General features: G+C 41.4%; 1 protein-coding gene and 1 non-coding gene across 2 annotated transcripts; one reads left to right on the top strand and one right to left on the bottom strand.

Moving 5' to 3' along the window:
- The first annotated feature begins 17,808 nt into the window (after positions 1-17,808).
- Positions 17,809-57,186, top strand: TEKT3 (tektin 3). The gene is made up of 8 exons (XM_005582943.4): positions 17,809-17,911; positions 28,349-28,956; positions 32,247-32,330; positions 41,658-41,728; positions 46,547-46,690; positions 48,480-48,702; positions 52,150-52,304; positions 56,850-57,186. Exons 2-8 carry the CDS (start codon positions 28,378-28,380, stop codon positions 57,064-57,066), a joined length of 1,473 nt encoding a protein of 490 aa, XP_005583000.3. The 5' UTR covers positions 17,809-17,911; positions 28,349-28,377; the 3' UTR covers positions 57,067-57,186.
- LOC123569691 (U6 spliceosomal RNA) lies at positions 49,515-49,617 on the bottom strand. The gene has a single exon (XR_006693491.2). It is a non-coding gene; the product is annotated as a U6 spliceosomal RNA (small nuclear RNA).
- Positions 57,187-72,089: the final 14,903 nt, after the last annotated feature.

Genomic DNA, 72,089 nt, shown 5'->3' with positions numbered 1-72,089 from the left:
GTTGCAGTGAGCCGAGATTGTGCCACTGCACTCCAGCCCAGGAGACAGTGGGAGACTCTGTCTCAAAAAAAAAAAAAAAAAAAAAAAAAAATCAGGGCCTATGCAGGTATCCCAAGGGATATCTACCACTTCTACCACAGTCAGGGAATATCTGTACTACTATTTGTGTTAATATCATTATTTCTAAATTTTCTGATGCTTTGATTACTAAATTACTTGTGAACAAAGTTTTCTAATCATGAAGGCAGCTACACGAAAGTGAAATTCTTTAGAATCCATGTGTGGACTATGAATAGGTATGTATGCCCATGAGCTGTGTAAGAAAAGCAAATATTTCATAACATAGTACGCTTGTGACTCAGTGCATGACCTAAGCCACCAGTCTGTACAATTTCTACTTTCTTCTACTCGGTTGAGAACACAGAGGGCCAGGCCTCAGCAATCCAGCTGATAAAGTTTTCCTCCAGCATGTCCAGCTTCTGCTTTTGGTGGCCTGTTTTGGTAAATGAAGGCCCCTCCCTGACCTCACGAGGCTCGGGGACTGCTGCCTGATACTTCCTGCTCCTTTCTCAACATTGGGATGGGTCTGCGGCCAGCCGGTTGCATTAGCGCTAATATCCACTTTTTGGCAGGGGTTTTCACTTTGTGGCATGCCCCTGCCCAATGTCAGGCATGCAGTTTTGTCTTGGACCCATGCTTGTTTCCCTTCAAGTTGGACAAGGATCTTATGGTGATGGCCATGAAGTTGTCCTTACAGGTCAAAAGGGAGTCCTGACCCATGGTGACACTGGGGAGAAGGCAGGCTTGTCTGCAGGTGCTGGAGCCCCTGAGTGTGGGTGGAGGAGAGACACATAGGCATTGGGAACACCTCTGTCTCTTCTCTCTCCGCTCTAGTTCCCACCCAAACACAGGCGGATGCCACCTACCTTCTCCCTGCCCTTGAGTAATCTTTTTTTTTTTTGAGACAGAGTCTTGCTCTGTCACCCAGGCTGGAGCGCAGTGGCATGATCTTGGCTCACTGCAACCTCTGCCTCCTGGGTTGAAGTGATTCTCCTGCCTTAGCCTCCCAAGCAGCTGGGATTACAGGCACGCGCCACCACGCCCAGCTAATTTTTGTATTTTTAGTAGAGACGGGGTTTCACCATATTGGCCAGGCTGGTCTAGAACTCCTGATCTCGTGATCCTCCCACCTCGGCCTCCCAAAGTGCTGGGATTACAGGCATGAACCACCGTGCCCGGCCCTGAGTAATCTTTTCTGCTACCGCAGATGGAGCTCATGTTTCCTAGGAACTACCCTTGTTTTGTCTAAAACCTGCATAACATTTTTGTCACCTCTCTTATCTCAAAGTTATGCCTTGAAAAGCAGCCCTGCAACCACACATATTATTTCTACCTTTTGTAGAAAGATATTGACCAGTAAGTATAATGTGAAAATGTGTCCTCTTCATGAATAGGATAGAAAGATATTGACCAGTAAGTATAATGTGAAAATGTGTCTTCTTCATGAATAGGATAGAAAGATATTGACCAGTAAGTATAATGTGAAAATGTGTCCTCTTCATGAATAGGATAGAAAGATATTGACCAGTAAGTATAATGTGAAAATGTGTCCTCTTCATGAATAGGATAGAAAGATATTGACCAGTAAGTATAATGTGAAAATGTGTCCTCTTCATGAATAGGATAGAAAGATATTGACCAGTAAGTATAATGTGAAAATGTGTCTTCTTCATGAATAGGATAGAAAGATATTGACCAGTAAGTATAATGTGAAAATGTGTCTTCTTCATGAATAGGATATTCCTGGGCTAACATCAAGTCACAGAACGGTGATCAGCTGCCTCAAGGTAGAAAGCTAGGATGTGTACCCAAGTTCCCTGGGAGGCAGGAACAGGAGCAGCAGGGACAGGAGGAGCCAGTTCATCATTATCTGGGTACATGAGAACTGCAGTCTTCAAAGTTTTGGGCTCTTGTCAACTTAAGAATTTTGCAAAGCTTCATATTCTCTTTTACTTTTAACAGTTTGTTTAAATTGTTTAAACTTCTGTGGATACATAGTAAGTGTATACATTTATGGGGCAAATGAGGTATTTTGGTACAGATCTCCTTAAGCATTTATCTTTTGTGTTACAAATAATCCAACTATACTCTTTTAGTTATTTTAAAATATATAATTAAATTATTGTTGATTGTAGTTCCCCTGTTGTGCCATCAAATACTAGGTCTTACTCATTTTTCCTGTGTTTTCAGTTCTTAAAGTTGACATGTAAAAAATGTTTTACAAGTTTAAATAGTTACAGAGGAATCATTTTCTATGTTCTGCAAATACTGGTATTTAAAACTAAAGCTCTTACATTACTCTTTTCAATGTATTCAGCTACATAGCATAGTGAATGATACCTACCACCATCCACTTAAAAATAAATGACCCACCTTTTCTTAGCAGTCAAAGTTTACATCATTCTTTGAATTTATTTTCTTATTCTACTTCCGCCACAGAATTTCATCTTAATAAAATATATATTTAGGCTTGAAAATCTCCCATTGGACAGCCTATCATAATTCTCTGCTGCAAAAATATGTATATAAAAAAATTCAAAAATATTTAATACTAAAAAAAGAATTTTAAACAGGAGTCTTTAAGAGGCCTTTAAGTAAGGGACTAAGTGCAACAATTTAACATTTTTCATTTTCAGTATATTCTGATCTCAAAAACATAAATTTATTTTATTAATAAATTCCCAAAGCAAAATTGTATTATTTACATGCCTCTCAATCAGATGGATGAGACATTTATGAATTTACATATCACAGTATTGTAACATATCTCTAAACTACCCTTGCTAAACTGAGCTGTGTTTCAGTATCAATTCTATCCCAATGCCTTATTTTTATAGATGTTGGTGCTTTGAAATTGCATTCAAACAGATTGGTAGACAGTAGTAGTATTATGTCAATGCTACTTAATTTAAAATATCACTCCTTCTGAGTTATATACCCCAAATAACAAGATCATCTGTTGTCAAAAATTATTTCATGAAAGGACAACCGTCTAGGTCTTCTTTCTGTTTTGTAGAAAACAAAGTAGAAACCATTTCATTGGCAAAAAAATTCATAACTAGTCATGACAGTCATATACTTTCTGAACCCACCACTAAGTTTTTGAATTGTTCCTTTGTTTGTCACCCAGGAATGCTTTACACCTGAGGGCAACTTGCAACCATAAGTGGGAAGAAGAGCTTTTGTGACAGGGACAGAGAACCAGGGAGACTCTTGACCCTGCTCCTCCTAAAGCAGATTAGATGTAGGAATGGATATGTACTGAATCTAAACTGTTGCTCCCGAACCTTCCCAGTGCCCCTAGGCCCCTTGGGAGGTGTTCCAGTACCTCCAGTGGCCTTGTCCCATAGCTCAGTAGTCTCCACTGGGCCGGAGAAGGGACGTGCACTGCGTCTCAGATGACTTCCCAGACCCGGCTGAGACTGCTCCCCTTTCTTCTCGCTGCCCTGCAGTTCCTAACAACATCCTCAAAGTCAAGGCAGGCTCATCGTGCCTCTGACCTTTGCAGTCTTTTCGTGGACACTCTGGATAAAGAGTATAGTAGTGGATAAATGAAACCTCCTGGGTATGTATGTCAGGAATCAAGTGATATGTTTCCATTATTATGTACAAGCCGCATGCTTGGAAGTGTATATAAACTTTAGGAATATAGAACTGGGGGAAGAAAGATCAACTATGTGACTCACACCAGACCCTGATCTAAATTAGACCTTGGGCCAATCTGCCTTAAGCTGAGAGAAGAGAAAGGAAAGTGTTTTGTTTTTAAAAGTCTAGGTATTTAAAAATAGTTGTCACCTTTCAAGAATCCCTGGGTCATTTTCTGTAAGAACCGATGAGCTCATCCAATGTTGCGGCTGCACTGCAGCCACGTATAATTAAGTTCTGTCTTGCCGTGGTTCAGGAGCGAGATGACACAGCCTCTTCTTCCCGCCACACTGCTGTGGGAGGAGGAGACCAGGAGAAAATAGTTGCTGTATGTGGCTGTGTAGGTTCACAAACACCCCCCTACCCAGCCCCAGTTATTCCTCTTTTGTTCCATGGAAACAACAATATGCTCTACCTAGAGGAAGAGAGAGATTATTTTGCCTGTCTTCTTATTTCATTTGCATAGCAACTTGTGATGTTGGTATTAGTATCACAATTTTATAGACGAGGAAACTGAGTCTCAGAGAGGTACAAATGGCTCGTTCAATGTCTTGCATGAGTAGGGGGCAAAACCAAGGCTACCAGTGCAGCAGGTCTGTCTCATTCCTGAGCCTGTGTTCTTTCCTCTATGACACAGGAGCCTCCTTAGATAGAAAGACATCTCCTGCCGCCCTCGTCCTGCTGGAGCATGCAACTCCCTTGCTGCAGTGGGGACCCCAGATGGGGGACTGGGGAGCTGCTACACCAGGTGACTGTGGCCCTCAGAAATGCTTAGCAGATGCACATCCTGGGCAGCACTTCCCAGCCCTTTCCACACCATGGCACATGGAGAAAAGGAAGCATTTAGTTGGCAGGTTGGGTTATACAGAAAAGAAGAAGCTGTTCAAAACTGGGCACAAAGGGCTGACCTTGACCTGGGTGCTGAATAACTGGGGCATCCATAAGTCTACACACTTTTCGCCTGCCCAAAGCATGGAAGCTGGGGCTCTGACACACGGCAGTGGGCAGAGTGCACGTGCACATCAGACACTGTCTCACACAGGCAGCCACTGTCATGTCTGGGCCTCTGCAGGACTAGGTTTCTACAGGGACTAAGCAGTAGATCATCCCTTTTGGAATTCACCTCAATGACACGCCTAGTGTCCTCAGAGCATCGGTGACTTTGAAGGATGGGGTAGAAGCGAGGAGAATGACACTTGGCTTGTGAGCAGCTATGAGTAATCCGCTTGGCCCTGGACATGGAGAGGTGGCATAAGATTGCCTACAGATCGTCACAGTGCCCCCTGTATTTTCTGTTTATTTTTAAATTGAATGACAATCCAAAGGTGGTTGTGCTGGATGAGATAAGAAGAACTAATACAGTGTGGAGTTTATGACTCTTACTTTGGACTCAGACAAACAATTTACAGGGAAGTAGAGATATATATGTAGATATGTAGGTATGTAAGTGTGTGTATATGTGTATATATGTATATATAAATAACTATGGTATTTCTATAAATACCTTTATATATGTATATATAAAGAGAATATCTAGGTAGATGTGCTCAGCAGATATGTATAAGCAGGTCCCAGAGATTTAGGTAAATGAGAAACATTACAGTATTTTGAGGCATGATGAAATTTGTTTTCTTTTTTTTTTTAACTTATAATTTTGAAGGTTCTTCCTTAAGGAAGGCTATAGGCCGTGATGGATAGATCCTTTGTAGCAGATGGGAGATGGAGCTGCCTGGATGGGGTGATTTCAGGGATAGCACACTCACATTTGCTCAATTTGGCCAGAAAGTGCTGTTTGCAGAATGACACCAGAAATAAAATTCCAATGAGACTATTCACACCAGGCCTCCTGGGTATAAGAGAGAGACCAAATGATGTTGGAGACACTTGTCTCAAGCACTTGGCTGACTTTGGGCAAATCAATTAAACTTGTTGGCCTCAATTTTCTCATCTAATGAAGCGGCTGACCTGGGGAGCTATTAAAATCCCCCTAGGTTTCACTTTCTGCAATTTGACCAACTTCAATTCTATTATCTGAAGCCTCTTCTCAAAGACAATGTGTGCTTCATAGAGCAGATGAGGGAGAAACAGGAGAGATCTGAAGATTCCTCTTAGAGACTTCAAAACATTTAAACTTGAATTCGACCTATAAATAACTACTTTTAAAATCTCACTAGCCAAACATAGGCAACTGTTTATAAGTTATGAACCCATAGAAATATCCACCTCAAACAAAGGAAATCAACACAGAAGATAGTTTCTTTGCCTTTAAAAATCCTTAAGATGAACATACAGCAAGATCATCTGTATAAAATTTAAGATCTAGTATCATTGCTCAAATCCAAGTAAACTCCTCATTTGTAATAAAGTTTGTATGGGTTCCCAGACCCCACCCTTGGCTTACTGAATCAGTTCCTCTTGGGATGAGACCCTGAAATCTACATTTTTAAAAGCTCTCTGGGTAATTTTGATGTGTCATGTCCTGCACTAGGGAATGAACTAGCAGCGGAGATATGTCTGTGTAGTGTGACTCTGATGAGCTAATTATTGGCTTTTGAGGAGCACTTAGGATTTTTATGAGTATTTCAGAGAAGTGCAGAGTGGGAGAGGGGGAGATGATGTTGATTCCAGGCAAACATGATTTGTATTTGTTTGCATGTGCTTGTGGATATAAAATATTGACTTTCCATTTTCAATAAGGAAAATTGTAGAGTTGGTACCTCTCATCTCCATACCTGACCTGGCCTGATACCCCAAAGATTGGTCGACCTGCATTTCTGAACAAAATATCTGCCCTGAATTCCTGTCTCTTTTTTGCCCCTAGTGACCTGGGCTGGGTCAAAAGCTCCTTTTTAATCTACATAGAGAATAAGCCCTGGACAGCATGCCTGTTTCTGGTCTAGCCTGATTCTTTCATCACTAGAACTAAAGTGCTTTCTTGAGCAAAAGATGTTGAAAGACTTAAAAGGCAAGTGTAAACCCAAGGGCTCCACCACTCCTAGTGTAGAGCCTCTTCCCTCATTGTTTCTACTATCCCCTCCCCACCTTGATAGCCCCATCTTGGCTGCTGCAACTGAGAGGAAGACAGAAGATATGGAAGACAAAAGGAGGTTCAGCTGCTTTTTCTACCTCGGTTAAGAACACCAGTCTGCTTCCTTTCAACGTTTTAATATCTCAAACAGATTCCTCCTATCTTCATTATCCAACTTATTTGAATGCTAATTTGGCTCCATGTTGCTTCTACTCAAATCATTATGGCCTCTTTGCTAATTTCCAGGGCCTTTTCCCTAAATAATTCGGCAATGAATGGCCAGAAAATTGGGGCCCTCAATGAGGTGATTCCTAGCTCATATTTTAGGCTTTTTGAGGACCAGAGACATCCCATTACCTTGAGTGATGAGGATTATAGGAAGGAATCACATAGAATTAAGAAATGCCATGGAAATGGGAGCATGTTTGCAAATGGCAAAGTCCTTTAGAATGCAAGAAGGCTCCAATGAGGGTTATCTCACTGCTTCTTGGCAGACCAAGTCATGAATCTCAGCCAGAGTTTTGCAATATCAAATATGATGACTCAGCCACTCTCTGTATGACTCAGTATCAAACCCCACAAGAGAGAGGATCTGCCTAGATTGGCTCTTGAGCTCCGCCACCTCAATCCACTGGCCAGTCCACAGAGGGGCCACCTTTGAGCTGGGTGTTTACCTGTGGTCCAAATATTCATGGCCAATAAATGGGAGTGGGGAACACATCATATGAAACATGGCCACTGACTTAGGTCAGGTTCACCAGAAGAAGACTCCAAGGATTAGTGTGAAAGTGATTTATCAAGAAATGTTCTACTGGGGAAAACTGGGAAAGAAATGGGGAAGTAGGATCAATTATAGAAGGGAAGTTGGGAGATGCAGGAGTGTGGTATCCAGCAAAGTCCCAGAAGGGTAACTTTGGTTCAGTCCCACAGGAGGAGCTCTGGAAACAGGGTAGGTCATGCCTCAGAGGGTCACGCCTCAGGAGAAGAGCATTTGGGGTATTTATACTCCGGAGCTCATTAGTCTTTGGTTATGGATTGGCCTGAGGCACAAATTCCCAGGCACTTCCAGGCTTTCTCGCGTAAGCAAAGTAGATTCTGACAGCCTGAAGACAGTTCATCTTCAAGGAGATGTAGGAATAAGCATACGGGGAGTCTGTGCTCAGGAAAATGATCAAAGGGTCCAAGGAGACGTGGGTTGAAGTGTGGACAGCGTCTGCTATAGCTTCGTAAAGAGATAGCTAGAGAGGCTTCCTTCCCCAGAGGCCCACAGTCAGCACCGACACCCTAAGCTGAATAGATTCTTCCCTATATAGCCTGACAAAGCATGTTGGATGCTTGTGCTCAGGTTGTGGAAGACTCAGCCCACTATCTGCCACCTTCATCTCCACAGCCTGGCAACCTCGGAACTGGCTGACTGAAGTGAACGTAAATTAGACAAAGACCAGCACAAATCAGACTCAAGTTAACACATGCCAGACTCTGGTTGCTTCTAGCTTATAAACAAAAGATAAACTATTTCCAACAGTGTCAACAAAAATAAATGAACTTTCTTATTAAATCACTGAGAAATGACATTTCAAATATTTTATAAAAATATAGCACATTTATCTATATCCAACTCCGCTTTTGTTTCCACAAACTCTTGTCAGTTTAAAGATCTACACAATTTTCTCTGTAGCCCATAAATGAAAACTTTCAGGCTTTCCTGGCTGGCAGTGCTTTTTTCCTCTTCTGAGCTCCCAAGAGACTGGGTTTCTTTCTGATGGCTTTGACCACATCAGAGCCTGCACTGTGGGATTTTTGCCTACGTCCCACCAAATGTTAACCTCTTAAGGAGAGAAACAGGGGCCCATTCACAGTGATGCAAACATTTAACAGCTGAATCTCTGGGAAAAAACGTATGCATCTGTATATACATAAGTTTATTATATTTTAATGATAGTAAACCAATTTTTAGTATATCATTTATAAATAGCAATACAATATACAAATACTCTGTATTGTAAATTCCATATAGCCAGTTGGTTTTTACAGAATTATTTTGTTGATTTCTGCCAAACTCTTGTATCTCTAGCCAACCTGTAGTTGCGATTAATGAGTAAGCGGAGTTCAACATGAATGTTGGTTGACAGCTCCGTTTACATTAACAAGTAAGACAAAAATGAAGATGTATATGGAAACTTTAACGACACAAGTGACTTCTCTGCTGAATCAGATAATTATGTTCAAATAGAGGGAGAATGTAGCTTCAATGTTTTGTGGGTATGTGTGTGTGCGTGTGTGCTCATCACAATTTCATGGCCACAAACAGGAGATACTTTAATGTGCATTATACTTTCCAACACTTTCTTGAGTCTAGATAATCAACAAAACTATAAATCAAGCCTTGCTTTGTGGCTGTGATCATTTCCATGATGTAAATACTCCCACTGTAATCATTTTCAAGCTACCAGTGTTGCTGATGTCAGAGTCAGGAAGAAATGCTCAGTAGTACATCATGATAAAGTGTTTCCATTATAAAGATACAATAGATGAAAATAAACTTAGGACATAAAATAGTAAAATATTGTGAAATAATTAGAAGGTGATAAATTTTGGGTGTCTGTTGCCATTGTTTTAATAATTTACTAAACAGTAAGTGTATATAATGTAGTTTTTAATAATGGCTGTGCTTAGTGAGCTTTCAAAATTCTTGAAAATTTAACAGTAGTCTTGCAAGCCAGTATGACCCAGTTCCAGTACACCACTGTCACTCACATTTCATAATTCATTGTCTTGCATGCTACTGAGAGTTTAAAAATGTTCGATGATTGCATAACTGATGGTAAATTAGAGATGTTGACTCTCTGATTCTGTTTGACATGCTCTGTCTTCCTCCTGAGAAAATTCTAACATCTTACTAGTGGTAGTAGCTGAGCTCAAAAGGTAATTTTTCTATACTAATAAAGGTCCTATTGGCTGATCTGGATGAAATACCATGTATCTCTGATAAAAAATCAGCCTCCTTAGACCAGCTTGTGTCCTTCTGTTAGTAGTAGTCAACATTTCTTTGATCATAGAGAGCATATTATAAATGCCCTCAGATCTTAAAATGTCAGATCTTTTTAGGTAGCCTTGGTATCGTTCCTTGTTTTTTAAATACACAGTACAAAATGCAATCTATAACACAACACTATCCATAATCCAACATTTACCACTTAATGACTCTTAACAACATTAAACCAAGCGTTTTCCCCACTATACGTATCCCATTTATGTCTCTATCTGCTTCTTTAGGTTATAAGGATCTCCCTATAATGCTTAACATGAGTCATTTTTGTTGTTGATGATGATTAATTTACGACATAGGACTCTCAGTGAATAATACCAGGACCTTCTAAGTGAAACTTTAAGGTTAAAGTTCAGGGTAGTCCCGGATGGCATAAGAAAGTCTTCAGGCACGAAGACTGATTGTCTAGCCATCTTGGCTGCTGGGGAGGTTGTTGATTACTCATAACACGTATCACCTGATAACTCCAACCTAGATTTCTTTTCCCTTGACTTACATTTCTTCCAGGACAAAAAGAGAAGCAGCCAGCTCCTGTAGAACTAGGTGCCATGCCTGATGGGCTCTCCAAGAACCATTCACCAGCGAGCATCCCACCTTCAGTCTATTTTCTGGAAAATACTTCAATAGAGCATCTGATTCATTATCTTCCTTTCGGACTAGTGAGGCATTATTGTTATCTTCTTATGATCCAGTTGATCTGGGGATTTGCCCAATACCACACCACCAGTAAGTTCCAGGAGGAAAGCTGATCATCATTTCCCAAGTTATGGTTCTCATCCATCCATCCATTCATTCAATAAACACATAGCAGAAGTGCACCACAGGCCAAGCCTGATGGTTGGTCAGTGCTAAGGACTAACAAGGAGAATGCACAGGAAAAACGTACAGCCATTTGAGGTAAGGGAAAGATCACAGGCTTTGGGGTCAGACATCCTAGGTTGAATTCCAGCTCTATCACCTTCTAGGTAATGCGGCCTTGGTCAAATTACTTAACCTCTAAGTCTCTGTAAGAGAGAAATACTGTTATAAATCTTGTGGGGTTACTGTGAGAGATATAAGTGAGGTATATGAGGCTTGCACAGAGCAGGTGCTTCAAAAATGGTTCCTGTGATGAAGGCTGGAACAACACTGTCCTTATTCTCATGGGGCTCACAGTCTAACAGGAGTGGCAATCTATGAAAACATACAACAATAAGATAATGCTCTCAGAGAAACATGAAGAGAGCACTGTGGAAACCCACCACTTTCTACTTGGTCAGGAGACTGATCATAAGCAAAAATGTGACTCTGACCTTGGGCATATCACTTAACGTCTTGAATCATAGCTCTTCCATCCACTAGACACGGGATAGATATTCAGATAAGAATAACCCTGACTGAGTTTACACATCTTGGCTCTCTGGACACATTCCCAGCAAGGCATGCCCTGCAATTTCATGCTCTGAAAAAGTCTATTCAATTGAAAAAGCTGACAGTGATACACACCCCTTTTAATAGCTTAGTAACATAAGCAAAACACAACCGTGACAGCTGATATCACCTTGCCGTTGTAAGTGATAAAAATTCTCAATGAATGCATTACATACCCGGTTGAGGTTCCTAACCAATCTCCCATGAAGCCCTTTTATGTAAATATTAATGTCATATTCTGCATGTTAAGTCCATTCAGATCCCCACATCCAGTTCATAGAATGACATTGCTGTTTCCAAAAGTACTGATTCCCAGCACAGAAATCAAGGAAAATAATCCCATTGATATTGATGATGCAAATTTGAGTAAAATACCACTTTTTTTCTAAGTGATTTGCAACAACAATGATAAAAAAACACATTTCTAGAACCTATATTATTATAAAATTGAGATGGAAAACATTTCTGTTACCTCTCCTACAATGCAAATATTTCCAGTTTCTCTGTTTAAATAGCTATAAATGTAAGTATGGACTTAAAGGGTTTTAGAAGAAATAAGCAGGTTAGAGACAGTTTGGCTATAAAGGCAGTGTTTTCTTTCTCCACTTCCTAAACATTCCCCTTCCACTCCTCACTCACACCCCCATATACCATCAGCCCTCCCCTTCCACTCCTCACTCACACCCACATACGCCATCAGCCCTCCGTATCTACATGTTCCACATCCTTGGATTCACCAACTGTGGATAGAAAACATTTTTTAAAAATAAAGACAACAATCCAACAATAAAAAACAATACAAATAAAAAATAAAGTATAACAACTATTTACACGGCATTTGCATTGTATTAGGTATTATAAGTAATTTAGATATGATTTAAAGTATATGGGAGGATATGTGTAGGTTATGTGCAAATACTATGCTATTTTTATATAAGGGATTTGAGCATCTGAGAATTTGATATTTATGGGATCCTGGAACCAATTCCCCAAGGATACCAAAGGACAACTATACCTCTTTCACCTCTCTTACTCTTTTTTTCTTTAATTTTCCACGAATCACCTTTACACACGCACACACACACATGTGCGCACACTTCTAGACAAGGTACTTAATAGGGAAACTGTCATCAAATCACAGTGGAGTTTTCTATATTGTGAAAGTCAGTTATTTCTATATTGCTTTAGAGAATGTCTGAAATTAGCTAGATATGGGCAAACGTTTCTCTTTTTCTGACTGAAATGTATTTTTAGGGCACGTTAATGCTAAAATTTGGAATTGTCGCATTATGCTAAAGCAGGTTCCTCAGACTGTGTTCCATGAGTGTCCTGGGGGATGTTAAAATGTTCTGAGTTTTAAAAACTCTGTGGTTAGAATTACACGGGAAAAATACAAATTGGCACATTCCAGACTCTGAGGATTCTTGTGTTAAAGAAACGTGTTTAACGTTTTTTTGTGTTCGAAATTCACAAATTTATTTGATGATGGAACTATTGTTTTATTAGCGATCGATTGATTGAATAGTTCAGGAAACACACTTCGGTAAACACCAATCTAATGCAGTAAGAATTTTCTTTTTCCTGTGCTGAAGAACGGAACTCGCTGACTCCATTTCAGCCCGGAGTACCGCCCCTCTCCTGATGGAAGCAGGCTGTGCTGGGACTCCCTGCTTGCTTTCTCATCCACTTGCGTGTCTAACAAGCTTCCCATTCACTGACTCCTGCTCTGCCATCCAGAATGAGTAGAAGTTTTTCCATTGCCCTATTAAAATCTTGCAGACCTTTAAAGGATCTCACAAAGTGATTGTGACCACCTTCAGCCATCTCAGCCAGTATTCTTGTGGTTCCATAGGACTTTGTGCTAACAGCAAACATCGCCTGTAAGCACTCCAGTCCTAGAATCTTGGGTGGGGCGGGGGAGCGGGGGGAGGACGGGGGAGCGCGGCGGGGGCGGGGGCGGGGGCGGGAACGGGGTGGGGAGGGCGGGGGCGGGGTTTGTTTAAACTCTCTTGGACCAGCCACCTGCTCTGTGGCCACTCTGTGGACGACTCAGTCTCCTGTCTGGAGAGTGTCATTATTCTGACCGCCTTTTTGAAGGTTTTTATCCCTACAAAAGTTGACTTTAGGACCTCCTAACAGGGGACCTCTGTCCCAGTACTGGCTCTATCTGCTGCTGTCAGTCTCACACAAAGTAATTCAACAAGCCATTAGTATTTATTGACTAGGTGCTGGTGCAGCAATACCTACCTCTCAGGGCTGTTGAAAGAGTTGGAGGAGTTCATGGATGGAATGAGTGGTTCCTGGCAGGGCATAATCGTTAAAGGCTACTTCTTCATGGTTGGTGCTTTGCACTTATAGTATAGAGGTGAGGAGCACAGAATTTAAAGCCAGAAAGAAGTGGATTCAAAGCACGGCTCTTCCTCTTGCTGTCTGTGTGGCACTGGTCAAGCTACCTAACCTCTCCAGTGGAATCTCCACTTCATTTAGACAACGGAAATGATAGTGGCCTATCCTATCGTGGTATTGGGAGCCATAAATGAAATACTGCACGTAAAGCTAGCATAATATAGGATATATGGCACAGAGTGAGGGTTTAATAAATAGTAACTATGATTTGTATTAGTGCAGAGCAATGGTGAGGTGTGTGCATCTGTGTGCAGATGCAAGGATTGCTCACTATGGAGACAGAAATATCAGTAAATAAGTACAACATCAAATGGATTGTACATGCTACACAAACATATGCAGGGAAAATAAATTAATTTTGACAAACAAAACAAACATTTTGGAGGTAGCATTTGACATTGACATAAAAACATGAGTAGATTCTATAAATTTGGGGCAATATGAAGGAGGAAGAGGATGCTAGGTACAGGGAACAGCATGAGCAAGTCAGGGGTCAGAAAAATCACAGGATGTTAGAGACTGAAGCAGGGTTGTGTGTTCACTCACGTTTGGGATCATGGAGTGGGGAGTGTGGACATGGGGCTGCACTGCCAGGCTAGGACCAGATCATGGAGAGCTCTGGATGCTGATCTGAGGAGTTGAGATCTCCTTTTTTAAACTCTGAGGAACCAGCAAAGGTTGGAACAGGATAATTATAAGATTCATCCCTGAATGAACTTGCTCCCCATCTCACCAGCAGCGCTGTGGTGGAGCCACTGGGGTTGTGACCCTACTTTGTTTCTGTTCCAGCAGTTGAAAAAGGGCCAGATGTGTAACAAGGATGTCACATAAATGTATAGGGGGCTCCTGTCAGAACATTTGGGTGTTGGGAACACTGGAGCGGCTGTGACAGCTGGGAGCTTTCCTCTCATTATCCACATCAGGGTTTGGAACCAGAAAGTCTGGCTTCTAATCCCTCTGTTGAATTGTGAGCTCAGTTGTGGGAGAGGTGTTTTTGGTTTTCTGTTTTTGTTTTAATCCCCCTTAGGAGTTGTCAGAGGTGCAAGGGGCCTCCTCACAGTATTCTGCCCTCCTCAGCACCACCAGGTGAACTGCTGAGTTTTCGGTGGTTAGCAAACAGCCCTGCTTCCTCCCCTCCCCTCCCCTGTTGACACTCATATTCTGGAAGGGAACTCAGACGTTAATTAAATAATCACACAAAATAAGTAACTGGAAACTGTAATGTCACAAAGGAAAGGAGTTAGGGGAGTATAGCAGGGCAGCCCAGTTGAATCTGGGTGACCAGGCATGACATCTCTGAGGTAATGACATTTGAGGGGGGAAGAGGGGTCCAGGCAGCGGGAACAGCATGTGCAAAGGCCCTGAGGTGGCAAAGAGCTTAGAGCATCAAGAAACTTGAATAAGAGCCAGTGTAAGCCAGGTGCGGTGGCTCACGCCTGTAATCCCAGCACTTTGGGATGCCGAGGAAGGTGGATCACCTGAGGTTGGGATTTCAAGACCAGCCTGACCAATGGTGAAACCCCGTCTCTACTAAAAACACAAAATTAGCTGGGAATGGTGGTGCATGCCTGTAATCCCAACTACTCGGGAGGCTGAGGCAGGAGAATAGTTTGAACCTGGGAGGCAGAATTTGCGGTGAGCAGAGATCGCACCGCCATTGCACTCCAGCATGGGCAACAAGAGTGAAACTCTGTGTCAAAAACAAACAAACAAAAAGAGCCAGTGTAGCTAGCACGCAGTGAGTGAGCGGGAGAGAGGCATGGGGTGAGGTCAGGGGAATAGGAAGAATGCGATGATTAACTTTAGTGCTGGAGGAGAAATGGAGAAAGCAGGCAGTGTACGTGAGTTGCTGTGAGGATGGGAATGGGGGTGGAAGTCCAGGGGTGAAGATGGCCCACACTTGGTTTCTGATAAGGATAGACAGTTGAAAGGGGCTGATAGCATCTTGATGAAGGGTGATGGTTGAGTGATAGGAAGACTCAGAGAGCTTGGAGAGGAGGTTTGGTGACTCTAAATAGGGTGAAAATGTAGCAACTAAGGAAGTTATAAAAATGACTTCAAGTTATAAAAATGACTAAGGCAAAGTTATAAAATAGGCAAAATCTGCTTTATTGCTTCTCCATTTCTGTATCTTTGATAATTTCCTACCCCATAAGCATCACACTTCATGCTTTCATTCAACAAGCATTGACGGAGTCCCTTTTTCATGGCATGTGGAGTCCCTCTTTCATGGCACGTGAAGCCCTATGCTGGGGATACAGAGATGAACAGAAACACACACATTCCTGAACTTGTGGAGTTGCTGAGAAAGTAAGGTTGAATAGCTGAATCCAGGTGGTTTTGCTTTATTTTTCTTAATAAGCTTTGTAGGGGGTCTTCAGTGTACTGTAAAACTGAAGGGTGAGAATTAACCTCTTAATTCTGGCAAAGACTTGATAATCACGGAACAATTTTTTTGAGAGAGTATCTAAATTATTTCCAAAACATCATTCAGTCCTTTCTGTGGAGAGCAGAGTTGATCAATTTCACCTGAAATTTTAATCAGGAGGTTTTTGAAATTCACTGACTCAATGTGTCGTTGAAAAGATCAAAGTCTGCTATAATTTCACCTGTTTATTTTTAAATCAGACATTGAATGAATTTCATCTTCAATTAGCAATGCTTTTGGGCATCTTGAGGTGTGCAAAGCACAAAGACTGCTCATTATCTTTAAATAGTTTGCGGGCAATTAGATCTACTTTAGAACGGTTGCCAGCCTTTTGGCCCAAAGAATGAACATGGCATCGTTTACTGTGCTGTCTACTGATTCTAGGCATCTGCAAGGCCCGTCCTGAATACTGAAAATACAAAATGCAGAACACTATGCATGAGAAAAAAGTAATTAGAAAAAGACAGCTCAGAGTGAAATGTTTCTTAGGCTGAGTGTAGAAAAAGTTACTGATAAGGAACATAGTGGGAAAACCAGTCAGGATTTGCAGTGCCCTGGTGTGGGGTATGGGAGCCTTGTCTAGTCTAGTCTTGTGTCCAGGCAAGTGAGTAGCCTCTGAGCGCTGGGTGGTTTCTGTGGTTTTCCTCCTTGGGGAAAATACTCTGGGCTTATCTCCACAGTTAGAGGGGTCGTGTTGCTTAATGTAAACACTTGAGGCAGCCTTCTAACTTTTCTACTTTAGGTTCCCATGAGTTCGGTTGGCCTGACCCAGCCTCTGATAAACCCAGGACACTGACGGAACCAAATGTCTGAACTGGCAAAGCTGAGGACTAGCCCCCAACCTGAAGTCACTTCACTGAGGTCCCTTAGGGGCTGGGCAGCCTGCCTTACCCTGGCAAGTCCCTCAGCCTCACCCTTGGGTGGAGTGCCACACAGTGATTCCCAGAAAAGCCAAAAATAATTAACTGAGGGCTTTATTTTCTTTAGCATTACTAGTTACTAAAGTAACTCAGTAAATTCTCTTGCTGCTTACACGGTTAGACCGCTGCCTCATGGAAAGATGCCTTGAAGTTTGACTGATTTGAGTTTTAGTGTTAGCTCTGCCCCTGAGTCACATTGTCTAAGTCCATTAACTTCTCGAACTTCAGTTTCTTCATCTGTAAAATATAAACCCTCTTACAGGATTGGAAAGAGCTTGCATGGATGAGCAATGATGTATGTATTTAAAAATGTGGATCAGCACCTGGAAGAAACAGTAAGGGCTGCTGTTTACGGAAATCTTTGCTGGAGAGAGAAAGGGAAAGCCCAAACCATTTTCTTAGAGTGAGGAAGGAGGGAAGGAACACTAGATAATCCGGTCACAGGAGAAGCCCTGCTGGAGAGAGGAGAGGCTTGTCAGGAAAGATGGGGGCTTGTCAACACCTAGGCAGGTGATAAGGTTCCAGGCAGCCCTGATGTGCCTTAGAATCGGCCAAGTTCTTCGCAGTTGGAAGAGTTCCGAATCAGGCTCCATGGAGAGGCGGGGAAATCACCGAAGCCTCTCTCTTGGGCTACTCTTCACCCCTTTCACCTCCCGGACCAAGCAGGTCTCCCAGAGGGCGGGGATCCTCGGTTACTAAGCGTGAACGCGTCCATAGTAACCGCCGCCCAACTGGTTTCCCTCCCGGCCCGACAGCTCCCGCCTCTCCTCTGACTGGCCAATCAGCTCCCGGCGAGCCGGCCGGGACGGCCGCTGAGTGGCCCACAGGCGCTGCTATCGTCACAGATAGGAAAGGCGGGGCCAGGGCTGGACTGGTCTGGGCCCCAGTCGGGGGCTGCAGGTGGCAGGCTGTGACCCCTTCCTCTCACCGCCCCTTCCCGCCCCTCGCCGGGCATCCGCCGACAGGTGAGTGGTCTCGCTGACTCCAGCCTGCCTCTAGGACGACCGCAAAGGATCCCCCTTCGCCAACCAGGACTTCAACCTCTGGCCTCCGGATCGCGGGAGGTCGCGGACACCCTGCAATTCCTCCCTCCATCTTCACTTTTCTTTCCAAATAAAAGCCATACAAATCCACAGGCACCTCCCACCCAGACGTCTATTTCCTCGTAATTTACCTTTCTGATGCTTTTCAAGGTTTGAGAAGTTATTTCTAAACGCGGAACCAGGGAAGGGGCGTCCGAACCCCCTGCACTGTGCTAACTCATTTAATTTCTTAATTCTAATTATTACCCGTTAGCAGCGCTGTGCCTTTCCACTGCGGTGCTGGCCGCCCCGCACGGTGTTCCTCCTTCCCTCTGCTTCAGTAGCCGATCCTTCAGATCTGCAGTCACTGGGAGGAGAGTTCAATCACCTGGTCTTGTAGTCAGAGCTCCTGAAATTCAGATCAAAGCTGTTCTCTCACCGCCCAAAGCCATTTCTGTTTAGCTAGGCTGCAAAGCTTTCGGTTGTGTTTGGGCAGTTTAGACCAAACCCCTCTATGTTTTCTCCTGGATGTATATGGTGGTGTAGAGAAATAAACATCCTGGAAATGGGTAAAATTATTTGTTTGATTATTGTGAAAAAAATATATAGTTTTACTAATAGGCAAAAATGTTTTGAGGTAACTGACAAAATATTCTACTTTTTTCTTCTTTAAAATAAAATACTTCACACAATAAGTAGAGTGAATCCAGGGGTGAATCCGTGTACCCAGTCCAAACGTAAACCAACAAAAAATCGATTACAGGCACAGTTGAGGCCTCTTACGAGGCCTCTCTCCTTCCCTAGTCCTATTAGCCTACAATCCCATTCTCCTCTCTCCTTCCCTAGTCCTAAAGCCCATTCTCCTCTCTCCTTCCCTAGTCCTATTAGCCTACAAAATTTAGCATTTACTTATGTTCTGCATATTTTTATACTTTTACTACTCATATGTTTATCCCAAGCCAATGTATACTTTTTTTTTTTTTTTTTTTTTTTTTTTTTTGAGACGGAATCTCGCTCTTGTCACCCAGGCTGGAGTGCAATGGCGTGATCTCAGCTCACTGGAACCTCCGCCTCCCGGATTCAAGCAATTCTCCTGCCTCAGCCTGCTGAGTAGCTGGGATTACAGGTGCCTGCCACCACACCTGGCTAATTTTTTCTTTTGTGTGTGTGTGTATTTTTAGTAGAGACGGGGTTTCACCAAGTTGCCCAGGCTGGTCTCAAACTCCTGACCTCGTCATCTGCCCGCCTCGGCCTCCGAAAGTGCTGGGATTATAGGCATGAGCCACCACACCCAGACTACTGTTACATTTTGAGTTGATAGAATGGTTATGCTGTACGTGTTCCAGGTCATTATGCTGTACGTGTTCCAGGTCATTCATTTGAACTGTTGTGTGGTGATTCTTGTATGAATTTACCGCATATTACGTATGCATCCTCCTGTTGATGGACTTTTAGTTTGCTCCCTTTAAAAATATTAGAAAGGAATTCTTGTACATTCTAATTGTAAACATATTTGAATATGTTTGAACATATTCAAACATATTTGAATATGACATTTCAACTTTACTGGATACCACCGTGTAGCTCTCCAATGTGTAATAATTTATACACCATCAATGAATAGAGTTCCTTAACCAAACTTTTTTTTTTGAAGAGATGAAGTTTTCCTGTATTCTTATGTAATATATGCATAAAGAGAAATTAAACATTGATGTCTGATATGATTTCTTCTACTTCTGGTATTTGTTAGTGCATTGGCAGCACTGTTTTATTTCCGCTCCAATTTGGAACTGTAATTAAGTGGCTACAAAGGAACTAAAGGGGTTTGTACGTGAGCCATTCAAGCCTATGCTTGCCCCTGATTTAAGGCAGGGTGTGGAGCAAGTCATGTAAACCTGTGTCTTCTGCAGAAAATGGTCTGTAGATTTTTGTACTTTAAAATATCTATGATCTTCAAGTCTTGCTTAAATATGCTAATAAAATGTTTACCCAATATGAAGCCAACTTTTGGATTGCAAATAGAGCTTTCCGGTTCTTAAAATCTCTGTGTGATTGATTCTATATTTAGCATGTTAATATTTATAGAAGACTATTATAGCATTTTTTTCAGTATATAAATAACTGTTGACCGTAAATTAAGTGCACCTAGTTAAACATTGTATTTGACTTTGTAGCCCATGTCTCATTTCTTAAAATTCTGTTTGGTCATATGTCTTAGTTTTCTGCTGCTATAACAGAATACCAGATACTGGGTGATTTATAAAGAACAGAGATTAGTTGGACTCACAGTTCTGGAGGCTGGGAAGTCCAAGATTCAGGGGCTACACCTGATGAGGGTCTTCTTGCTGCATCATAATATGGCAGAAGGACAAGAGAATGAAAGAGACAGAGACAATGGAGGTGAATTTATTATTTTATCAGGAACCCAATTCTGTGATAACTAATCCACTCCCACAATAATAGCATTATTCCATTCATGAGGTCAGACCCCTTATAACATAATCACCTCTTAAAAGTCTCACCTCTTAATACTGCACAATGGTAATTAAATTTCAACTTGAGTTTTAGAGGGGAGCATTCAAACCAAAACATCATGATTAAATGTACAATAAAAAACAATTGCCTAATTTAGGGGATTTTCCCATAACTATTTGCAGTCATTTTTCCAAAGAATTTGCTCAGTTTCTTTGCGAATATGAGATATTTATAGCATCAGATAATGATCTAGTATGTGCTGCACATGCTCTCTTAAGAATTGACTGGAAAGGCATGGTAGCTCACGCCTGTAATCCCAGCACTTTGGGAGGCAGAGACGAGCGGATCACGAGGTCAGGAGACAGAGACCACCCTGGCTAACACGGTGAAACCACGTCTCCACTAAATAATAATAATAAAAAATTAACCGGGCGTGGTGGTGGGCGCCTGTAGTCCCAGCTACTCGGGAGGCTGAGGCAGGAGAATGGCGTGAACCCGGGAAGCAAAGCTTGCAGTGAGCCAAGATGGCGCCACTGCACTCCAGCCTGGGAGACAGAGTGAGACTCTGTCTCAAAAAAATAAAAAAAAAAAAAAAAGAATTGACTAAGTTAGAATTTAGAGAGTAGGTTAATCATTGTAAAAGACGCACACCACCAAAGTAAGCCATAGGTTTTTAAAAACTGAGGTATTTCTTCCTTAAAAGTTTGATAGAATTCACCAGTGAACCCATTGGAGCTTGAACTTTTCTTTGAGGAAAGTTTTTAAACTGTAGATTCAATTTTTAAAAAATACTACAGGGCTACTCAGGTTATCTAACTCCTCTTTAATCAGTTTTTGTTATTTGTACATCTTTCAAAAATTTTGTCCATTTCACCTATGTTGTCAAATTTCTTGCCATAAAGTTGTTAGTAATATTGCTTTATTCACTTTATATAATGTTTGTGGGAATATTGCCTCTCTTGTTCCTGATATTAGTAATTTGTCTTCTCTTTTTAATTTTGATAAGCCTGTCAAGTGGTTTATCAATTTTATTGATAGAGTTTTATTGTTTTTCTTTTCTATTTGTCTATTTTCTATTTCATCGATTTTTTTTTCTCTCTTTATTATTTTCTTCCTTCTACTTTGGGTTTATTTTTTTTTTTCCTAGCATTTTAAGATGAAAGCACAGATCACTGATTTTACCTCATTCTTATTTACTAATGTAAACACTTAAAGCTATAAACTTACCACTAATAACTATTTTAGCTGCATCTCACAAATTTTGTTATGCTGTTTTCATTTTCATTCAGTTAAGAATATTTTCTAATTTCCCATGTAATTATTGACTCATGAGGTATGGAGTAAGGTGTTGTTTCATTTGCTACTATTTGGGGATTTTCCAAATATCTTTCTATTACTGATTTCTAACTTAATTCTGATATGGTCAGTTAACATACTTTGTATAATTTTGATATTTTAAGTTTATTTAGACTTGTTTGTGACTCATGATATGGTCTACATTGGTGAATGTTTTCTAAAACACTCTAAAGATGCAAATTAGGTCCAGTTAGTTGTAACGTTGTTCAAATAGTCTATGTATCAACCAATTTTTTGTTTACTTGTTCTATGATTTAGTAACAGACAAATGTTGAAATATTCAAATATAATGTGGATTTGTCTATTTCTCACTTTAGTTCTGTCAATTTTTGCTTTAGGTGTTGAAAGTTAGGTAAATGATTACATAAACATTTAATATTGTTATATCTCCTTGACTGATCCCTTTATCCTTATTTTTCTCTCTATCTCCGAATATTTCTTGTTTAGAAGTCTACTTGATTTGATATTAATATAGCCACTTCTGTATTCTTTTGATTAGTGTTTAAACAGTTTATCTTTTTTTCATACTTTTATTTATTTTTTTTAATTTTTATTTTTTTGAGATGGAGTCTCACTTTGTTGCCTAGGCTGGAGTGCAGTGGCATGGTCCTCCGTCTCCCGGGTTCAAGCAATTCTCTGCCTCAGCCTCTCGAGTAGCTGAGATTACAGATACCTGCCACCATGCCTAGCTAATTTTTGTATTTTTAGTAGAGTTGGGGTTTCACCATCTTGGCCAGGCTGGTCTTGAAATTCTGACTTCATGATCCACTCGCCTCGGCCTCTCAAAGTGCTGGGATTACAGGCGTGAGCCACTGCTCCCGGCCTATACTTTTATTTTTAACTTCTTTGTGTTTTATATTTAAAGTGAGATTTTTCCTAGACAGATTATAGTTCAATATTGCTATTTAAAAACCATTTCTAACAATCTGTGCCTTTTAAGTGGATTGTTTAATTATCAGTATAGTTGGATTTGTATTATTTTTCTATTTGGGTTTTCTTTGTCTTATTTTTGGTTCTCTTTTCTCTTGGAATAATTACGAGTCTTTTTTGTCTTCCATTTTTTTCCCCTTCATTATTGGTTAAAACTCTTGTTTTTTAGTCTTAGATACTGCTCCAGGTCAGTGGTTCAAAAACACTTTTATCTCAGGACCCCCTTATGTTCTTAAAAATATTGAGGACCTCAATGAGCTTTTACTTATGTGGATTATACCTATTGTATTTATTATACTAGAAATTTAAAACCATAAATTATTTTAAAATAACCATAATAACCCATTATATATTAGCATAATGTTTTTATTAAAATATTTTCTGGAACAAAAATTAATTTAGTAAGAAGTATTTAGTATTGTTTTATATTTTTGGCATAGTAATTTTTAGCTTAGTAGCTGGGCTCTCATCTTCATTCAGTCTGTTGCGATAGTATGCATCATGTCGCCTCTGAAAAACTCTGTTGTAAATTTGTGAGAAAGGCAAATAGCATCTGAGTATTTACCATGAAAACCATTTTGACCATTTCACCTCCCAAGAGGTCTTAGGCATGCCCATGGGTCCTTAGTTTATATTTTGAGAACTGGCTACTCTAAAGTTTGCAATACATATTTTTAACTTATCACAGTGTATGTTTAAATGACATTATTTCATTTCAGTTGTAAGACCCTTATCATCTAATATGGCCATGTAAGCCCTCCTGTCATTTGTGCTATGGCTACCATATAATTTACTTCTATTTTATTAATGCCACAATTTTTTATTTTTAATTTAAATAATGGTCTTTTAAATAAATTTGAAAGTTAGAAAGATTTTGTTTTTCTTATTAACACACATGCTTACCATTTCTGACATTCTTCATTTCTTTGTGTAGATCCAACTTTCCATCTGGTATAATTTCCTTTTCTCTGAAGAATTTCCTTTAACAATTCTCTTATTGCAGGTCTGCTGATGATGCATTCTTCTGGATTTTGTTTTTATGAAAACATTTTATTTCAGCTTCATTTTTTGAAGGATATTTCCACTTGATACAGAATTTGAGGCTTTACACTTTCTTCCAGCCCTTTAAAAATGTTGTTTGTCTTCTGGTCTGGGTAGTTTCTGACAATAATTCAGCACTGATTCTTATCTTTGTTCTTTTTTTCCAAATATGTCTTTTCTCTCTGATTTTCAAATTTTCTCTTTATCACTGGTTTTCAGCAATTTGATCATGAGCCATGGAGTGGTGGTGGCAGCAGGGGGTTGTGTGTGTGTGCACGTGTCTGTGTGTGTATTTATCTTCTTGGAGTTTGTAGAGCTTTTTGACCTAGGTATTTATAGTTTTCAGAAAATTTGGAAAACATTCGGCCATTATTTCCTCAAATATTTTTGTCCTTCTCCTTTTTTTTATGACACTGCAAAACCTTAATATTAGAACCTTTGCTGTTGTACCATAGGTTACCAAGGTGCTTTTCAATTTCTTCTTGTATCAAATCCTTTAATGCAGTTTACTAGTTCCATCATCTCTGCCATTTCTAAGCCTCCTTCCATTGACTGAGTTTTCTTTAGGGGTTACATTTTTGTGCTCCTTATTACGTCTGGTCGTTTTTGACTGGATGCTGGACATTGTGATGTTACATATTTGAGTGTCTTGATGTTGTAAGGTAGTTACTTGTGGATTAGCTTGATATCTTTGAGACCTGTTTTCAAGCTTTGCTAGAGGGAGTCTTCATTACCTTCACTCCAGGCATAGTTAAGCCCTACCTCTAACGTATGGCCTCTCTGGTGTCTCTCCTGAATGCTCCAGGTGGTTGCCAGTGACCCTCCAATCTAGTTAGTTTGTGTTCATAATGTATCTCCACCCTCTGTCAGTTCTAGAAATTGTTCAGCTAACAGCTCTGCCATCGCTCTTTGCCAGGGTTTGTGGAGTGTTCCTTGATGCCTGTGCAGCCTATTCTCAGCAAAGACAAAGATCCCCATGTAGATTTCTGGATCTCTATGTCTGCATAGCTCACTTTATTCCATAAACCTGCTTTACAGTTTCTAGCTTTCTCAGCCTTCCCGAATTCTGATCACTTTCTCAGCTCACAAAGGCTGCCAGGCTCTGTTCAGTTTTCACGTTTTTTCTCATTGTCTGAAAATTGTCTTTGGGTACAATGCCTTGACAATCAGAGGGCTCACCTTATTTGTTTCCCTTCTTTCAAGGATCAGAGTCTTATGATGCCTGTTGTCTGAGGTCTGAATGCAGTTATTTCATATATTTTGTCTAGGTTTTTAGGTATAAGAAGCTAAGTCTGGTTTTTATTATTCTCTCACGGTTGGAGGTAGAAGTCAGTTTTCAGTTTTTAAGTATTTTTTAGTTCATGACAGTCTTGGTTTTCTTGACCATTAATGGCCCAAAATGCATGACAGTGGAATACTTTGCTGAAACCATCCACACGTGATGTCTTTTATTCAGTCTTCCTGAATGACGTACGAGATGGCTGGTAGAACTAGAACTTCAGTTGTGGCTGTAAAATATTATCTCTCCATAGGAAACTGACTGCCGTACGTGAGAAATTCTACCTCTGTGATCTCTAAACCACTATGCTTTATGCTTTAGATTCCAGATTCTATGACAAATCTCACTTCTAATTAAAAAACAAATCACCAAGTGCTTTTGTAAACTATATTTGTTTTTCTCAGTCCACATATCTCATCTGGTGTATAATAAACCCTTGCATCTTCAGATATCACCCCCGGAGCAGATGACTTACGGTTCAAACATGGGTTGAGACGTCTCAAGATGCCAGTATAACAAATGCTGGGAAAACTCGGGTGGCATTCTACACGTGAAATTCCGTGGTTGAAGGATGAAGTGAGCTATTGGTTTTTAGATCTCTTATTGTCAAGAATTAAGCAGGCTCATTAAGCATCATTAAGATGGCTCATGCCTGTAATCCCAGCACTTTGGGAAGTTGAGGCGGGAGGTCACTTGTGGCCAGAGTTTGAGACCAGCCTGGGCAACATAATGAAATCTGCTCATCTCTACTAAAATAAATTAATAAAATTAGCCAGGCACGGTGGTGTGTGTTTGTAGCTCCAGCTACTTGGGAGGATTGCTTGAGCCTAGGAGTTCAAGGCTGCAGTGGGCTGTGATCATGTCAATGCATTCCAGCCTGGGCAACACAGCAAGATTCTGTCTCTAAAAATAAAATAAACCAGCCCAGCGTGGTTGTGGCTCATGCCTGTAATCCCAGCACTTTGGGAGGCCGAGGTGGGTGGATCATGAGGTCAGGAGATCGAGACCATCCTGGCTAACAAGGTGAAACCCTGACTCTACTAAAAATACAGAAAAATTAGCCAGGTGGTGGGCGCCTGTAGTCCCAGCTACTCAGGAGGCTGAGGCAGGAGAATGGCATGAACCTGGGAGGCAGAGCTTGCAGTGAGCCAAGATCGCGCCACTGCACTCGAGTCTGGGTGACAGAGCGAGACTCCCTCCAAAAGTAAAATAAAATAAAATAAACCAAAGCAAAGTAGGAGTGGTCTATCACCACTTGAAGTTTCTTGCTAGAACTAAACCAGATTATTTATTGATCTGACATGGGGAAGGGGTTGAAACTGAAGACAACCTTAAGGACCCTAAGGTCTCAGTACTTTAAATTTCCTTTTTCAAAAAGTAATGGTTAAGTTTCAAATTGAAGCAAAGAACTGCAAGTGGTAACTAAGGCTTTTGTTTTCACCATCAGTCTGTAAGTTTGGCCAGTATAACATGTTTGGGAGCTGTAGGAAGAAAGAATTTAGCAGAAAGAGAACTAGGGTTGTATAAGCACAGGGCCATGGGTGGATATTTTATCATATGATCTGTGGGGATTGTGACTTGAACACAACTCTACAGATAGATTATTTTGTAGTTGGGTACCAAAGTCCTCAAGACATAGCTATTTTAGTAGTCACTAAAGAATTTTTATTTTTCTGAGCAGTGCATAGAATTGGACCTGATTGTATTTTTCCTTTTTAGTAAACAAGTCCATAGACTTTAACCCCAAAACAGAATGACATTTAAATGCTAAAAGATATGTTATGGTCTGTGGCATCCTTGGCTTTCTGGAATAATAATGATCAAAAGTTTCAGACAATGGAACTGGTAAAAAGAATGAAGTAGATCAGTAGATCTGTGTGTTCTAACAGGGGGAGTGGCCCAGAAAATATACTTAAGTTAAAAAAAAAAAAAAAAGCATGATCTACAATGATATATACAATGATTAGGATAATTCAGTTTTTGTATTAAAAAGCTTTATATACAGGTATAGATGGTATATAGGTAGAGGTATATAAAATATAAATAATACATATGTTGGTATATGAATAGGAAAAATCTGGAAAAATACAACTATTAATGAACTATTTAGTGGCTACTTCTGAGGAGTTCACCTTTGCGAGGAGGATGTTTATCTTTTACATTATCTACTTCTCTGAGGTAGCAATTTAAAAAGTTAAGATCTATTGCACACTTTCTATGTGCCCGACACTGTGCTAAGCCTTCTAAATACTTAGCATTGTCTTAGCCTTCATAACCCCATGGCTTCCCTAGGATTTCTATTATATGTTGGAGGTGCTTACAGGTTGCAGGTTGCAGGAAAGGAGATCCAGGTACTTGCCTTGAGCTGTGTTTGCATATCAACCACACAATTGTTATCCAGAAGGAGTGTTTATTTAGGATGACTTGTGGGGGCAGGGGTGGGGAGTTGCCAAGCAATCCCCTGCTGCTACCACTGCTCACAACAGTCCAAAGAAGGAAGTGCTATAATTATTCCCTATTATTTCTAAGTGAAGCAACCGAGGCACAGAGAGGTTAAGCAATTTGCCCAATGTCACATAGCTAGTAAATAGGTGGATTCACCTTATTTGTTTCTCTTTTCTCATGGCTCAGAGTCCTGTGCTGTCCATTGTCCAATGTCTAAAATCAGTTGTCTAGATTTTTAGATATAAGAGGCTAAGTCTAGTTTTCACTACTCTATCATGGTTTGAGATGGAAATCTATTTATTTATTTATTTTTTAGACGGAGTCTCTCTGTAGCCTCAGGCTGGAGTGCAGTGGTGTGATCTCAGCTCACTGCAATCTATCTGGCCCCCACCCCTGCCACTGGGTTCAAGCAATTCTCCTGCCTCAGCCTCCTGAGTAGATGAGATTACAGGCGCCTGCCACAGCAGCTGGCTAATTTTTGTATTTTTAGTAGAGACGGCATTTCGTCTAGTTGGCTAGGATGGTCTTGAACTCCTGACCTCAAGTGAGAATTCTATTTTGAATCCCTATCTGTTAAGATGCATAGTTTAGGCTCCTAATTTGAATTTGTTACAACAAGACAATATTACTCTCATAATTTTTATAAAAATTCAGAAGTTCAAATGGCCAATAAAAATGTGATCTTAATACATTCTAGAGACACGGAGATTAAAAAAAAAAACTTTGTTGGAATATATTATCAATGGTGAATGTGGATAACAAATGAGAACAAGCATCTAATGTGTTCGGAGCTGTATGTTTCACCAGAGATTAATTTATGTGACTGTCTTATTTTACTTTTCATTTTTTAACAGGAGAGATTTACAAATAGTGTTTTGGCATCATGGAACGTGTAGGTTGTACTTTAACGTCAACTTACGCCCACCCTAGACCAACACCAACCAACTTTCTACCAGCCATCAGTACCATGGCCTCAAGCTACAGGGACCGCTTTCCCCACTCCAATTTGACCCATAGCCTGAGCCTTCCTTGGAGACCCAGCACATACTACAAAGTGGCGTCCAGTTACCCAAGCGTGGCCCCGTACTGCACCAGATCACAGAGGGTGTCCGAGAATGCCATGCTTCCCTTTGTTTCCAACAGAACTACCTTCTTCACAAGATACACGCCAGACGACTGGTACAGGTCCAATTTAACCAACTATCAAGAGTCCAACACTTCCCGACATAATTCGGAGAAACTAAGAGTAGATACATCTCGCCTAATTCAAGACAAATATCAACAAACAAGAAAAACCCAGGCAGACACAACCCAAAATCTGGGAGAACGTGTCAATGACATAGGGTTTTGGAAATCTGAAATCATTCATGAGTTGGATGAAATGATTGGAGAGACAAATGCACTTATTGATGTGAAGAAAAGACTGGAGCGGGCTTTGATGGAGACTGAAGCCCCTCTTCAGGTGAGACCTTAGGATAGAAGGCACTGCAGTTTTATGATTTTAACCCACTGGTTGAGTTACTGTGGTTATTTATATATTGAATTATGTTTTAATTCTCTGTAGAAGCCAACTCCCATCAATAAATCTGCGACTGGTTTCAGCAATGGCAAAACCACGTCTTTTTTTTTTTTTTTTAATGCATTATACACTGTAAGAACAACCACTTTAAGAAATAATTCTGAATGCAAAGAAAAGAAGGCCAATTACAGAGACACCATTAGGATACACAACATTTTAAGGTGAACACGCCATCTGTATTCTGCCATTCTCACATTGCTATAAAGAAATACCTGAGGCTCAGTAATTTATAAAGAAAAGAGGTTTAATTGGCACCTGGTTCTACAGGCTGTACAGGAAACAGTGGCTTCTGCTTCTGGGGAGCCCTCAGGAAGCTTCCAATCATGGTGGAAGGCAAAGGAGGAGCAGGTATCTTGAAGGGTCCAGGGGCAAGAGAGAAAGGGGGAAGGTGCCACACACCTTTAAACAATCAGATCTCCAGAGAACTCATTCACTATCCTGAGAATAGCGCCGAGTGGATGGTGCTAAACCATTCATGAGGGATCTACCTCCATGATCCAATCACCTCCCACCAGGCCCCACCCCCAACATTGGGGACTACAATTTGAATTGAGCTTTGTGCAGGGACACAGATTACCATCTTATCTCTTAAATAGGCTGCTTCATCACTGCTGTCCCTAAATGAAAATAAACAATATTTGATTGTTTATTTATACAACCAAAAACTTTATTTTACAACCAAAACTTTATTTATACAACCAAAAACTTAATTTTTTTTAGTCTGTATCATGAAACGCCTCCTGTGTACATATTATGATTCCCTTTCAAGACGTAGTGACATCATCAAATGAGACCATCTTAGGACATGGAATTTGCTTGACTAAGTAGAAAAATGGGGCTGAGATTAGGCCAGTTGCCATAGTAATGTAGGGAGCATTTCAGTTGGTTACTGGCCTCTGACCAGGCTTCTGAATGGGCTTAAGTCATCTCTAGCCCTCAGGCTATGCGATGGGCCCTCCAACCCCTCTCCACCCTCCTCCATTGAAAGAAGACATTCTGGCCGGGCGCGGTGGCTCAAGCCTGTAATCCCAGCACTTTGGGAGGCCGAGACGGGCGGATCACGAGGTGAGGAGATCAAGACCATCCTGGCTAACACGGTGAAACTCCCTCTCTACTAAAAAAATACAAAAAACTAGCCGGCCGAGGTGGCGGGCGCCTGTAGTCCCAGCTACTCGGGAGGCTGAGGCAGGAGAATGGCGTAAACCTGGGAGGCGGAGCTTGCAGTGAGTGGAGATCCGGCCACTGCACTCCAGCCTGGGCGACACAGCGAGACTCCCTCTCAAAAAAAAAAAAAAAAAAAAAAGACATTCCATGTTTGAAGATGTGCAAATTATAGAAATTATTTTAGAAGTATACATTTTGATGAGCACAGCTAGCACCATTTTTCTTCATGTTTGCATGACTTATTCCCATGCGATGAGCACTTCCTGTAGGTCTCTACCATGGCGTCTGTAGTAGAAGACTTTAGAGAATCAAGGAACTGGAAGTCTGGTGGGTGGAGGAGTTTCTTGGGGCACCCTGCACACTGTCACTTCCTATTGCAACCCCTCCCCACTATACAGAAACACACACAGAGGCACACAATCCCCAGGAATTCTGAGAACAGTTGATAGTTCACTAATGATCTTTTTGAATTAGTTCATCATAAAATTTTGTTTAGAATCAGAAGGGATTCTACACCTTCCCTGAGCCACAGATTCTTCTGAAATATTGATTTATTCTACAGTTCATTCTACCCCCGATTACCTTTAAGAATTGAAAATATCCTTAAAATGATAGCTACTTTCTTAATTTCCAGTGCAGATTTAGTTTCTTCTCTTAGTAACCCTTTCAGTGATGACTACTTTCAGAAAGATGGTTCTAATTGGAATTTTTTCTGCAGCTTTTGTGCAGATGTTCTGTGTGTTTGAAAATTTATTGTCAACACAGTATTGGAAAGTCCTTTTTATAATGAGTCACATGAACAGATAAGCTTCCAAAGAGAAAATACAGGCAATCAACAAATATAAGAAAAAATGTTAAGGCTTAATGATAAAATACAAATTAGATCAATGAAATAACTACCTTTGGCCTATCAAACTTGCAATAATGAAAATGTGTAACATTTAGAGCTGCCATAGGAGGAGAAAATGGACACTTTCATATATTACTGGTGGGGCTATGGATTGGTAGAAATTTCCTGGAAAGCAGTTTGGTAATATATATTAAGATAATCAGAGTTCCCCTCTACCTTTTAATTCTTCTTCTGGTAAGTGATACTATTAAACAATTAGAGATTCGCTCAAAGATTTTGTTCAATGATAGTATATCTGGATTATAGTATACATACCATTATATTTTATGCTTTTAAAAATTTAATATTATTTGGGAGTCCTACGTGATAAAATAGTCTTTGAAAAAAGCATTTTAACTGCTGCATAATGTTCTTTCATACATAATTTATTGTTAGAAATTTAAGCTGTTTTCCATTAGAGCCACTAACATACTTTGTCTCAAAGAATATTTCATGATTTGGGTCTACTATTTAATGTCAATACTAAAAAGCATAATATAAAGCTGTAAGAACATTATAACCTCTATCTTGTTAAAACAAACAAACAAACAAAGTAGTAATAGGAGTATGGCTAAATCATATTTTCTACTTTTCTGTATTTTTTCTCTTTAGTGAGTAAAGGCATATTATTCTGATAATTGGGAAAACAATAAATGACACTTTAAAAATAATCACTGGAACTTTTGGCAACACAAATATTTTGATGTTTTTAGAGATAATCATTCATTTCTACCTATTCTCAGTAGAAAATATTTAGAAATAATATCTTGAAGACTTGTATCTCATGTTATTGAACTGTCTCACCTGAAGAAACTAATGCCAACTAATGCCCTCAGATGCTAATTTGTGGGGATCAAGTAAATGCCATCTGCTTCGTTTTGTCAAATTTCCAAATTAGGAATATTTTCAAACTATTTTGAAGAGCTACCTCTTTAACTTTGAACTAGTAACAGAGATTCATTTAGTTGTTACAGTCTGTTTCAGGCTAGATTTTCACAAAAGGGCTGGAAAAGTTGGTATTGGAATTATCTATTGCCTTATTTTTGAAACAAATTATTAGAGCTGCTAGTCATGGATTGTCAATTTTTATTAGTGCTTTCCATTATCTGTGTATCTGTAGGTAGCCCGGGAATGTCTATTTCATCGAGAAAAGAGAATGGGAATCGATCTAGTTCACGATGAAGTCGAAACACAACTGCTGACGGTAAATATGGGGGAAATGCATCAGTCACAAGCAGCTTAGTTGTAAATGTGTGTTGAATATGTAGAAGTAAAAAAGGATGTTACATAAAATGACTTATAAGTAAAGCATTATCATATCAGATGTTGACAGCATTTAGCAAAGACATGTTTTTCTTGGTTATAATATATATTCATTGAGAATATGAAAAATGCAAACAAGAGTAAATAAAGATAAAAATCACTTGAAGCTCTATTAGACAGAAATCACTATTAATTTTGGAGTATTTCAGTTTTTTTTATTAATCATGCTTTTTTTCCCTACAATTCCGTTGCATCTTTTTATTAATCATTCTTAGATAGGCACCACCTAATTTATACAATGATGCTCAGATATGTCTTCAAGACTCGAATCATTGTATTTATAAATTTGAATAGTGTATACTCATCTAAATTTATATTGGGGTAATTTTTTTACTATATAATTAGATATGCCTTCTTTTTTTTTTTTTTTTTTTAGACGGAGTCTTGCTCTTATTGCCCAGTCTGGAGTATGAGGGCATGATCTCAGCTCATTGCAACCTCCGCCTCTGAGGTTCAAGCGATTCTCCTGCCTAACCTCCCAAGTAGCTGGGATCGCAGGCACCTCCCACCATGTCTGGCTAATTTATGTATTTTTAGTAGAGATGGGATTTCGCCATGTTGGCCAGGCTGGTCTTGAACTCCCGACCTCATGATCTGCCCGCCTCAGCCTCCCAAAGTGCTGGGATTACAGACGTGAGCCACCACACCTGGCCTAGATATTCTTTTAAGACATGATTTTTAATGGTTATGCAGTGTTCTACAATGTAAAGGTGCTATCTTTTTTTTTTTTCAATCAATCCTTTCTTATATAGTTAGACTGTTTCCCTATTCCACTCCTTTGTTTTCCTATTTTAATAGCACTGCAGTATACAAAAATATTATTGGTAACTGTAGGTACTTCTGATTGTTTCCTTAGAATATATTTTGGGAAGTGTAATTGATATGCCAAAGTTTCTATGCATTTGAAAGCTTTTGATATATAGCCAAATTGCCATCCAGAAACTCACAGTTGCATCTGCACTACTCTGCTGATTCTCACACTAATCTGTCTTCCACCTTCCACCAATTAAATCTGGTTTAGTTCTAATTTCTCTGATCTTCACTTCTTAGACTTGGTACCACAGATCTCTATCATTTCTTAAGACTTCAGGGATCATGTACCTGGAGCCCTTCCCAATCACTTTTTTCAGCCCAGGCACTTTATAAAGCATTAGTTCTGCGTTCCTAAGTACTTGCCAAACATTTTTTAGTTTGGTAACTTTTTTTTTTTTTTTTTCCTGGTTCACATTCATAAAGCCTGCTTAGCCTATTGCCTGTCCCTTTCTATTGATGATACCAGTGTTCCTTCATCACCATGGCTTGCTGCCTGTTGTCTCCCAAACTCCTTTCATCAATTTCCAGCTCTTTTAAAAAAATATCTGGTTAATAAGAAATTCCAAAGCACTTTTCCTTCCCCAAGTTTCCCTTGGATCTGTCCTATACATTCTCACGAGTTTCTTCCCTCTGCCACGAATTCTTCCTTGACTCCCTAATTTCTGCAGGAGAAAAATCCACTAAGGCCTCCCTTGACGGACTCCCTCATTTCTCAGCTTCATTTCCATCTGAATCACAGAATTTCCACTGCAATGAATCCATCTTCTCTGTCCCTGCACAAGCTTTGCAGATTCCTACCTCTTTGCCTTTTTTAAATTGGTCCTTGGTGAGAATTGAGTCCTTGGTAGGAAAGTAAGTATGACAAGGTAGCAGCCCAGTCCTCAGAGTAATTTTATCTCCACGTGGCATCAACGCTCTGCTTTAACATCACTTAAATTTTCTTAGTGACCCATGACATTAAAGATGACAAGCAGACTTTTTTTCTTTGCTCTCTCCTTTCCTCTACTGTCTGCTTCTCTGAGAGAACTCTGAGTTGAAATAATATACTCGGGAAAGCTTTGGCTACTACCGAAAGGTTTTGTAAATCTACTGTAAAAGTCACTGTCCCTGTGGCTGGACAGGAGTGGTTAGAAATAGAACATTCTGCAGTGGGCTGTGATCATGCCAATGCATTCCAGCCTGGGCAACACAGCAAGATTCTGCCTCTAAAAATAAAATAAACCAGTCTGGCATGGTGGCTCAAGCCTGTAATCCCAGCACTATGGGAGGCCGAGACGGGCAGATCCCGAGATCAGGAGATTGAGACCATCCTGGCTAACATGGTGAAACCCCGTCTCTACTAAAAAATACAAAAAACTAGCTGGGCGCGGTGGTGGGCGCCTGTAGTCCCAGCTACTCAGGAGGCTGAGGCAGGATAATGGCATAAACCCAGGAGGCGGAGCTTGCAGTGAGCTGAGATCCGACCACTGCACTCCAGCCTGGGCGACAGAGCAAGACTCCATCTCAAAAAAAAAAAAAAAAAAAAAAAAAAAGAAATAGAACATTCTGAATGAAATAGTTTTGCAGTGATGGGTCTCTGCTCTTCTCTTTCTTCTTTCCCAGCCTTTGATGAATCTCACAAGCCTTAAAATAATCTGTCATCTACTTTGTCATCCTAACTGGATAGGAATTTACCATCGTCTTTCCTTTGGCCTTTTGTTTTCACTAATCCTGAGATGTTCTGTATGAAATAAATTTTAAGGCAGTTCTAACAGCTGAACTTCATCAGCTTGCCCACAAACACACTATGATATTTCCAACAGACATTTTGTTGGTACTTGGCTACATTTAGTGTTTCCATTACTTGAGTAGTGGCTCTCAAACCTGGCTACACATTAGAATCACCTGGCAAAGGTTTTAAAAATATCAATGGCTGGGTCCCACACCCAGAGATGCTGATTCAAATCTGCCGTGGGGACTAGGCACTGATCTTTTTAAAATATCCCCCAACTAATCTTAATGACTAGGCAGAGTTAAGAACAAGCGCCTCAGAAATTCAAAATACTGCTGAAAGAAATTAAAGATGATCTAAATAAATGGGCATATCATGTCTATGGATGGGAACATCCATAAACGTGGATGTTCGTGTTAAGATGGTAATATTTCTCAACTTGATTCATAGACTCAGCACAATTCCTGTCAAAATCCCAGCTGACTTCTTTGTAAAAATTGGTGAACTGATCCTGAAATTCATATAGAAATTCAAAGGATAACGAATAGCCAAAATAATATTGAAAAAGAAGAAAGTTGGAGGACTCACACCTCCTGATTTCAACACTTACTATAAAGCTGCAATGTGTAAGACAGTGTAGTACCTGCATAACAATAGACACAATTTGAGAGTTGAGAAATAAACTATCACATTTACCATCTATTGATCTTTGACAACGGTGCCAAGGCAATGCAATGGCAAGAGTGTCTTCAACAAATGGTATTTGGACAACTGGATATCCACATGCAAAAGAATGAAGTTGGATTCCTACATCACAACATACAAAATAGTTAAGTCAAAAGGGATCAAAGACCTACACGTAAGAGCTAAAACTGTAAGACTTTTAGAAAAGAACATAGGCATGAATATTCGTGACCTTGGAATAAGCAACAGTTTTTTAGATGTGATATCAAAAGCACAAACAACACAAGGAAAAGCAGATAAACTGGACATCATCAAAATTAAAAATGTGGTATATTTTGAAGGACATTAGCAACAAAGTGAAAAGACTTGTGTCTAGAATATATAAATAACTCTCACAATTAAAAAAAAATCAACCCAGTTAAAAATGGGCAAAGGATCTCACAATGAAATATGACGGATAGTTATAATAGAAAATACAGAAAATAACAAGTTGGCTGGAATGTGGGAGGAATTAGAACCCTCATATATTGCTGGTGGGAGTGCAAAATGAGGCAGATCCTTTGGCAAATGGTTAAGCATGAATGACCCTGTATGATCCATAGGATCCAGTAGTTCTACTCCCAAGCGTCAGCCCAGGAGAAAAGAAAACATATGGCCAAACAAAAATTTGTGCATGGATATTTATAACACCATTATTCATAGCAGCCAAACAGTAGAAACAACCCAAATGTCTATCAACTGATGAGTGGATAAGTAAAATGTAAGATAGCCATACAATAGGTTATTCTGCCAAAAAAACAAGTAATGACGTGCAGATCCGTTGCTATAACATGGATGAATATTGAAAACATTATGCTGCATGAAAGAAACCAATCACAAAGGACCACATATGGTAATTCCATTTATATGAAATTTCCAGAATAGGGAAATCTATAGAGACCATAAGTAGATTTGTGGTTATGAAAGGAGACTTGGGGGATTGGAAATTGTGGGTGACAGCTAATGAGCACAGGATTCATGATTTCTTTGGAAGGTGATGGAAATGTTTTAAATTTGGTTCCGGTGATGATTATACAACTCTGTGAATACACTAAAAACCATCAAACTGCACATTTTAAACAAGTGAATTATATGGTCTATGAATTATATCTCAACAAAGCTGTTTCTTAAAAACAAGAACCACTGCATTAGAGGTTTCTAGTTTCTAGGTCAGTAGCAGGGGGGCTTTATCTCAAAAAACTGAATGTGCAATTAGAGTAACGGTTCATGAATTGAGAGAGGTACTTCGGTCATTGCCAATCAATTCAAGTAGTGAATGTATTCTGTGGCTTATTCAAGGTAGTGATATTGGCATATGTTTTATTTTTTTTTTTTTACCAAAATAGGTCTTAATTTTTAGAATAATTAAATGTGTATTAGCCAAGGAAAGAAGTAGCCTTAGAAGGCCTACTTTTGAAAAACACGGATGCAATGAAATATTTTCTTCCGAATTCTGTTGAATTCTGTTGGCTATTATATTCCGTCAGTGATAGTTGATAAATTCTTACAGAATGGCTTCTGTTGGGGAGTCAATCATGGTACTACCTTCTTAGCACTCCCAGACCGTGCTGACTCCTTGGACTTCGGAGCCAAATGAACCTGCAAAGTCATCTACCCTGCAGCCTGCCCTGGTCCGGCTCTGGGATGGGGGCTGAGACAGCTGCTCAGAACTCAGGCTGAGGCTCTGGGCCTGGCCCCAGCTGGCCAGTTTCCTTCCCACAAGAGGCTTTTCCTTCCTCCGTGTTGCAGAAGCAGAAAGCAAAAATACTCCAGCCTCAGAGGTTTGTTGAGAATGCAGTCAATGAGTTCCAGAGATGGCAGACCTGCTGCTGGAGAGACGTTTCAGCATTTCAGCCCAGTCCGGCCCAAGGACAGGACTGAATAGAAACCCTGCAACCAGCACGCAGCCCAGTCCAGCCCAAGGGGCTTCTCCTCTAAGACAGGATTGAATAGCAACCAGCACGGAAAGAGGATCTCTGGGTGGGCTCTGACCCCCAGCAATAAGAATTACCCTCCTCACCTAGGTTTCTGCCTCTAAGCAGGTTGTGGGACCAGAAGCTTCTCACCTGCAACCATGCCAGAAAGGGCAGCTGATAGGTCACCTTGGCCGAACTCAGGAACAAATACTGAGAATGCAGATCTCTAATGAAAGGAAACGCCTCTTCCCACTAAACTCAAGGATAAGTGAGAAGACAAGAATATTTGGTGAATCTATCATTAAAAAGCATTGTAGGCCGGGCGCGGTGGCTCAAGCCTGTAATCCCAGCACTTTGGGAGGCCGAGACGGGCGGATCACGAGGTCAGGAGATCGAGACCATCCTGGCTAACACGGTGAAACCCCGTCTCTACTAAAAAAATACAAAAAAACTAGCCGGGCGCGGTGGCGGGCGCCTGTAGTCCCAGCTACTCAGGAGGCTGAGGCAGGAGAATGGCGCGAACCAGGGAGGCGGAGCTTGCAGTGAGCTGAGATCCGGCCACTGCACTCCAGCCCGGGCTGCAGAGCAAGACTCCGTCTCAAAAAAAAAAAAAAAAAAAAAAAAAAAAAGCATTGTATATGGAAATGAAATGTCTGCACCTATACGTGATATTCGCTTATTAGCTAGATTCAATTCAGGCTTGCAGCTTGATTTTGAAGATTTGATTTCAGTAGCCCATTCACCTGTTAGGCTGGCAGTTTACCCACTTTCCCAAAACTTAAAAAGACTCAGTTAACACGGGTAAACAGAACCACATATAAAGCCTCCATCTGTGGGAGCAGGGTCTGAGTTTAACAAGGACATCCGAGTAATGATTTTATATCCACAATTCAGACCACAGCACAGGGTCAGCACTCGTCCATATTTGTGGCTGAAACTTATAATGTTCCTGTGATGTGGTGCATATTCCTTAGCTGAGAGTACAGCAGAGCCCACATCTTACATGAGGATTCAGTTCTAAAGTCATGAAAATCACCCATGTTACAAAATTACGAGACCTAATGCTTACTGAGCACTTCGCATGTGCTGGGCACATAATTATCTACCCAGCAGCCTGGAAAGATGGGTATTATTACCATTAGTTCATAACTTGCCTCTGGTCAGGTTTAGCGAGTAGCAAAGATGTTTGAACGGAGGCTGTCTGATGCTGAAGCCTATGGCTTTTGTTAACATTTTAATTTTGTAAAAAGTGTGTATGTATTCATGGGGTACAAGTGCAGTTTTGCTTCATTGATATATTGCACTGTGGTGACATCAGGACCTTCAGAGCATCTATGACTGGAGCAATGCACATTGTAACCACCAAGCGACCTCCCAACATCCCACTCTCCTCCCTCCCCTCCTTCGAGTCCCACTGTTCATCCTTCCACACTCTCAAGACATATGTTTTCAACCACTGTTCCAGCCAAGACCTGGGAGTGTGCAGGAGCAGGGATTTTCACTTGAGGTGACGGGGAGTAAAAGGCTGTGAAGCCTCTATTCCATCTCCCCAAGTCCCACCTCCCAAGAGGTGAACTGTAGCAACAGATGCTTCATGAATGTTTCAGCCGCTCAAATAGTAGGATGCATTCCACGTTCTTCAAACAACTGGACATGATTCCATGTTTTGTTTTCATCCGAAGCCCCACAGATGAAACTGCATTTTAATCACTTTGGCCATTGCAATCTGAGAATCTCAATGAAGTCAGTGTGACCTTGTAACTCATGGGGCCTGTAATTTCTCCCTAAGTCCAGGATCTGGAAATATTGGACCCACCTTCCAGGGTCCTAAATGTGCATTTCACTTCCTTAGGTGTGAGGCAGCGGCCAGAGATCTAGTTAGATGAAGGCTCTTCCTACGCGTCTGCTTTCTGTGTGTATCCACCACCTTCTTGCAAACTTTCTTCTCATGGGCAGGTGAGGGAAAGGTTTGTCTGGCTTTATGCTCTACTGTGGTATTTCAAGGCCACCTCCATGTATGGGTACAGATGGATGGATAAGTTAGCACTGGGGACAGTGCCAGAGACCTCTGGCTTTGGGCTTTTTGTATTCTCATGAACCCTTCTGCTCCCAACCATCTGACATTCATCATATGACATTATTTAAATTCACATACAAAAATTATTGTTGTAAAAATTTTTTACAGCAAGAATCCCACTAAATGCATTTTTTTTTTTTTTTTTTTTTGCACTAAAAGTCCTAAGAATTTCCACTCTGTGCTTTGTGTACACAAAGGATGGAAACACAATTTGGGGTTTTAAATGGTCCTTTCTAAGCAGAACTCCGTGCATCTTTTGTTAAAACCTCATCAAAGTACACACAGGCACACGCATACAAGAGGCATTGAGAAAGCTAAAAACTAAACACAAAAATTCTAAGACTGATGCACAACCCACTCTGAGGCTGGGAAATCTTGCCTGCTTGTCAAGGCAGGGAGAATGTTGGTGTCAGTGTGTGAAGGGAATTTAGCTCTTCCTTTATTCCACTAATTCAGATACCAAACACTAGACACATTTGATATTTTTATGTTAAACGATTAAACAATAAAAGAAGACGACTACATAGGTGAGTAATACTTCATATTGGAGTGGTGAAGGCCTTTATTATCTAAATGACAAAGGCAGAAACCAAAAGGAGATACATATGATAGATTCGACATCATAGAAATCAGAAACATCTATATCAAAAGCACCACGCATATTTATAAAAGCAAAGGCAACTTGATAAAAAATTGTGACATGTATGATAAAAACGATTGAATTTTAAACATGCTTATAACGCTCACACATGAAAAAGAAAAAAATAAATGACAGTAAAAGCGGACAAGCACATGAACAGGCAGTTCACACAAGCAAAAAAGGCAATGGCGAACAAATGAATACTCATAATATCAGCTTGCAAATTTAGGCAGGTTTGCTGTTTTTGGTGGGGTGCTGGGGAGGTGGTTCCATCACATTGGTGAAGATGGAAACGAGTGACAGCGGCCACTTGCTGGGCAAGACAAGAAAACACATGTTCATTTGTTGTTGTAAATGCGTATCACTTTTCTGAAGGGCAATTTGGCTGTACTTGTCAAAACCTTGGAAAAAGGCATACTCTTCGGTGGTGTCTACATATTGATCAAGGTCATTCATCACAGTGTTTTTTAATGTCATGGGAAAATGTTCAAGTTGAAAATGCCCCAAACCAGTATGCATAGTATGACAACTTTTTGGCTGAGAAAATGATAACAGCAACGATGTGCACTTTTGAAATATCTTGGTGCTATTTTGAGTTCCCACATTGGCTAATGTGCATAGAAATTTCAAGGGGGAAATAAATGTTGATTTAATAGTCTGACATGTTATGGACTAGTGGATACGTCCTAGCAGCATCAAAAGGCAATGTGTGTGGTCCAGTAGAGAGGCCTGGTTAGCACAGGTGTTTGTACAAGCACAGACGCTGGGCTGCAGTACACAAGCAGGACGGGAGGGCGACCTCCCAGGGTGGAAGTCAGCCTCTATGTTTGGACCCAAGCACTGTCTTCTGGAGGATACATGTACTGCCAGAGAGAAGCTTCTTTTGATTATGCTTTTTTCCTCCCTGACTTACTTTGTCTTGGAAGCATAGCCATTATAGAAGAAGCTATACATTTAAATTTGACCTTGTATATTACCAGAATTTTGATTTTTTAAAAAATTTCTGTTTTAAATAAGGACAGGGATAAAAAGAGAGAAAAATCCTAAAATTTTAACCATGTCCCCACTTGTTTCATGATATAATTTCCCCATAGGCCTATAAAGGCTGCATCTTAGTGTGATCTTTAGATTGCAGTATCATGGAGCGTGTAGACAAAGTATCACGGGGCGTGTAGATAAATAAGTGGATGCAAAATTGTTTTCTTGTTTAACGTCACAATATTTTAAGAAACAAAATTTTCCTTCATCGATGTTTTGTTACATTGCTGATTTTGAGTGTTATATTCAATAACGAAAACATTAATGTGTTTTTTTTTCCAATTGAGTAGGAAGTTGATACTATTCTGTGTTGTCAAGAAAGAATGAAGCTACATTTGGATAAGGCTATTGCCCAACTTGCGTAAGAGCTTTATGTCTCTATACAATTCAAAATCTATCATTGAACTATACTTTCATGCCTCTCATTCAAATTTCTCTTGATTTCTTATAAGGGCACACACACACACACACACAGGCATATACACACATTTTTATTCAAAAGCTAAGATGATTACTTGATACCCCAGCTACTCTGATGTGATTCTTACACGTTGTACGCCTGTATCAAAATATCACATGTACCCCGTAAATGTATATACCCACTATGTACCCGTAAACATTTTTTAAAATAATACAAATAGACACTTTGGGAAATTAAGGCAGGAAAATCGCTTGAGCCCAGGAGTTCAAGCCAGCCTGGGCAATATAACGAGACCTCATCTCTACAGTTAAAAAATAAAAATTAGCCAGGCATAGTGGTGGGTGCCTGTGGTCCTAGCTACTTAGGAGGTTGAAGTGGGAGGATTGCTTAAGCCCAAGATTTTGAGGCTTTGAGGCTGCAGTGATGGGCTCTAATTGTGCTACTGCACTCCAGCCTGGGCAACAGAGAGAGACTCGGTCTCAAAAAAATACTTTTTAAAAAAATAAGCACATGGAGTACTTGCTTTAATTTTTTATTTAAATAAATAATTCTGAGATGCAGAAGGATTTCTGCCTTCACTTGAGTGTAACTAAGATTTCTTTTAATTCAAAAGACTGGCATTTTTTTTATATAAGAGATGACTTATAGTTGTTCAGCTTTAACATTTGAAAAAGTAATACTTGAGTGTTTATTTTCCATACCTCCTTAAAGATCTGGTCTCTGCGACCGGGTGCGGTGGCTCATACCTGTAATCCCAGCACTTTGGGAGGCCAAGGTGGGCGGATCACGAGGTCAGGAGATCGAGACCATCCTAGCTAACACAATGAAACCCCATCTTTACTAAAAATACAAAAAATTAGCCGGGCGTGGTGGTGGGCGCCTGTCCTCCCAGCTACTCGGGAGACTGAGGCAGGAGAATGGTGTGAATCCAGGAGGCGGAGCTTGCAGTGAGCCGAGATCGCGCCACTGCACTCCCGCCTGGGCCAGAGAGCGAGACTTCGTCTCAAAAAAAAAAAAAAAAAAAGATCCGGCCTCTGCAATGATTACACGCTTGCAATGCTCCCTGCATCCCACAGCACTGTAATTGTTAACCCATCCTATTTCTCACTAGAATACACATTCCTCCAGGGAATGGGCTCTCTTTTCTTGGCGATAGTAGATACTTAATATTTATGGTTGGGGGTGGGATGAGGAGTGAGAAGGGGTAAGAATAATAATAAAGAAGGTCTCAGGCAATGATCACAGCTGTCAGCATAGGAAAAGTATTGGCTGAGACTGTTGGTTAACATTAAGTAGAAAGATCATTGCCATTTGCTTATGGCCACAGAAGGAAGTAGTGTCGATTATGCCACCCAATAGGAGAGGTGGTTATGTGTGTTATAAAAGCGTCCATGCTGCCCATTTCATTTGTCCACCCTGTGCGTCAGCATCAACACCACGAAGGTTGGCGAGGTTTGTATGCTGAAATTCTGTAGAGCTGTGACTGGAAGGGTTTTTTAATTTGAAAATTGCTGAGGATAAGCAAAAAAGTAGTTGAGGATGACTGCATGTGGTTTCTGCTCCCTAGGAATTTTAGAAATATGTTTAAGAGTGGTTCGAAGCATTGATTCTAGTTCCTAATTCACATTTTATTTCGTAGTCTAAAATTTGCTGCCCATCTTTTGCGTTCTTGGCATAGATTGTTCTACCATGGAACAGCCTCATCTGATATAAATCCCTGTTACAAATCGCCTCAATACTGGCTGTATTGCAGACCTTTGCAGAAAGTTCTGTGTGTATGTACCTGTTTGGAATCTTTGTTATTGATCCTTTAAAGAACTTGGCTTTCCTTTAATACACAGTGGGTAAAATGCCTACCTCACTTCCTGGGATGGCTTCTCCAGGATTTGTGGGGGGCCACTGTGCTCTGTCCAGAGCAGGTGACTAGAAGAGAGTTTATCAACTACACTTGTTTCAGAAGGAGCAATGAAACCCTCAGCTTGGATCTCAGCTTGAAATAGAATCTCATTAGGCACTCACAGGGCAGCCAAGGTCTTCCCATCTTGGGCTGTAAGACGTGTTGATGGGACACTGCCTTAAATGCCTGCCGAAGCAGACTCTGAGGCCAGATCAGAGGAGGTCCAGGCAGCCTCAGTTCTAAAGTCATAAAAATCACCCATGTTACAATCTTATGAGACCTAATGCTTACTGAGCACTTAGCATCTGGTAGGCACCTAATTATCTACCCCACAGAAAGATGGGTATTATTATCATTAGTTTATAACTTGCCTCTGGTCAGGTTTAGCAAGTAGCAAAGATGTTTGAACTGGGGGTCTCTGATGCTGAAGCATATGGCTTTTGTTAACATTTTAATTTCATTAAAAATGTGTATATATTCATGGGGTACAAGTGCAGTTTTGCTTCATTGATATATTGCACTGTGGTGAAATCAGGACCTTCAGAGCATCTATGACTGGAGGAACGCACATTGTAACCACCAAGCAACCTCCCAACATCCCACTCTCCTCCCTCCCCTCCTTCGAGTCCCACTGTTCATCATTCCACACTCTCAAGGCATATGTTTCCAACACTGTTCCAGCCAAGACCTGGGAGTGTGCACGAGCAGGGATTTTCACTTGAGGTGACGGGGAGTAAAAGGCTGTAAAGTCTCTATTCCACTTCCCCAAGTCCCACCTCCCAAGAGGTGAACTGTAACAACAGATGCTTCATGAACGTTTCAGCCCCTTCCCTAACAGGGTCTCAGCTTAAGACAGGAAACTTGTGGGACATCTTGGTCCCAGACCAAAGGAGAAAGGCCTTCTAGTCCTAGAATTTCAACATGATCACCTAAGGCAAGAGCCTCAGCACAGAAGTAGCAAGGGAAGGGAGCTTTTTCATTTTTCATCCTTCGCGCTTGTATACTGTCTTAGAATTCACAAAGTGCAGATCATTTGCATGCTGCTACTCTCATTTCCACTTTACAAATAAGAGAAACAGCTTTGGGAGGTCAAGCGATTTGCTTGAAAGCACAGGCTAAGTTGAGGGGAACCTGCAGCTAGAATTGACTCATTCCATTCAATGCAGCCTTTACTGAGTGAATGGCTTTGCTCTACCAAAACCGTTTTTAGGTGCTGAGAAAACAGAGAAATTCCCAAGCTCATTCAGCTATCCTACTTTTTCAAATACTAGTTATCTGCCAGTGGCTCCCCACTTTTTATCTCTAGCCTAGACGTCTCTTTCAAATTCCAACAACCTCCTTCACGTCTCCCATGTAGATGTTCAGTGAACACTCAAGTTTACTATGTCAACTGAACTTCCATCTTCTCCCCTAGCTTCTCCCTCCCCAGCCACCCCCCCTCCTTAGTTGATGGAATTCCATTATTCCAACGACTCAAGCTCTTTTTTTTTTTTTTTTTTTTCTCACTGATGTTCAATTTAATAGGATATTGTCTTGGTTCTATCTTCAAACCATATCCAGAACCTGAATACTTCTTCTTGCTTCCTTCACTTTCATCCTCTTGGTCCAAGCTACCTTCATCTCTCACCTGAGTAACTGCAGTGGCCCCCTAATGGTCTTCCTGCCCCCGGCAGTCTGTTCTCAGCCTGCATCAGAATGAGGTCCTTTTAAATTGTAAGTCAATGGCCTCTAATTTTACTCGAAGGAAAACCTGACTCATTCCCATGTCCATTAGGGCCCTGCATGATCTGATTCCCCCTTTTTTATGTCTTTGCTCAATGTCACCTGGTGAGACCTATTCTGGCCATCTTCTTTAAAATCATAACCACAGTCCTGGTCTCTTTTTTCCTGCTTTGCTTTTTAGCATTGTTCTTCAAACCACACAAATTGCCCATTCACTGAATGTGCTGTCTCCTCCCAGAAGCATGTTGGCTCCTTAGAGAAGCGATGTTGGTGTTGTCCCCTGATGCATCCCAGGCTCGCAGAATGGTGTCTGCCATATAGGAGGCACTCAATAATTATTTGTCGAACGATGTATTCCATGTGGCTCACCTGTCACCCATGCCTGCCCCCAGGGTCTGTGTGTGGTAATAAGCTGTGGGTCCCCCGTCTGTCTGGCAGTGCAGGCAAGACCATGCATCTCAGAGCTCACCGAGGCCTCTTCCTTCCAGAAGGGTGGCTGCTGGAGTGTGTGAGCCTGGGGGGACCATCAATTCCTGATTTCTGTTGAAGTCCTCTCTCACTCCTGTCCTAGAGGTTAATTTTGACTCTTGGTTTTTATCTCCTGGCAAACTTCTGAGCCGTAGCATGACCACAAACCAAGGTTACCAATGAATGGCAGGAGGCTTGGCTATAAAGGCCTCATGATTTCTTGGGGGTTTATATTCAAATAACAGAGAAAAAGGGAGCCGAGATGTAGAAGAGAAAAAGGAAAAGGAAAAGGAAGGAATGGAAGGCACAGATGTGGACAGATTACTTTGAACCTGTGTCCTGTCTGGAAGACTGTGTGTGTGTTAGGAAGATGGGCCCCAGCTGGGGCTGCAGATCCCGGACCCCTGTTTATCTTCACCTGCTCTCCCCACTTCCATCCCACCCTATGAAAGGAGAAGTGTAGACATGGTGGGAGTTAGGGTCGCAGTGACGTAGATGTATGGCCAGATCCAAAGAGTGCTCGTTTTGACTGAGAAATTGAACATTGCGTGAAGAGGGAGAGATGGCGAGAGCAATAGCGAGAGAGGTCCTAATATGGAAGGGCACTCATGTGTCCTTGCAGGACATTGCCACCTGAGCGTGAAGCTCCACTTCCCGACTCTGTGTTGCAGAGCCGACAGAGCGTCCCAGCATGAGCTGGAGAAGGACCTGAGTGACAAACAGACAGCTTACCGGATTGACGACAAATGCCACCACCTGCGCAACACGTCAGACGGTGTCGGCTACTTCCGCGGAGTGGAGAGGGTTGATGCAACGTAAGCCAGGCACACGCCACTGCTGTGATTGTGATGTCATTTAACTCTTTCTCCTTTCAAAAGGACACAGCTTACAGGTTAAAACGGAAAGCGTGGTAAGATATCGGAAGGTGAGAAACACACCCAGCTTTTGACAAGTCTCCAGGAAGCAAGCACGTTCTGTGGTCAGACCTTGATAATCACATCCTGAATTCTTCTGTAAAGGACTATTTGTTGTTTATGTTTTCTAACTATGAAAATAACCCTACCTGATGCAGAAGTCCTAGAAAACCACAGACAAGGCTGGGCACGGTGGCGCACACCTGTAATTCCTGCACTTTGGGAGGCTGAGGCGGGAGGATCAGTTGAGGTCAGGAGTTGGAGACCAGCCTGACCAACATGGTGAAACCCTGTCTCTATTAAAAATACAAGCCGGGCGAGGCGGCAGGCGCCTGTAGTCCCAGCTACTTGGGAGGCTGAGGCAGGAGAATGGCATGAACCCAGGAGGCGGAGCTTGCAGTGAGCCCAGATCGTGCCACTGCACTCCAGCCTGGGCGACAGAGCGAGACTCTGTCTCAAAAAAAAAAAATAAATAAATAAAAAATACAAAAGTTAGCCAGGCGTAGTGGTGGGCGCCTGTAATTCCAGCTACTCAGGAGGCTGAGGCAGGAGAATCGCTTGAACCTGGGAGGGAGGTTGCAGTGAGCTGAGATTGTGCCACTGCACTCCAGCCTGGGTGACAGAGGGAGACTCTGTCTCAAAAAAAAAAAAAAAAGGGAGAAACACAGACAAGCCACGTGTTGCCATTGTATAGCATGCCCTGGATGCTGTGGGATACAGGCTGAAAATAGTTCGATGCCTTTCCTACCACAGCTTGCTCCACTTACCCCATCAGTGGTTTCTTTGCCAGGCCCCTGGATGCAATTTTGGGCAGGATCCATGGTCTCTTCCAGCCACTCCCTTAAAAATTTTAACTTGATTGAGGTGAAATTCACGTACCATACAATGCACCCAGTTGAAAGTTGAAATATAGCCCGTCTGATTTTTCAGTAACATTGTTTGTAAAATAAATATTCTACTTTAACATGAATTTGCCTGGTATATGGATTACTTTTTTGAATGTACCACAATCAACCTTTTTGGTTTCAACTTTTGAGCATTTAGATTGTTTCTCATTTTTCAGGGATCAACATAAATATGGCTGAAATGAATGTCCTCACACATAAATCCTTGGATACATTGCTTCCTTATAATACATTTCTAGAAGTGGAATTTCTGGGCTTTCCACATTTGAATGACAGTCTCTTGGTTTGTGCTACCTTTTTACCCTCCAGGAATGTTGTACTAATTTAACATTCTCATCTGTAGGATAGGAGAGAAACTTTTTCTAAATATGCTCTCCAGCCTTGCTAATGATCGTTCTCTCTAGTCGTGCTAATATTTCCTTAGTAGGCTGTTTTCATTAATGCTTCTTTGATTACCCTTGAGGTTGAATATTTTGTCATATACTTATTGATGTGATGTGTGACACATTTGTAATGAACCTACACATTCACATCATTCATTAATCCTCTTGCCCCCGAAACTGGCAGAAGAACTAGCTTATGCTTTAGATATATAGAAAACGGATTAGCAGTAAAATAAGAAAGAATTAAGAAAAGTTTAAAATAAGCCTCACTCTGATATTTATATAATGAAGCTAGGATCAGCGACCTGGGGGTTTCTCTCTCACAGGATACATGGTTGCCTAGCGATCCTGTAGGCTGATTCATCACTCTCACCGTTGTCTGCTCCTGCTTCTCTTTTTCAGTGTCTCAGTGCCCGAGTCCTGGGCCAAATTTACAGATGACAATATTCTCCGCTCCCAGAGTGAACGGGCAGCTTCCGCTAAGCTAAGAGACGACACTGAAAACCTCTTGGTTGTGACTGCCAATGAGATGTGGAATCAATTCAACAAAGTGAACTTGTGTTTCACCAATCGCATTGCTGAGACTGCAGATGCTAAGAATAAGATTCAGATGCACTTAGCAAAGGTAAATCAACCACCAGTGGTACCTCTTAGCTGACCTGGACAGAGTGGTGTGCTCTGGGACCACAAATCTCTCACCACTCCCAGAGAGGCACCATAGGCATGTGACAGCCTGGCCACACAGAGCAAGAAAAATTTAAAACAGCACAAAGCATGCCATTTATTTCAGCCAGGTAGCCAGGTGTCAAAATGAAATTGGAATCCACTGGTATTTGGAACACAAAGAAGGCACTATGTAATGAAAGGTTCTTAGTCTTTAATAGAAACAAAAATATTATTATTAAAGTTTAATGAATCACTGTATATAACTAGGAAGTGAATTTATTATTAGAACATATGGCAGAAATGTCTTCTGTTAAATTATTTCAGACCCCTTTTCTGTAATACAAAACCAAATACAGGAAACTGTTAGGTAGTTCAAAGTGTTTCTGATATTGAAAAATTTTAAGTGCTCTAAGCATAAGAGTTTTACAATGACTATAAAAAGAAGGAGTACAGCAGAATTTGTATGTTTCAAGATAAACGAGGAGCTCTTTCTTTCCTTAATATCAGTCTTGGAGCTCTTACTGTTTTTTGTGGATTATGCTGAATATAGTTTGTTGTGTCTTTTTTAAAAAATTGACAAAAAATAATTGTACATATTCATGGATGGACAGTGATGTTTTGATACATTTAATGTATGGTGACCAGGTCAGGGTAACGAGCGAGCATATCCATCCTCTCAAACACTGATTATTTCTTTGGGTTGGAAACATGCAATATCCTTCCTCTAGCTATTTGAAACGATATAATGTATTGATGTTACCTATAGTAAAAAAAAATAGGGAACGTTTCATGAATTTGCATGTCATCCTTGCTCAGGGGCCATGCCAGCCTTCTCTGTATTGTTCCAATTTTAGTATACATGCTGCTGAAGCAAGCAATGTTGTTTCTTATTTTTAAGAACCTTCAAGCATGAGCTATGTTGCCTACGATGGTTTTACCCAGTTGAGGGAACCACATTTTCTCAGGCTGCAACAATTTACCTTTCCTTCTCATGGTGCCTGCTTTAGGCAACAAATATTAATTGAGCCAGACAGTGTGCTCCATGCTGTGAAAGGTGGAGAGAAGCATCAAATGTAGTTTTTGTTCTTAGGAAGTTTACATTACAGAGAAGAAATACTTGCATATGAAAAGCTCATAAACAATATGAATAGAATAGAATATTACAAATCGTGATTATCAAATAACAAATACAAAAGTGTTTTTGGGATTTGGAGGGAGAAGTGAACATTCCAGGTGGGGCCACATCTTGAAGAAAGCCTTGGAGACAGCAAATCAGAGGATGAGTTGAGGTCTGTCAAGAGACTGGTGTGTGGCTGGTGCAGATGGTTTGTGTCCTGGGAGAGAAACGTGGAAAAGTAGGTTGAAGACAGTTTGTAGAAGACATTGATGAGAAGGTTAATGGGGTCAGACGCTACGAATTGTAAGAAGACATTCTAAAGGCCTTTTAGAAGGCCGGTGTCACAGAGTTCCTTCTTTAACAAATTTTTATTTACTGTTATGTTAGTTTGCCAGGGCTGCCCTAACTCAAAGTACCACAGACTGTGTGGCTTAAACAGTAGAAATTAATTTTCTCACTGGAGAGAGAGAAAATTAATTAACGGAGGCTGGAAGTTTGAGATCAAGGTGCGGGGCAGGATTGATTTACTCTTTGAGGCCTCTCTCATCAGCTTATAGATGGCCACTTTCTCCCTGCGTCTCCACATCATCTTCCCTCTGTGTGTGTCTGTGTCCAAATTTCCTCTGCTTATAAAGACACCAAAGTTGTATTGGATTAGGGCCACCCTAACCACCTCATTTAACTTAATCACCCCCACAAAGACACTGTCTCCAAATATGGTCCTCTTCCAGGGCACTGGGGATTCGTACTTCAACATAGGAATTTTGGGGGAAGAGGCACTATTCAGCCCTAACAGGCACACTCAAGGTATTGTGCTAGGCACTCAGGGATGTACATATGTCTCATGTCTTAAGAGACGAGACATGCACATAGAAAACAGGAAGTTGCATTAGAAAGGTGCAGAAAGAACTTGGAAACACAGATGAAATGTGAACACAGTTTACAAGAAGGAGCAGTTGTTTCCACTGGCAAGAGATCAGGATGGTTTCATGGAGCACATAGTATCTGAAGAAGGCCTTAGTGACAGAAACAGGGAAATGATTTTTATCTTGGGAGAGAGATCAAAGCTCAAGTGACAGACGGAAGAGTGCCTGGATTACACAAGTGCTAAATCTGTGGTTGCATGAGGTCTCTGTAGTGTAGAAAGGATATTGCACAGACATCACCCAAGGACAAAGCCTTGCACTGGAAGGGAATGAGGAGTAGTTGGAAAGGAGGGAGTTGGAACAACACTTGGCCAGATAAAACAAGATGAGGGTCTCAAGGAGAGGGAGGTTTCAGAGAGGTCTCGATGTCGGCTTTGAAACTGAAGTTTCATGACAGCAGCTAGGGCCAGAGACAGAATCCAGGGGCCACTGGGAGACTGGGTGGGTGGGAAGTGAAGGGAGTGGGCACAGCCGTGGTTGAATACATCTGGCAGAGGACTCAGTTGGGACTGGATGGGAGAGTGGTGGTAAAAACATAGGGTTTCAAAAAAAAAAAAGATGATTCTTGGTTGTATCTCCAGGCCATGGAAGGGAACCCAGAAAGAGGGACAGTAATGGGGAGGATGTAGAGTTACGGGAGTGCAGAGATGTGAGGAGAAGGGAGGCTTTTCAGAGCATAGGACAGGGACTCTCTTTACAGAGAAAGAGGAGGGGGAACCAAGGAGGGAGCCATGTTTACGCAGTTTGAGGGAGTGGCCTCTTTAAGAGAAAACGAATAGAAAATCAGGAATACAAAACTGCCAGTATTCCTCTGTTGTAAGTAAGGTACCCTGAAGCTTAAGCCTGATTCGCTGCAAGGGCAATCCTCTGTGAGGAGGAAAGCAATGCTCAAGTTGGTAGGAAGAGAAAGTGGGAAGAGACGCATGGACATATGGATGTGAGGAGGGAGATCAGGGCCACTCAAAGCCTCACTTTTATCAGAACACAGATGTGTGCTGGTCAGTAATTAACAAAGGCCATTGGGGGTGGCATGCAGGGAGCCCTTGATTTGTAGTATTTGCCAATTTCTGTGGTTGAAATACTCCCACCTTGGCTGATTTCCAGCTACCAAAATGAGGTCACTGAGCCTGGGGTTGGGGAGAGAGGCACTGCCCACTCTCCAGAGCAGGTGCATGCCAGCTCCAGTGAGACACGTGGGTTCCCTGGGGCAGGGCTGGGACGGACAGATGGTCTTGGTGAAGCGACCTCCTCATCAGCGAGGTCAAGGCAGGTGCTGGGCATGGAGTGGACAGGCAAGAGGTGGGAGGCGGGTTGTTGAAGGGACCGCACCAAAGCTTCAGGCAGTTGCTTCTCTTTGTCACAGACCCTGCAGGAGATTTTCCAGACTGAAATGACCATAGAATCCATCAAGAAGGCCATCAAGGACAAGACTGCCTTCCTGAAGGTGGCTCAGACCAGACTGGACGAGCGCACAAGGCGGCCGAACATTGAGTTGTGCCGAGACATGGCTCAGCTACGGTAAGGTGGGAGGGGACGGCTCGGGGCTCGCTCGGAGGGCCACCAGACTGACTGTGGCGCTGGGCTCTCTAGAAAGCTGCTTTCTGCCCATACACATCGTGTAGGAGCCTTCTGTGAGAATGGTAGCAATGGGGAGATGTTGAATGGGGAAGAGTTTTAGTGTGGGATGATGAAACAGTCCTGCAGATGGATGGCGGTGACGGTTGCACCAACAGTGTGAATGTGTTAATGCCACTGATCTGTACACTTAAGATTGGTTAAAGTTTTATGTGATGTATATTTTACCACAACTCCTTAAAAAAGGAGGGGACATCAACACTACACACAAAAAATGCTATTAAGCATTTAACTCATTCAGGGAGGCAGCGTGGTGTTTGGGTTCTTTTGCATGTCCTTGGAGTCTTCGGAGCTTCTAGAACTCCTGTCTTATAAGCAGCAGTTTGTGACTTTCTGTGTAGTTCTCAGCATGGGGGACCTGACAGAAAAGGGACTTTCAGTGCCAATTCCACTGACCCCTATCTACTCATGTGCTGTCTTTGTGACTGGGGGTCTCATTTAAGTTTACTTCAATGTGTTTCCTTCTCAGTAGAAATCAAAGCCAGCTGGTCTTCATCGAGCACAGCTCCTATATATACACAGCAGGAGGAATCTGACCCCACAGTTTTATCTACCAAACACTACATGAGTTTTATTATTATTTTCACTTTGAAGATTCGTTTTGGGATGGACTTGTAAGGAACTGGCCAAGATTCCCTCCCCACCCCGGCCACAATCTGGCTTCATTTCCAATTTCCCAATACCTGTGAGTCTGCCTTTTCTGTCTGGATTTCATCATTGCTGTTCTTAGGCCTTAAAATGCTCCGTGCAGAAGTAAATCAACTTGATAGCAACTGGAGGAGCCACGTGGCAGTGCGTGAACTCCAGAAGCCTTTCAGGTGCAGTGGGGGAGATGCCACTCGCTGTGCTTCCACGATAAAATTCTCTTATCTTGAAGGATTGATCGTAAGGATAAAATAAAGAAATAAGTGGTGGTTTGAGACAGTGGATTTCCTGAAATGGAAGGAAGGGGGATCTTGTGAGGCCAACATTGATGATAATAATAATAATAAAGACAATGATGGCGATAATCAATGCAATGATAATAATAGCTGCTACCATCTCTTAATCTGACTCTATGCTGAGCACTGCCCTAAGCACTTTATACTATCTCATTCATTACCTTCATATTACAAGTGAGGAAACTGAGGCAGGAGTGGGCGAGTGGCTTGGCCCAGGCCACATTTAGTGGTAAGAGAGAGCTGCAGTTTGAATCTTTGCCTGTCTCACCCCAGAGTTCTATTCCACCAAGCCATTTGCTTCTCCTTCTCCTGTCTTTTACGTCGTGTAATGCTTTTACCACTCCCCTGTCAGGTATCTGATCTCATTTGAGAAGAGTTGGCAAAGTAAAGGCTGCATCCTCATCTCTCTCTCACACAGAGGATGAAACTGAGGGTCACAGAGGAGATCGTTATGACAAAACACCTTACGTATGTAGCACGCATGTTGTCTGTGTTGAGTGCCGTGAAGCGTGCTTTAGGTTGTACGCACATGATCTTCATTTCCAGGATGAGCTGCATTTCTCCTGGTGGAGCTGTTATCTAGGCCATAGCCACAGAGGAGGTCACTCAGGCTGCATATTTTTCAAAGTGGGTTCCATAGAGCCCCTCTTCATGCACAGCTCGTTATTCAGGATAAGCAGCTCTCCACTCCAGAGACTAGATGGGTCCCTAGACAGCCAGCTGGAGGCACCTCTCTGCTTTAGAAGAACCCAGCAGTGAGTGCACACCCACTTGGCCTATTAGGATTAGATCACCAGTTTTGACTTTATGTAAATGTTATTAGGAGAAGCTGAGCTGATGTTTCATTCTCCAGAAATCTCTGCAGAGTCATCAAAAGTGGAGATGGGAACAAATAAATTGTTTATACTGCTGTTAGACAAACACAGGGTTGCTTTTAAAATGGGTTTTGGGTAGTGGTCTAAGAGGACTTTAGAATTATCAAACAATGAGGCATTCACAGCTTCTCCTCAGGAGCTGAATGATTTTTACTCTTTTTTTTTTTCCCTTTTCCTGGCTATACAGAATTTGCTTTTCTTTCACTTCCTGCCGACTTCACAGTATGTCTATTTCCTCTGCTCCTTCACTGACTTTTGAACAAAACCTACTTTTGTTTCCGTCAAATTTTCTTGTTAAAATATCTTTGCCAAAAATCTTTAGGATTATTACTGGGGGAGGGGATTACTTTCCTTCTTAAATGGGTCATTCTGAAAGCAGCCCTTTGGCGGTCTAGATTTAGAAAAACTAAAGATCATAAACTCAGGGGAGTGGGGACTGAGAAAAATTGCTGTTTTCATTTCAAGACTTTTACTTTTATTTAAAAATGGTCTAAACGAGTTATTTCAAAAGTGATTCTAAACATTCTTGGCATTTTTGGTGGCAGGTCAGACAGACCAGGCTCTGCTCTACTTAAATAGTCTATCTATCCATCCACACATATATTTATATATATTAGTTTTAACATATATATATATATATATATATATATATATATATATATATATATATAAACTGTGGTAGCTTTATTTGTATTTGAATGCAAGACGTTTTGTGGTTCTGTAATTCCAAAAAAAAAAAAGAAAAGAAAGAGTGACTCCAGCACAACAACTCTGCAATCAGCCAAGAACAAGGAAACTGGGAGTGAAATAGGGCCTTGAAGATGATGAACAATATATTTCTAATTAACGCTGAGGGAAGTGGAAGCGTGTTATTCTCTAGCTGTGTCCATGCAGCAGTGTGAAAACAAATACTCTAGCTGCCTACGTTCTACGTCTCTTGAATTATTATTATTATTATTATTTTAGCATTAATGTTTTGACATGTATATTTTCAAACCTTCCCTCCCAGATAAAATTTCCACTAGGCTCGTATTTGGCTGAAAGGAGTAAAGACTCGTATATCATCCTACTCTGTTTCCTATGTTGGGGTTCAGGGTTCCTGTTGAAGCCAGGGAGGGTGGGAGGCAAGAGGCAGGCCCCCTGTGATTGTAAACAATCCACTACCAAAAATCCCATTACCAGCCAGCTGCAGCAGCCTCGTCGAAGATCTGTTTCTTTGCTAGTGATGTTTTATACCCTGGGATCTTTAAAAAGCCTTTCTTTTTAAATTCAATTCGACCTAAACAATAACAAGAAATTTGCTTTCCGATGAGTTCTCAGATTTAGCATTTACTGTCCCCAGACAAAACCAAACTTTGGCACTTAAGCTTTAATTCTTCCTCTCCCCATTGGAAAGCAGAAGACAGTAGAGCTTGTAAGAGGAAAGGCGTTGCACAGCGTGGATATGTTCGCATGGCCTGTTGTTGCTTCAATGAGCACGCGTGGGGGCCTTTCCCAGAGCCTTCCTCTTCTTAGGCCACCTACAAGTGGCTTGGAAGCGAATGCTCCAGGCTCCGTCCTGCCTTTCCTTCCTTTTTATTGCCTTGGGTCTGGGTCTTTTTCTTAGTAGATTCCATGGATTCAGACCTCTGGGCAATTCCCTACCTCCCAAGACGTCCTCCGTTTCACCGAGGGCATGAAAGTTGGTCTTCACCCAATAAGTAATTTTTGCACTCCTGTATTTTTGCAGGAGGGGCTGTGGACGCAGCCCTGGGCAAGGACAGCAGATGCTGCAAGCAGACAATCACAAGACCCTGAGTGCTGTAAAAGGCTTGGTCCTCTTGGAAGTCATAACACAGGGCAGCAGATGGTTTCCGGGTTAAGGGAGGGACTTCCGGAAGAAGTGTTAGTTCACCTAGGATTTGAGGAGGGGATAAATTAGCGGGATGAACAATGGGTTAAGAGCATTCTGAGCTTGGGGCACAGCAAGAGTGAAGGACTTGAGGTCCGAGAAATTGCAAGCATATTCCAGGATGTGTCTGCAGATGATGAGATGGGTCTTCCCGGGTCTCTGCTTCTACTCTTCTGTCTCAAGGGGCTGAGAGCGGAACGGGGCCAGGAAATGGGACCCAGTTTCTTATTATGGCCACTGAAGCTCTGTATTTCCTTCTTAGCTTTCTGGATAACCAGGTACAGCTTACAAACACATGTGGGCCCTGTGTCGAGGAGAGGGCAGCATATGAACCCCCGGGCTCTATTTCCTAGTCTGTAAAATAAGAAAGTTGGGCTTGGAGACCTCTCTAACTTTGTTTTCCAGTTGTGAATTTCTGTGAAACCATAGAATTGCCTTAGAATAATGATTTTAAAATGGTCTGGATATTTTTCTATAATTATGAAATCCTTTTCTGTCTCCTGGGACGTCTACATTCCCATTGGCTCATTGTCACCATTCTCTTTATATTTCTTTATATTTTATTAATTTCATGCACCCCTCATTTGCTGATAAATATATCCTAAAGTAAAGAAAACGTGAGCTTTGCATCACTGGTTACAATGTGATGTACTTGGAGTTGCGTAAGCTACAGAAGTGTGACCTCTGCTAACCTAACCATGCTGATTCCCTTATGCTGCAGCCTTGTTAACGAGGTACACGAGGTTGACGACACCATCCAGACCCTGCAGCAGCGCCTGAGGGATGCAGAGGACACCCTGCAGTCGCTGGTCCACACCAAAGCCACCCTCGAGCATGACCTGGCTGTCAAAGCCAATTCCCTGTACATCGACCAGGAAAAATGCATGAGCATGCGCAAGAGCTACCCCAACACCCTCCGGCTGGTCGGCTTCTGCTAGGGAGCCCACCGGGTGTGGTTTTGATACCCCTAAGTTAAGGCTGAGCCAGAGCACTGTCTCAGCATTTGAACCGAGTGCTAATATAGTCACTTATTAAAGGATTATGCTGATGGAAATGTACCAACGTCCTGTCTCAGAAAGCCTTTTGTTCGAATCCAAACCTTAATTTTCTACTATTTACTAGGGGTCTGGGTTACGGGAAGGATATGAAGAAATATAATCAATCTAGTAGAGAAGGTAAAAATGATAACTGGTGTGATTCTTGTCATTGTGTGTGTAATCCGAATGGACTGGAAAGGAGGACTCTATTCTCTCGGAGGCAGTCAGGAATCATGAAGAAAGTGGTTTCTGAGTTTTGCTTTAAAGGACCCACAGTGAGAAGGGGAAAGGCCATTGGGCATGAGGTAGTTGGGGTAATTTGATCAAAAACAAAGGTAGAGAAATACAGAGCGCCTTTGGAACAATAGTAGGTAGGGCCAGCTTGGCTGTGATTCATAATGCATAATTCTTAATGTGTTCTGCACGTCTCTTTTTGTTCCACTCTCATCTCTCCAATTCAAACTTTCATTACTTGAGCATTGCTTTCATAAAGCCATTTCCATGCTCAGAGATACTCATCAGTTCCCCCAGTCCCTGAACCTGGAGTTGAACACCCCCTGCCCCGCTTCTCCAGGCACCTCGTATTTCTTCATATGTAACACTTTTGTCCTATGTGCCGACTATATATTCTTTATATGTTACTTTACATTTTGTTTATGGTCTTTTTAAAGTACAGAAGTAAAAATATGTCAGTGTTTTCTGTATGATTTATGCCTTTGGAATTATGCTCAGAAAGCATTTCTGTTTCCTAAGATAATGTATTTATAATTTATTCTAATTCTTTTGTGTGTTTAAAAGTGGCATTTAATCATCTGGAATGTATGTTTCGATGGTGTAGAAAGCATGCTAGTGTTGAATCCTTTTGGTCTGGGAGCTCGGAAATGGGAAGATGAACCAGGAGGGGAGCAACGTTTTCTTTCTTTTCTTTCCTATTTCTCACGCTTGTGTGTGTCTCTCTCTCTTATTAGCATTTCTCTCTGTATCCTTGTGTTCTCCTTGCTCTGCCTTAACCACTGTCCATTAACCCCAACTCCATTTCCTTCTCTCTCTCTGTTTCTTAAAAGTGTTTTAAGACCTTGGTTAGTCAATTCCACAAATCATCTCAGAATGCCAGAAAAGCGGACATCCAGATGAGAAGCTTGTATTGGGGTTGTGCTGTGGTCTCAGTATATCATTTTAGAAATCAAATTGTAGGTTTAGTTGTTCTGTTTTTGCCTCTAATGGAAACAAAGGTATATAAATGCCACTAAAATTTTTAGCAATGAGAGTAACCGAATGTAGGTAGTTACGACTTTTAGACAATAGCAGGAATAAACTTAAATTCAGCATATCTCTTATTTGTTATGTGTCTGGGGTAAAACCTTTCTGACTTTTTTCATGAACTGTATTTTTGCTTTTAGGAATATATGCTTATATAGTCCTTTTACTGAAGCATATATATTCCTGGCATTACAAGACAGTGAGGGGAAGGAAATGTAATTGAGACATAGCAAAGTTTTTTTGTTATTTTGGTAAACCGTGGGCAAGACTAAATTCCACAAATAAACATTTGGTTTCTCATCTAAAATACTGCAGCTACTCCAGGACGGTAAATATTCTAATGCTGAAGCCCAAGAGCTCCAAGGCTCAGAAGCATGGTCCTGTTTAAGAATCTTAGGACTACAAATACTGGCACATGATCTGGCTTTATTTATTTAGGCCCAAACTATCTTTAATATCATGTGGCTTTAAGAAGGGCTGCTGGAATGTCAAAGGCTTCCACTTACCCAAGCATCATTCAGATTTAGAAATGTGTGTAATTGCCCCTAAATAACCGAGTCGGCTATAATTTTAGTAATTTCCATTTATGTCTCTGGAGAGTGTTGTCATAAACACCTCACCTGGCACTTTTGAGTCCCGAGTTCGTGCTGTAAATAGCTGAAGTGTGGGGTCTGGTTTTAGGTTATAATTTTTGTTTTGCACCAGAAACAGGGGCGGATTCCTTCCCTTTGTGTGCAGGGCTGACCCAAAGCACAGAGGAGGACGTGAAGCTGCTGCTCATCTTTGTGGCTGAGTCTTCCCTTGCAGCCTTCCTCTATCTAGCCCTGGCCCTGAAGCTGTTCCCAGCAGGGCTGGATTCACTATTGGCACCAACTGCCAAGACCGGCCTTCTATGCAGAGTGCTCTGATGGTATTATCTGAGCTCTATATTAATATATATGGTCTGATAAGTATTCATGCATTAATGGGGAAAATAAACAATACTCAATCTCTTCCCCAGGGATGGTGAATCCATTCACTTGCGGGCCAGCCCTAGACCACGGGGACTGTTTAATTGGAAGGCTGAGTTGAGAAGGATCCTGAGAGGTCAATAGATAGTGCCACATGAAGCGGGTGCTGTGGCTCACGCCTATACTCCCAGCATTTTGGGAGGCTGAGGCAGGAGGATTGCTTGAGGCCAAGAGTTCAGGACCAGCCTGGTTAACATGGGGAGACACCATCTCTCTACAAAATAAAAAGAATTAACCAGGCATGGTGGCACACACCTGTGGTCCCAGCTACTTGAGGGCCTGAGGTGAGAGAATCACTTGTGACCAGAACGTTGAGGCTGTAGTGAGCTGTGATCATGCTACTGCACTCCAGCCTGGGCTACAGAATGAGACGTGTCTCAAAAAAAAAAAAAAAAAAGACAGTTCCATGTGCAGGGAATCTAGAATGGGGAAGTGGCTGCATACGTTCCCTCATCCCTCTCTCTAAACAGCTCTGAATTCTTTCTCAGCTCAGATAGATCCTTGGCTTTCAATATCAGAAGGATCTGTCTTGCGACCTCTGGCTCATTCCTACAGGACCTTCCCATTTGCTAATTTTGCTAGGAGCCAGAAAGAGACCCTTTCTGTGGCCCATTTTTTTCCTTTTAGCAAGACAAGATCCCTACATATATCACCATGACTCCTGAACAACTCAGATGGCCTCATGGTAGAGTGAGGGGGGAGCTTATTGGCAACGGGGAGCTTTTCATAGCTATTCTAAATAATATCTCCTTGTGTATGCATAGGGCTGTGGGAACCATCAAAATAACTTTTATTTTGCAATTACTTTTTTTCCCTCGCTGTAAAGTAAAGGTTAATTTTAAGGTGATGTGAAATCTTTGGACTAAGTTTCAACATTCCTGTCTTTGGCATTTTAACCCTGCAGTCACTCAGACGTAAGAACGCCTTCCCTACTTCCATTAAAATGGTGCCCTGCTTGCCCAAGAACCTGCTCTTTAGTAAAACCTGCACATTTTCTGATAATGAAAATCTGTATCTGTATTGAGGGCCACCCATTTATTTGCGACAAGTGGGTTGTCTTCATCTCTCAACGCCAGTGCTCTTCATGGGTATAGCAAAGACAGGGGGCCCCTGGAGAGACAGGAGGACAGGCAATCTGAGAGGAAAATAATAAGCCAGGTCCACACACAACACTCATGAGCACCACGTGTAGCGCAGTCTGAAAGATTAACACATTGGTGCTTTGCAGCAGTGCTGGAAGGGACAACCAAATTTCCCAGTTCCCTAAGGTAGATATCATAGATATTGGTCAGCCCCTGTGGGAAAATAACCATGCCTCCAAATACTCATGTCCTTGTGAAGTCTTCCCTCCTTGAATATAGGCAGACCCTGTGATCACTTGAACCAAGAGAGTGCAGTGGAAGTAACATTGTGTCAATTCTAGGTCTAGGCTTTAAGAAGGCCTGGAAGCTTCTGCTTTTGGAAGCTAGCTGCCATGTAAGAAGTCTGACTAGCCTGAGACCACCATGCTGTGAGGAAGCCTAAGCAGCCCATGGAGAGGCTCCACAGCCAACAGCCCTAGAGGAGCTCTCAGGCTAGGCAGGCACCAACTGGCAGCCATGGGAGTGAGGCCATTTGGGATCTTCCCACTCTCCTAGTGCCCCAGCTGATACCATGTGAGACAGAAATGCTGCTCAGTCAACCCACAGAATCTCAAGAAAGAATAGATTGTTGTCTTAAACTACTAAGTTCTTAGGTAATTTGTTATGTAACAATAGACAACCAAAGTTTTCACTGGATTCTCAGAAGTCAAATTCCTGGAGAGGAAGGAAATCTGACATTTGTGGAGTGCTTACTGTGATCCCATCATATAACATGACAATCTCCTGAGTCTTCTTGGCTGATGCCAGGATGTGAGCTCTTAACTACCATCCTATACTATTAGTTGGCCTCTGAGAGGAGTGTAATCCCAGACAGTGGTTCTCTTCTCCGCAACAACAAAAAATGTGTAAAATGATTGTATTATTGAAATGAGAACTGAGGACAGAGGTATTTAAGACATTTTTACTTTTGGAAAATGTGTATAAAATTAAAACATGAGTGGGATCCAGCTTCTGTGTCATTGATCCTATCTTGAGATTGACACATGTAATGATAATGATAGTCAACTTTTCCTGAGCAGAAGAACTGCACGTGTATTATTTCAACATCACGGGTAAGGTACATACATTTAATGATTTATATTCTAAAATGGGAAAATTGAGACTTAGGGAAGGAAAATAACCCGAAGCCAAACAGGGGCAAATTTCAGAGTCAGGAGTTAAACTCAGATAAGCTTGCTTCCGAAGCTCTTTGCTGTAATCCTACAGTGCCTTCATCTAAGCTGTTTAGAATGAATGAGACATCCTCAAAAGTTGTGTGTTTAAAGGAAAATTATTTTAAAGCCAATGTTTTAATATCCCAACAGATATTCATGAAGGTGTAATATTTTATTATAAATAATCAATACCATCAGTACAATAAATTTTACCATAGTATTGCCAAGACTTAGCTTTAAACTTCTTTGATTCTACCTTTAACTAGAATTTAAGTATAAGAGCTGAGTATCTATGTGCTCTGTTTTTTCAGATAGAGAAAACAATTCCCTGACAATTTGATAAAAGGTATATGGAGGTTAGTCCCGCATCAGTGTCAATGGGTATTGCCAACAGGATGCTAGAAGAGATTGAGTGAGGTACAATTATTTGATTTCCAGAACTCTGTCATTGAAAACCAATGCTGGTAGCCATTAGTGGCCTAGACTACTAAACTATTTACAGCATTCCATCTCCTTAGTCTCTTGTGGATGAGTGGATCCATGTGACCAAGCGGAAGGGATGTGAGTCACTTCAGACTTGCATATTTAATTGCCAATGTGAGACTGTCTAAAGTTTTCTTCCTTTTGACATGACAACCAAGAACATTTGAGATATTCCCTGAGCCACCAAGATAAACAGAACTTACTTGCTGACCCACTGCAGCCATTTAACATGTTGAAGAAATATATTCATGTAGTCGTAAGCCATGGACACTATGGAGTTGTTACTGCAGCATAACCTAGCCTATCTTAACTGATGCACCAACCAGAAGAAACAGCTGAATGCAGGGACTACAACGTGAATGGTCATTTTCTACTCCGAAATTAAGACTGTTTACTTCCCCAGAGTCCAGGTAGTGCTGGCTAGGCAATTGAGCACATCCCATCCCTAGAAATACCAGGCTAAAATGAAATAGTTTTCAGTAGGGCATGGTGGCTTACGCCTGTAATCCCAACATTTTGGGAGGCCGAGGCGGGCCGATCACCTGAGGTCGGGAGTTTGACTAGCCTGACCAACATGGAGAAACCCCATCTTTATTAAAAATACAAAATTAGCTGGGGGTGGTGGTGCATGCCTGTGATCCTACCTACTCAGGAGGCTGAGGCAGAAGAATCGCTTGAACCCAGGAGGCGGAGGTTGTGGTGAGTGGAGATCGTGCCATCGCACTCCAAGCCTGGGCAACAAGGGAGAAATCCCGTCTCAAAAAAAAAAAAGTTTTTACTTATTTAGGAAACAGGACAAAGCAAGGCCCTCTAAGCACAGAATAGCCAGCCCAGAGGTGCAGGTATTTCTAAGACTATGAGAGCCAAAACAACCCAAGGCACTTCAGTGTTAAAACCCTCGGAGGCTATAAAGTGGGGATGGCAAGCTCAAATGCTTATGCGGCCAGCCAGGAGATACAAGCGAAGGTTATTTAGCTTTCCTGGTATCACTTTACTATAATAGAAACAACAGTGAGGCTCAGTGGCAGCTGAACTTCAGCTGCTGGGTTGGGGAAACAATACGGAGTTTTAGGGGAGCAGAGAGCAGCCTTCGAATAAGCAGACCTGAAGAACGTGTGCCCAGACTAAAGAGGGAGCCTCTATTCTGCTCTGGAATGTGCCCTTTGTGGCTGGAACTGCTGTACCCTGCTGTTGAGGTTATTGAAACCCTGGTAAGAATCAGAAAGCTCTGGCTTAGAGACTGAAATAATACTATGATGTCTTCAGATGCTTATTTTACAAAGCAACTTAATAAGGATAACAGTAGAGGCAGGAGCCCCAGTTTAGTCCTAGGGCTTAGTTTTGTTTTATTCATACTTCAAATTGCAGCGTTGGTGGCCACATTGGGCCTGAGATGAACTGAGGCCCACAGATGCAAGAATGTACCAGTCGGGACAGGTAACATGATGTGGTTTTAATTTATGGCACTAGTGTACAGTCCAATAGAAAATGGGAGATTGAGTCATCTGGGGGACCTAGACCTGTCAAATTAACTTTAAAAGTATATGTTGTTAGAAATCAAGAAATAGGACCTAACCCATAGTGCAATACATGTTCATCCATGTCTACAAAAGCAGCATTATAGCATAGCTTAATTCTATTCATAAAAAATAAAAGAAGCTTGAAATTCTCTAACACAAAATTTGAGCTGTCAATTGGGCAAACAGAGGAAGAGGCACATGTGCCAAAGACATGGGCTTTACTACAAATTCCAAATGGATAATACAGAAGGACTTGATGGCGCATACTCTTGTGATTCTTTACCTTTGCATGATTTTACAGAAGACTGCGTGGTTAGAGTGTAATTTTGAGTTGAAGAGACATCAAATTAAAATTTAATAACCAGATTGGCATTACTGAAATACTCTGGCTCAGTGAAGAGATCAAAACAACTAGAGAAACTAGTCAACAAAATCCATCCCATGATAAGAATGAGAAGCTCCGTAGCATCAGTTATGTGATGGATATAATCAAGGCAGCTGCTTATTTTAACATTTAAACCATATCTATATGTTTATATCTGTATGTTCATATATATGGATATTTTTGGCTACAGCATCCTTGTTTTTAAGAATTTGAGTTTTAATTTTTTTATGGCCAGGATGGTGAAGCAAATATATAATATTAAGTTTTATATACTTTTTTCTTTTTTTCTGTCCATATTACCTGTATAGCAAATGACTTATATGTTATATCTTAATATCATAAAAAATTACATGACAACATAGAAATATATTATCCCTTTAAGATGATGAAACATTACAGATGAGGCTAAACTCTTTTTTGACCTCCACCCCCCAGTCATAGCCTCTCTCTCCTCAGCTAAATACTGTTATCAGTCAGATGAGACTCACTTATGTTTTTAGTTGTAAAGACTGCGTTGCTTGGCCTTTTGGAAGCCATTGCTATGTCTTTAAAATAGAGGTCAGAAACCCACAAGACTTTGAGGAATAATCTAATGAAGTCTTTTTTCGTAATCAGTAAAACTCCCTGAAAAATATATAAGCAACTCAAATTCAGTGGCAAGTGAGAAGAATACACTGAGACCCAGCAGGAACAACAGGATGGTCCAATAATACATAAAGCTTTGAATTTACTGTCTCCCTGCTCTCGGGCTGGTTGAATCAGATGTTCTGAGTGACACTAGGCTGGATACCGCATTCGGACTGAGAATTGTGGTATGCTCACCTCCAGAGTCATCCTCCTCTTGTCCCCCCTGCCAATCCTTTGAAGAGATGGTATATAGAAAATTGCGATTCATTCATTTATTCATGGACTCAATAAACACATTTTTACTGAATACCCTCTATGTGCTAGTGCTTTATGCGACCATGGAAATAATATGATGAACAAGACAGAAATGGTGTCTGTCCTCATGGAGCTTACAGTCAGTGGATTAGATTGGCAACCAATAATCACACAAAGAACTAAGTTAATTATGAGAATTTATAAGGATTTGAGTGTTTGGGCCTTTGGAGGTTTCAATATGCAACACGATGGCAGTGGGACAGCCCCCATAGTTGTTCCAGATAGAGAGAAACACATATTACAAGACCCTGAAAATTTGCGTAGCTATCTATAGGAGTTACATATGGGCAGAGCCAGCTTCACTGGTGTGAGACTCAGAAGGGTCTATGCTCAGTTTAGTGCTTTATTCTCACCATCTTGAAATTCTATGTATTTATTTATTTATTTTTGTGATGGAGACTAGCTCTGTTGCTCAGGCTGGAGTGTAGTGGCGCGATCTCGGCTCACCACAACCTCCTGCTCTTGGGTTCCAGCGATTCTCCTGCCTCAACCTCCTGAGTAGCTGGAATTACAGGCACGTGCCACCACACTGACTAATGTCTGTATTTTTAGCAGAGATGGAATTTCGCCACGTTGGCCGGGCTGGTCTCAAACTCCTAACCTTAGGTGGTCCACCTGCCCTGGCCTCCCAAAGTGCTGGGATTACAGGCATGAGCCACCGTGCCCAGTCCATCTTGAAATTCTTAATAATTTTTGAACAAAGAGCCCTGCATATCCATTTTGCACCGGGCACCTCAAATTATGTAGTCAATCCTGGGTGTGCGAGTGGGATCTGGAACCCTTTGGAGGGTTTTAAGGCAAGAAGTGACACGAATCTCAAGTCCTACAGGAGCACTGTGGTTGTGCTGTGAAGAATGAAAAGATGGACATAGGCATCGCCCTCCAGGAACTAAGGGTATGGCTGGTAATGCCAAATCCAGCGCCTGTAGTCGTAGCTACTCTGGAGGCTGAGACAGAAGAATGGCGTGAATCAGCGAGGCAGAGCTTGCAGTGAGCCGGGATCGCTGCACTGCACTCCATACTAAGGGTATGGCTGGTAATGCCAAATCCAGCCAAGGCGGTTGGTAAAAGTAACACATTATAGAAATACATTGAAGAGGATCCGGGGAAATTGGAGGTCCGGCAGTCATCTGATAGTATCTTCTCGTTGGGATAAGCTATAATCTCTTATACATTGCCTCCCAATCTCTTTGCCTGAGCTAAATACCATGCAGTTCCCTTTGCCTTTTTGACTGACTGCTCGATTTCTTACATCGATTAAGAAGCTTAAAAACCTGAAGGCCGGCTGGGCGCGGTGGCTCATGCCTGTAATCCCAGCACTTTGGGAGGCGGAGGCAGGCGGATCACGAGGTCAGGAGATCGAGACCATCCTGGCTAACACGGTGAAAAAAAAAAAAAAAAAATAGCCGGGCGTGTTGGCCGGCACCTGTAGTCGCAGCTACTCTGGAGGCTGAGACAGAAGAATGGCGTGAACCCGGGAGGCAGAGTTTGCAGTGAGCCGAGATCGCTGCACTGCACTCCGTTCTGGACGGCAGAGCGAGACTCCGTCTCAAAAAAATAAATAAATAAATATAAAAATAAAAAATAAAAAAACCTGAAAGTCATCGCTTCCCATTTGAAGCTTCAGATTATCTTTTAGAATTGTTTGGTATCTTTGACTCAACACTAGAGGCTCCTGTGCAAGGTGGGGCTACCTTTCCAAGGTAGCCTTTTCCTCTTCTTTCCTATCGTTCAATGAGCCCAGATGATTGCAATGGGGTTTTTCAGTTGTTTGTCTGAATCCCTACTAATCGACTTCCATGGGCACACTGGAGTAATCAAGAGACAGAGGCTGTCTCCTCTGCCAAATGCAGTGTTTCTGTTTTCTGTGCAGCTTCTGTTCTAGGCATTTCCCATAAATAGTATTTAATGACATTATTGGCAGACACACCGCTCTTCTTGTAGTGTTTTATCTATCAGCACTGTCCAATAGTGCTTTCTGCGATGATGGGAATATTCTATATCTTATCTGTCTGAATGATAGCCACTAGCCACATGTGGCTATTGGACACTCACCAGAGCACCCCATGAAAATTTAGGGCACTAAAGCTTAGCAAGATTATATAGTTGTTGAGTGTGATGCAGCCAGAACAGGGCAAATCTGAACCTAAACCAAGATCTGTTGGTTCTCAGTGATCTTTTCTCTACACAACGATTGGGTGGTCTCATGCAACAATTCACTTGCAAAGTCGTACAGAACACCTATTACATGCAATGGTCATTTTGGGGATACCAAGAAATAGCTCCAATGGGTCAAAAGGGGTGACCGATGAGAAAGGAAGAGAGAATCACTTTGTTGATCTCCAAGAGCAGAGAAGAAACAAAGGAGGGTCCCTGTGTTGACCTCTGAGAAGATGGAAGAAGGAAGGGAAGGGGAGCCCTTTTGTTCACCTTCTGAAGTCCAGAAGTGTTACCATTACTGCTGTATAGTGTAGCCTCATCCTGCGTCTGTGCTCAACAAGCAAGATCCTTGATCACTGGAGGGTCTTCATCGTTTGACACATACAGGTTACATGTGGGAAATCCCACTTATGCCACCCAAGGTCTTTGATGAGAGTGAGGCTGAGTTACCTGCCCAAGCCCACATAGTCACTAAGAGACCAAGTCCAGCTTGAAATCCAAATCCTGTTGACTTCAGTATCAGTCAGGGTGGCAGCAAGGGGTACAGATGCTGCAAACAACGTTGGTGCACCGATACTGGGGTTTTTGGGTGCCAGGGTAAGAAATTTTGATTAATCCAGTTGGGACCAGGAAGCCAGAAAAGCGTTTAATAAAAATCTCCATGGAAGCTACTTAGGAAGTAGGAAGAATAAGCTAGTGGAGGTGGTAGAGTGGAAGGAGGAGAAATCACGTGGTAAGGGTTTGTAAATTAGGGGCTCCTTTCACGCACATCCAGAAGATGTCTTGGAGGTGCTGGGGACAATGGTGCCATCAGAGTGTCAAGGAAAGGAACTGTTCTGGGAGTCCACAGGAAGGCGGGCAGTTCCTTGTAGACCAGGAGTTGACAGTGGACCATGCTGTGAAAATGGTCAGCTGGTCCTTGATGAACACGAGCCATGTGAGCTAAACCACCTCATGTTCTCAGGGTTTGGGGGTGTCTTAGTCTGTTTGTGTTGTCTGAGATTGGGTAATTGATACAGAAAAGAGATTTATTTAGCTCACAGTTCTAAAGGCTGTAGAAGAAGCATGGTGCCAGTATCTGCTTCTAGTGAGGGCTTCAGGAAGCTTCCACTCATGGCAGAAGAGGAAGGGGAACGGGTGTGTCCCATGATGAGAGATGGAGCAAGAGAGAGAAGAGAAGATGCCAGGCTCTTTTCAACAAGCAATTCTCTTGGGAACTAAGAATGACACTCATCCACTCCTGAGAGAATGGCACCAAACCATTCATGAGGGATCCGTCCCTATGACCCAAACACCTTCTCATCAGGCCCACCTCCAACAATGGGGATCAAATTTCGGCAGGAGACTTGACCAGACCAAACAAACCATATCCAAACCACAGGAGGCAGGGAGTGAGGTTAAGGAATATGTGCAAGGCGCCCCCAGTCACACTTGAAGTGAAGTGTGTACAGGCAGCACACATGCAAGAAAAGTGAGAAGGCAGAGAAGTTCCCAGCAGGAAAGTCAGAGGAGGTCCAGGGTAGGTAGTGGAAAGAGGGTACCAAGGTGGGCCTGGGCAGTGTGTTGATGGGGCAACATTATATAAGGGAGGCCCAGGAGGCTGATCAGAAACAGACTTGAAGGACATGAAGGAGGTCACTGATAACTTTTAATAGTTCTCTTTGGGGAGTGCAGTGTAACCAGATAGCGCAGGAATTTAAGGGAAAGAGGAACACGTTCCATGGCAGCAGGGGCAGATCGGCAGTGAAAGGAAGGAGAGAAAAGCAACAATTAGAGAGACAATGAAGTCAATGTGAGTTGCTTTGACATGGAGAAAGCTGTTTACGTGTGCAGGCTTGCAGAAGGCAAGAAAGTAAAGCATGTACAATACAGCATATATTATCTTCTAGTGATAGATGAAATTCTTCATAATAACTCTGAAGTTATTTTTAAGGTAAGACTTCTCTCATTATCTTTAAAAAAACTTTTCATCCATTTTCACTTGATTATTATTCCAGAAGCAGTATTTTTAAACTATAGTCATTATGACTGGGATAGACAGACAGATCAATGAAACAGAAAGTCCAAAAACAGGCCCACATGTGTGGGTGGATCCAATAAAATCCACAGTTCATGACAATGAGGGAAAGGATGGATGACTTAATAATTGGCTTTTTGGAAAAAAAATTAGAGTGTAATTTCATGTGGTATGCTCATGTAAATTTCAGATGATCACAGACTTTAAAGAGTCATGAAAGTACTAAAAATTAAATTTAATAATCATCTAAACATATCAAAATCATAAATCTTAGCTCACCATTATAGGCCATTCAGACCGGAAGGAAATTTTAGGTGGCTCTTTCAGAAACCACCTGACGAAGAACTAAATAGATTATGATGAGAAACTGTTCTGTACTCCCTGCATCCATTTAGATATTTAGAAGTGTAGTAATAGTGTATTAAACTCAAAAGCTGGAAGGTAGCAGTGAATGATTCCTAACACACTTTTTATTTGAATTGGGCTTTGGAATTTTTCAAATTCCATGGTATCCTTCAGTTACAGTTTTGAAGTATTGTGTACCCAACAACAGGCCACTACTCTCTTCCTCTAGTAATTGAAGAAAATCATCAAATATCTGAAAGGAATCAAATTCTTAGCAATTAATTCATTTGCATCCAGTGGCCATCTCTAACAATCCTCATGAATTGCCAAATATATTACTAAGATACTCCACATGCCACATGGATGAATCACTTACTATTATTTAAAGGGCCTTAACTGATATTATCAGTGCCATGTAGTAATAATGCCTTAAAAACACACGCACAAACAGTCATAGCTGGGCGTGGCAGTTCACACTGGTAATACCAGCACTTTGGGAGGCCAAGGTGAGTGGATCACGTGAGCCCAGGAGCTCGGGACCAGCTTGGGCAACAAAGTGAGACCCCCATCTCTACAGTAAATAAACAAACAACAACAACAACAAAAACAAAAACAAAAACAAAAACCTCACAACCACTCATTCCTAATTTCAAATCCTCATTTGGGTACCCCTTATCCTAACAGTCTGTGTGGAAAATAAATTTTATATTCTGCTAATACCTTCACACTATGCACTCAGAAGATATATATACACCAAATAGGCACTGCTTGGTTCTAATTTCCAATCTGAATGTATTTCCTTCATTATTGCATCACAATTAATATGTATAATATTGAATGCCAGGTAGTAAGAAGACTGACATTGAGAAACAAGTAATTTTTTTTTTTTTTTTTTTTTTGAGATGGTGTCGTGCTCTGTTGCCAGGCTGGAGTGCAGTGGTGCAATCTCGGCTCATTGCAACCTTCACCTCCCAGGTTCAAGTGATTCTCCTGCCTCAGCCTCCCAAGTAACTGGGATTACAGGTGCACACCACCACGCCAGGTTAATTTTTTATATTTTTAATAGAGACAGGGTTTCACCGTGTTAGCTAGGATGGTCTCGATCTCCTGACCTCATGATGTGCCCACCTTGACTCCCAAAGTGCTGGGATTACAGGCGTAAGCCACTGCACCTGGCTGAGAAACAACTTCTTTTACTGTCATGGCATCTCTTTTCCTCAATGCTTATGTAGCTAGTTTCCATGTATCCTGATTTCAACACACATTTTCCAGTCCTTACCATGACTCACACCATAATTGTTAACTAAAACAAACACCTCTTCTTTTGTAACATAAGTTTCCAACAGGAAAACATCACCAGCCATTTTTTCCTTGAATATATATCACTCTTAGTCCAAGAGTGAGCTCAAAATTTGCTATATCAGCAACCATAAACCAAAAGCAAACACAAGCCCTGCTACCACCCCCATGTGATGTTGTTCATTGTATACTGTGCATACGCACTTTATATGCTATTAATACTCTGCCTCATCCAACTTATGTCTAATGGTTAAAGAGTTCTGTCAGTCACTACGTATCACTCAGAATGGACTAAGTTATGCTGCAGTAACAAATGACTTCCAAATCTTACTCAGCCAAGTTCATACCTGGCACAGGTCAGCTGAAAGTCTGCTGCATGCCTTCCTCACTCTGGGACCAAGGCTGGCGGAACCGCCATTACTGGAACAGTGCCAAGTTGTCATGGTGGCAGGGAGAGCGACAGCATGGTACATGGCATACAAACTCTTCAAGCTGTGTTTCCACTCGCATTTCCTGAAGCAGGTTATAAGGTCATGTCTCACTTTATGGGCAGCAGAGAGATGTAATCTCTTGATGAGCTAGAGAAACATAGTGAACAGCACAAATGATTTCCACAAGCGTATTCTGTTTCCTTTCTGAGCAGAAACGTTCAAAAACTAATGAAACTGATTTTACCAACTTTGGGGGATTATTTTGACCTAAACCTGTTTGTGCTTTGGAGAAGGCTTTGCGTCTTGGCTGTGTGACTCTTTAGATAGAAATATTCAGTTTAAAACTGGAAAAGCAATATTTTGTGTTTGTTTTAGGATTTTAAAAACCTCAATGGGCATATTAAAAAAGGCCACTGTTAGAAAATGATGCAAAATCTTCACATCTCTGTTTAACAATGTTTCTAAACAGATAAATCATTGCCAAGTGGAAGCAGATTCCTTAGTCTAGGGAAATCTAATTTAAAAATTTAACTCTGCAATTGAGGTTATTTGTAGGAAATATATTTGCCTGTCCTTGCTCTAGAATATGTAGCTTTATAGTCTATATTTGAACGAGACTGGAGTCATCTCTCTTATTTATGTTTATGATGTTATTTTGAGCTGCAATATTTATATTACTATTTTCTTTACAGTTTTATTCTTTAACAGACCAGTTTTGAGTCAGTAACTCTTTTTTGTAAACTGATAATTTAACCCAACAGAATAATGACAAAAAA

The sequence above is a fragment of the Macaca fascicularis genome, chromosome 16 (assembly GCF_037993035.2).
Source record: "Macaca fascicularis isolate 582-1 chromosome 16, T2T-MFA8v1.1".
NCBI classification, from domain to species: domain Eukaryota; kingdom Metazoa; phylum Chordata; class Mammalia; order Primates; family Cercopithecidae; genus Macaca; species Macaca fascicularis.
This window is presented reverse-complemented; position numbering and strand designations above follow the sequence as displayed.

What these genes read in the sequence shown, in the direction of transcription:
- TEKT3 (XM_005582943.4), top strand. Translation starts at nt 28,378, where the DNA reads ATGGAACGTGTAGGTTGTACTTTAACGTCAACTTACGCCCACCCTAGA. An exon ending in AAGGCTATTGCCCAACTTGC is followed by an intron (nt 41,729 to 46,546) that starts GTAAGAGCTTTA and finishes TCTGTGTTGCAG; the next exon opens with AGCCGACAGAGCGTCCCAGC. An exon ending in CGAGACATGGCTCAGCTACG is followed by an intron (nt 52,305 to 56,849) that starts GTAAGGTGGGAG and finishes CTTATGCTGCAG; the next exon opens with CCTTGTTAACGAGGTACACG.